The 72,089-nt window shown below is 36.4% G+C and overlaps 1 protein-coding gene across 3 annotated transcripts; it reads right to left on the bottom strand.

The window, feature by feature from the left end:
* Positions 1-13,317: 13,317 nt before the first annotated feature.
* On the bottom strand, positions 13,318-31,628 carry Sf3b5 (splicing factor 3b subunit 5). 3 transcript variants are annotated; one of them, XR_016549334.1, is made up of 3 exons: positions 31,248-31,628; positions 17,371-17,852; positions 13,318-13,555 (listed from the first exon to the last, which is right to left on the bottom strand). XR_016549334.1 is itself a non-coding variant. In XM_090403518.1 (2 exons), exon 1 carries the CDS (start codon positions 31,503-31,505, stop codon positions 31,248-31,250), a length of 258 nt encoding a protein of 85 aa, XP_090259644.1. In that variant the 5' UTR covers positions 31,506-31,628; the 3' UTR covers positions 13,318-13,555. The 3 variants fall into 3 exon arrangements, 2 of the variants coding, with proteins under 2 accessions (XP_090259644.1, XP_090259646.1); XM_090403518.1 differs by lacking the exon at positions 17,371-17,852; XM_090403520.1 differs by lacking the exon at positions 13,318-13,555 and having other exon boundaries at positions 17,218-17,852.
* Positions 31,629-72,089: the final 40,461 nt, after the last annotated feature.

The following is a 72,089-nucleotide window of genomic DNA, read 5'->3' as shown; positions in this document are numbered from 1 at the left end:
ATTTTTACTCCAAAATATTTGGATTCTGCCTACCATGGAATCTTTTCTCTGAAGAGTTGGATGTCATCATTGATGGAGACGTTTCTTCTAGAGAATAGCATGGCTGCGCTTTTGGTTCTCCAAATGGGTTTAACTCCAGTTGAAGAACCATTTCGCCAGTGCTGTGATACTGTCCTGGAGTCGTTGGATTGCTAGGTGGGATGGAGAGATCTTGCTAGAATTGCTGTGTCGTCTACGTGTAGTGCTGTGATGGTTATCCTTGGATTTTGCCGGATGTCTGCGATGTATATTGCGAATAGTAGAGGGGGGGAAGCAGGAACTCCTGCTAGAATTTTGCACCTAATTGAGACTGTTCCATTGATTTTTACCTGCATGGTTCTTGAGAGGTATGCTTTTATTAATCTTATTAGATTTAATGGTATATTTGCTTTTATGAGTTTGTAGAGAAGGGGATTTGGTGCTATATCTTGTCAAAGGCGTTAGTGACGTCTATGAATGCCATATCGGTGCAAATTCCAATTAAATCCTGTTGTGGTGTATTCTACTATTCGCTGGATTTGCTGAGCTGTGCTCTTTTCGGAAGCTAAATTGTTCACTGGTTTATCTGTGAATTTTCCTAGGTTGGACAGTAGACTGATGGGTCGGTAACTTTGATGGAGCTAGGGGTCACTGCCTGGCTTCTTTATGGGTATGATGGCGATGATTTTCCATGCAGTGAGAAAGTGCTAGATTCTTAATATTGCGTTTGTTATTCTGACTGGGTGCACTACAGCCTTTCATGGAAAGTAGCTTTATAATTTTGTTGGTAATGCCATAGGAAAGGAAAGGATATTGACAGAAGAAAATTAAAATATTTTGGACACATAGAAAGGAGGGAAGGTGGACTTCTCAGAACAGTAATAGAAGGTAAAGTTCCTGGAAAAAGAGGCAGGGGTAGACCATCAATGAGATGGATGGATGGCGTGTGTGGAGTGACTGATCTTCAGAGAGTTGAGGCTGCCAGAAGGGCAAACAAACAACAGGACTACATGGCGAGGCCTAGTGTGGAACATCATCGAGCATCGGAGTGACCATACGGCATCTGTAGATGCCCAGTGAACACAAACAGACATGCCATCTGGATCCGGAACTTTTTTATTGTTGAGATGCTTTATGAGGTTCTTTATTTCTGCTGGAATAGTAGGGGTGATTGCGTTCTGAGTTGTCCTTGGACGGCCTAAAGGTGCATTTAACCTGTTGATGAACATTGTAGATGAGGTTAATGTTAATGTTTTCATATGATGGTCTACATTGTTTTTCCAGGTTATCCACAATGGCTTTGGCTTTTTCCATATCAGTGTGTGCAATACCGTGTTTGGCCTAGATGGGGGAGGGGATTGGCTTACATTTGGTACAAGGGTTCTCAGGAATTTCAAGATTGTCTAATCATCTGTGTTGAATGCTGTTAGTTTTTTTCCCATTCCTGATTTCTGTGCTTTTGAAGTGCTTCTCTGACTTGACTATTCATGCTGTGTTGTGGAATCTCTTTCCGGCTTTATTTTTTCGAAGACAACTTGAATAAAAACGCCAAAATGGAAACAACAGTTGGATCGTGACTTCAAACAAGCCAAAGTAATGCAAAAATAAAGTGATTCAAAAGTTGCCACCATGGAGACCAGTATGCAGGCACTACATAGGAAACGTGCAAGATCCTTGTGGCGAAATTAATGCTTCACAGAACGTTTCATATCCACTTCACCAACATGCGTGGCCTCATCTCCAACCTTAATAGTGTCAAGTACTATCTGCAATCCAAAAAACCACACTTACGCTTTTTAGCAGAAACTCAAATCTCACCTTCCCCCACCACTATCCATCTGAATCTTCCAAACTACACACTGTTTAACTCCTTTCGACCCAAGGGTGATGTCTGTGCATATATCCGCTCTGACATACCCCTGCAAAAGAGTACTTAACATAAAATCGCCCAACTTTCACCTTCTTTGGTTAAAAGTATCCCTTACCCACGCACTCAAATTCATTTGCTGTCTCTATTGCTCTCTTAATGCCACCAATCACTCCCGGCTCTTTAATTTCCTCTCCTTAAAAATTGGTTTATTCCAGTCCCACTTTCCTTACAGCTAAATCATCCCCTAGAAGATTTTAATGTTCATAAAATAACTGGCCTTCCTCCTCCAGTTGCACGGATCTTGCAGGCAGAGATGCTGAAACATATGCCATCACCAACGACTTTACACAAATTGTTCACATGCCAACCAGAATACCAGATAACCGAACCACTCCCCAAATACCATAGATCTCTTCCTTACCAATGACCCTTCCAAATACGTAAATGTAGTAAGCCTCCTGGGTAATTCTGATCACAATCTAGTGCCCATCTCCTCCCCCATGCAACAACGCTTACACAGTCACTCCTACACAAGAGTAGTTTGGCATTATAACAATGCCAAGTGGGACCTCCTCCGAGACTACTATGCTTCATTCCCATGCTTGGATTATTGTTTCCAGTCTGCCAATCCTAACATATTTACTGAATATATCACCAAAGTAATCCTCGCTGGCATCGAAACATACATTCCCCCACTTCTCTTTATTGCCATCCCCTATCTAAACCCTGGTTCCCAAAAATATGTGCCAAGGCTGTACAAATAAAAAATGAAGCACACAACAACTGTCTCAAATCAAGAACTCTATCTACATTCAATGCTTATGCTGAAGCTCGAAACAGAGGCAAGAAAATTATCAATTCTTCCAAAACAGAATTTGAACGGGCAAAAAATAGAAAATTTGAAGCCTGCCCAAATGGCTGACGTGCCTTTTTGGTCTCTTGCCAAAGCAATCGGCCATAACATTTGCACTATACAAATCCCACCCCCAATCATACTTAGATAGCTCTATTGCATCATAACCCACAGAAAAGCTACTCTACTGGCTTGACACTTTGCCTACAATACCTGCATAACTGACAATGGCAAATACCCCCGCCACACATACACAGTCATTCCAACTGCACAACATACACTGCCCCTACACCATTTTGCCAGAAAGAGATCAGAAACCTACTGTCTAAAATAGACACAAAAAAGTGTCTTGGCCCTGATGACATTCTTCCAATTGTCTTGAAGGTATGTGCACCAGAACAGATTCCTTTTCTATGCCCCTGAATATACTCTCATGCTCCTCTGGTATATATCCCAAAGGTTGGAAATTGGCCTATATTCAACCCATTCATCAAATCACAGCCATCTAACTACCCTGACTTATTGCTCTTTACACCTATAAGGTGCATGAGGCCACGAGAATCTAACTACCGCCCTGGAGAAATCATCAATTCTCAACTCCTACACTACCTTGAAGTCACCCAGCTATTAAGCGATCATCAGTAGGGATTCCGTCGCTGCCGATCAACAGGAGATCTACTGTCATATAATCACCCATCTCTGGACAAATGCCATGGAAAAATTTGGAGAATCTCAAATCTCAAATCTCGCTCTATACGTTTCTCCTATAAGATAGAATTCACTTTAGTAAAAACGACCAGTTTTTGAAGCAAGAACGCTCCTTTAACCAATCCAGGTTGTCCAAGGAAGATTCGTATTCCAAACTTAGGATTCGTAGAGCAATCTAGTTTTGCATTATATCTCTAGTTGGTCTCTTTAACCGAACCAACTAATCTTAGTACGTTTGGCACTGCTGACATCCTGGATATAGCTATCCTGCAAGACATTAAAGTTCTGTATAGCCTTAAATCACTAAACGAACTGTCATCCGATCACAGCCCAATTCTGCTACAACTGGGAGAACAAGAATAAACGTCTCCTCCCTCTCACTCATGCATATCATGGGACAGATTTTCTAAGGCACTTAGGGATCAAATTGGATCTGTCCCTCACATATGCACAGAAGATGTGGAATCTGCAGTGACTAGCCTCCTCACCCAATAAATTAAGTCCGCTATAACGGTTGCCACCTTCTACAAATCTGTACCAAAGCCTGGTCGTTTGCCAGAGGATAGTATGGACCTGATCATAGAGAAGAACAGAGCTAGGAAGATATTCCGTAACACTTGCGCATCTCAGAACAAAACAGTTCTTAATAGATTGAACGGGGAAGAGAGATATGCACTTAAAACTCATAGAAACCAAGTTTGGGATGAAAGTTAGCCTCTATCTCACCTATTAATCACTCCATCTGGGGATTACTGAGAAACTCAGAAATAAAAACAGATCCCTCTCTCCCATAATCTCTAATCAGGGCCTAGTTCACACAGATGTTGACAAGGCAGAAGCAATAGTAAAGAATCTAGAGGAGCAATGGAAACCTTCATATGACAACTTAAATTTCAATCACTTATATAAAATCCACAGACAGGTGAGATACGTATTAAAACTTCCAGATACCAGTGCTGACCATATTGCACCCACATCACCCATTGAAATATATGATATTATTAAAAAACTAAAGAACAATAAAGCTCCTGGACCAGACGGTATCTCAAATAGGGTGATCAAACTACTGGCCTTTAAACCTGTAGTGCACTTCACTATAATCATTAACGCCATCTAAAGGTTTGACTATTTTCCTTACATCTGGAAACAGGCTGATGTAATTCCAATTCGTAAACCAGGTAAGGACCTGCACCTGCCCCACAATTATCGTCCAATCAGTCTCATCTCCAATATGGGTAAGGTTGGGGAGAAGGTCATCCTCTTTCGACTTCAAGCCTCTGTAAACGAATTAGACATCATTCCTAAAGAGAAGATCAGCTTTCGGCAGCACCATAGTCCTACCTTACAAATCCATAGAATTGTGGAATAAATTACCACCAGCTTTAACTGGCACCAGTGCAAAGGAGCTGTTTTTCTAGACCTTTGAAAAGCATTTGACAAAATATGGCATTTCGGACTGCTACACTTACTTATATCAGCCAGTATCTCACTAAAAATGGTTCATCTAATCCGATCATATCTTCAGAATAGATCAATACAAGTCAAAATCAATGGTTCTACCTTATCCCAGCGCCATATCTTGGCTGGAGGGCCGCAGGGATCCATACTGCCTCCATTGTTGTTTTCTATATACATGTCGGACATTCCGCAAAATCCGATCTTCCATCCTGGCCCTGTATGCAGACGATACAAGAAAGCTTCAAGAAAAGTTGGAGGGTTGGTTCTCCAAATGGAGATTGGAAGTAAACCCCCCAAAAAGCTCAGCCATTTTTTTCTCAAAATGGCCAATATCTCCTTCAGGAGATGTATTACTATTCAATACTAAAATTCCCTGACAGATAGAAACAAAACACCTGGGTGTAATGCTCGACAAAAAGCTAACTTTCTACCAACACATCAAGTCTGTGTGTGCAAAGGCATCTAAACTTATCGCTCAGATCTATCCACTAATAAATAGAAATAGCAAGCTAAGTAACAGAATCAAATTGCAGCTATACCAGATGACGATACCTCCTATCATCACCTATGTCTCTCCAGCCTGGAGCCACTCCTCTAATATTAACATTATCAAAATACAACGAGTACAGTACAAGTGCTTGAGAATGATTCTGAACGCCCCATGGTATGTTAACTCCATTGAGATACAAATAATCCTTATATTTTCTCCTTCCTACAATCTTTAGCAACTAAGTTCTCCCTAAAGACGTCCGTACACCCCGATGATCTAGGGCAGCAAGCTGTAGCATACGAGGCTACGGATATGTTCAAATATAAAAGACCAAAAGTCATTAACTTCCTGCAGCGATGCTTAATCTCCATGCCCATCCTGAGCAAGCAAACTGCTCATAAATTCAACCCTCATTGTAACCATAACAGATAGCAGGGAATATGAAAACAACTTGCTTCACCGCTAAAGACATAAATGTCAATTGTCTCAGTATCACCACCTCTGGGTCTGGCTCCCACTGAAGATACCTCAATAAAGGTCGAAACCAGTCTGGTTAGTGGCCCTTCCCTTGATGCATAGCATTATACATATCCGCAAGGAGATGTGCTTTGCATTATGGAAAATACTAAGACAAGTGATGAGGGCTTGGTCCACCTTTGCGAGTTGCTTCAGTCCTGAAGATTCTTCAGGCGCAAAGTTTGTTTACTTATACTTGGGTAAAGGATTTAACTAAATTTATATTAGTCTAACAAAGTGGAAAAAACTTCCAAATTGTAATCTGAAGTCTGTGGGTTGGAGAGGAGCAAATGCATAACACAAGCAAACTTGGCAAAGAACATATTCAAAAACATAGTAGCCTATATAGCTAATCAAAGCTCTAATAAATCCTCTAATCAAGGCTATGATAGCATTGATTAGATTAAAATCCTACACAAGTTTAACTGGTAAAAGGTTTCTCATTTGTATGTGTCCTAAAGTGGCTTTTCAAATAAATAGCTTCTTTAACTGATTTACTACATATTCTGCGGATTAGGCCTCCTCGTTGGTGTGAACTCTTTTTGTGTCTTTTTAGATTTCCATCTGGGAAAATGATTTTCTAGATTTCACATTTAAAAGGTTTCTCAGTTGTGTGAATTCTTTCATGTCTCTTAAGATTACAAGAGTGTGTAAATAGATTACTACCAGTTTCACAGGCGAAAGTTTTTTCATTAGTATGAATTCTTATATGGTACTGAGAGTTGAACTTTGTGAAAATGAGTTCCCACATGTGTCATAGATAAATGATTTTTCATTGGTGTGACCTCATTACATTTCTGGGATATCATTACAAAATGATATCCCAATCCCACAAATTTCACAGATAAAAGGTTTTTAATTAGTGTAAATTCTTTTACAGATATTAAGATGTGAAACTGATTTACAACAAATGTTACAAGTAAAAGGCTTTTATTTAGTGTGAACTCTTGAATAAGTAAAAATGACTACAAGTTTCACAGGTAAAAGTTTTCTCATCTGTATGAATCATTCTGATGTGGCTTTTCGAATCTCCAGATCGTTTAAATGATTTTACACATATATCACCGACAAAATTTCTCATTACGAATTCTTGCATGTCTTTTAAAATCACTGAGATGTGAAAATGGTTTCCCAAATATTTCACAGGTGAATGGTTTATCCTTAGTAGGAGCAGCAGTATGGGCTTCAAAACAATCAGGATGTGGAAGTGGTTTTTCACAAATAATGTTTCTCATTAGCAATAATTCTCATTTATGTCTTCCCTGCCTTCCATATAACAAGAAATTTCATAATTTGAAATGGTATAACACCGATTCAAAAGTCTGTAGGCCTCTATCATATCACCCCTCTTTCTCCTGCTAACCAGAATCTGCAATCCACATACTCGCAATCAGTCCTCGTAATCTAAATCCCATAATCAGGATATAATCTTTGTAACTCTGCTTTTCACCCTTTCCACAGCCTTTCTTATCCTATTGGAAGCTGGGAGACCAAATCTGCACACAGCAATCCAGCTGTGGTCTTATCAAAGCCTTACAAAGAGGCAAAATTACTTCTTTATCTTACATGGCGAGGTTCGCTTCAACATAGCAATTATCCTCTGAGTTGTATTTGCAACTTTTACTGTGACTTTTGAACTTTAAATTCTTATCCACCAATACCAAGATCACTTGCCTCTTCAGTTTCTTGCAGCATATCCCGCTAATATAGTATGTCATTGGAACTCTAATCATCCCAAAGTGCATAATTTTACACTTACTAGCATTAAACTGGCAGTCATTTTCGTTTACCCAGATTTCTAGTCTATTCAAATCATTTTGTAATATCAGTAGTATCCCTGATTGCCCTACCTAATTCATTAACTGAACAATAATGTCCCAAGGACTGAACCCTAAGGTACACCACTGGTTACCTTATATCTGAATGATTCACTCCCACTGTATACCACATTTTGATATCTGTTTGTCAACCATACCCTGATCCAAGTCAATAGATTATATGCCAATCTCCGATATTCTTCAGTTTATGCAACATCCTATTGTATGATATCCTACCAAATGCCATAGAAAAATCCAACATTATCATAGTGTATCCATTCCCTTTATCGAACTCGGCCATAACATTGTTATAAAATATGAGTAAATTGCTAAGACATGACTTTCCTTTAGTAAACCCATGCTTTTCCTCTGCAGAGTATAGAATGCTTCTCTACCCATTTCTGTATGCAAGTTCTTACCAACTTATCTAAATTCTTTATTACCACACCAGAGATACTAATAGGTCAGTAGTTAGTAGGGTGACCAACTTTTGAAAATGAAAATAAGGGAGATTGGGTCTTCACACCTTTCTCTCTCCGTTAATGTCCTTCAGTGTTAAAACATTGCTTGCAGTCATTATTACTCCCATGGGCAATACTGGTCACGTTTACATAATATACAATTAGCTTTACGAACGTTGGGTGGCACAGGTTTTAGCCATGGCTAAACCCGTTTCTTCGTTTCTTTCCCATTTCTTCAGATAAACACACAAATATTTACATTTCTTTTTGGTGGCGTTTTTACATTATTACTTTCCGTTTCACCGTCACTATCCATCACGAAAATATACTATGGCATCCGATGTTCAAGGATACTGAAAGTACTTTGAGAATGAATGCAGACACAATGGCTGGTATGAACGCAAGATAGGAAACAGACAAACAAAATCCAGAAATGTATATCGAAAATCACTACCAACGATTTGATTATTCTGAATGGGTATTGCTTATTAAAATGGCAGCAAAGGTTACAAGATCAACGCAACGATATAACATCTTTGCCAGAACACTCACAAGTTCAGAGGCGATTGACTAATGTGGTTTCTGGTCTCTGGAATGTAGAGTATGACGACAGATTGACAAAATGCAATTTGCAGAAATTGGTGGATAGGAGGAGGAGGGGGGATATGATTGAGACATATAAGCTGTTGAGTGGTTATTACCAGATTAACGTCGGGGAGGTTTTGCACAGAATGGGTGAGGATAGCAGGAGAACAAGAGGTCATTCCTGGAAGCTGTATAAGGAGGGTGTGAACAAGGGAGTGAGGAGCAGGTTTTTTGCATGGAGAGTGATGAGTGATTGGAATGCTTTGCCCGAGAGTGTGGTGTGTGCAGAGACAGTGATGTGTATAACATTTGTAATAATAATAATATTCGTTGGCCAAAACAGAATTGTATCGATTAGAATTTTCCAAACTATCGATATTAGTGTCAAATTGTATTTGGCGGTTATAATAATAATAATAAAAATCAGCTAACACCTTTTTTGTTCCCGTATATATATATATATATATATATATATATAGAGAGAGAGAGAGAGAGAGAGAGAGAGAGAGAGAGAGAGAGTAGGCAAGGCCGTTTAACCCTATCTAACTTTTGGAGACTGAGTGGAGGGTTCAATCTCCACTGACAGCCAATCAGAGATAGCTGGCCCAAGGCTATCACTACTTAAGTGTCACGCAGTGAAGAGAGACGGCTCAACAAGTGCCGCCATCTCGTGGTCCCTAACATAATATATTTAATGTCTGAAATAATGTGGGTTCTACGGTCGATTTTCTTGAGTTTATGGGGTGAAAAACTCGAGTTTCCGGGAGAAAAAACCCGCTTGCCTGTGCCAGAAATCGATTAACTCGAGAACCGGTCGAAAAAAGCTTAGAAAAATATTTCCTCTAGTCGACGACTAGATTCGAAACAAAGTCTTCCTTCGTGTGGTCAGGCACCGGTGTGTGCAAACGCCACATCCACTGAGCTACACGTTAACGACAATGATTAATAATAAAAAATAGGGGAGTATTTGAAGATATCAATACGGGAGCCAGGATGATCCAAAAAAATTAGTCCAACTACAGGTGTTCCCTGGAAATACAGGAGAGTTGGTCATCCTAGGTTAGCCACATCAGTTTTTGCACCACCCTTGTGCAATGGAACTATCATTCCTGGAAGCTAAGGAGCTTCCAGGAATGATATTCCTTTCATTCCTGAACTGAGACTCAAGTTATACAAATGTGTGAAAGGTCTAGCCCATTCAACCAAACGGGCTGATATTCCATCTGTCCGTATTGACAAATTCTTATCCAGGTTATGCAAGAGCTCTTCAACCTCATTTTCAATAACCTCTAACTCTTCATCCAACATAGCAATAGCACTCTGCACCATGCTACATATAGCTGGTTGATATATCTTAGCAAAGTGAGCACTCATTAACTGAACAATCTCCTTAGCTTCCAACACTCATGTACCATCTACAGTCAATAAAATTATTCTTCCACATTCATTCTTTTTTTTGCTTGCGGCATAACGATAAAATTCTTTTGGATTGCCTTTATCTTACATCTTACATGGCCAATTTCTTTTCATATTGCGTTTTAGCTTCTCACAATACTTGTTACTTTCTTGGCCTGAACTTTATATATTTCATAACCCTTCTCACTCTCGTATTCTTTCCACATAATCTTCTTGCTTAATAAAGCTGCACATCCATTCCACTCCCAACCTATTTATTCTTCGAACACTAGCCATACATTGAGATACCTCATTTAAACATTTTTTCAAAAATTCCCACATCCATTGCTGACATTTTTTTCCATTCAATAACTGATACCATGAGACCAAAGATAGTGTTCTTCTAAGTCGATCATAATTTCCAGCTTTGTAGTTCAGCATGTAGCCTGTTTTAATCGGAGTTTCAATACAAGTAGGTACCAAGAAAGAACAGCATGATCACTGCACCAATTGGTGGTAAAATAGCTATATTCTTGACAAAGATCCCTCTGACGCTATGAGTAAATCCAACTCTTTGACCTCGAGTTCCTTCTTTCACATGCCGTTTGAAAATGTAGTCTCGCAACATTTTAATAAATCCCTGTTCTTTCTTATGAGATTTCTCTTCTACACAATCAATGTTTGGAAAATTAAAGTCACCCATAATGATCATTCGTTTGGTACCCATAAGGCTAATTTGGTGATACATTTCTTCGTCCCCTACAACTGAGACGGCAGGTCTGTGGCAACACACCGCCACATATTGCATTGTTAACCTCCACTTCACACCAAACAGACTCAAACGATTCGCTACCATCATTGTTTTCTTGTATTTCTAGGCTAACTGGACTTAACTCATCTGATATCATTAGTAGCACTCCTCTATTTCTTGTCATTCCTAAAAATAGTATATTTGTTACACTCAATCTCACTTACCATCTGATTCTGATAGCCAGGTTTCACTAATGCCAACAATCTTAAGCAACATCGTATTCAATATAGCAACAAACTTAACCCCTTTGTTTATAATGCTCTGGCATTTGTGTGTAGACATAAATTACAACCTAGCTTACGCAAAAATCTATTTGGTCTTGTTCTAGAATTTTCTTTTCCCTCTCCATACTTAAAAGGTCCAAACCCAAAGCATATTTTTCTACTCCTTCGCCAAATACATAACCATGTTCGAAGACATTCATATCTTTATCACGTTTGTGTACCACACACACATTTTCCCCATTCCTCCTTTGACATCTAGTTTTCCCTGACTCTCTGCATTAAGTCTCATAGCAAGAAGTAATATCTCCAGGTTTCTGATGCCAAATGAATTCAAGTGCAGGCCATCATTCTTATACAAATCTTTTCTGCCATCAAACACAGCCCCACATCTAATAACTCATATCCATATCTTCTACATGGCCTGCACGCGAAATCATTTGCTATCATCACCCTCCTTCTTAACTCAGTATTATCATATCTAGGTAGTAATCCTACAATTTTTACTGTCACATTTCTTTCTCACTTCTTCCAACAGACCTTTCATATCTTCTCTCGTACTGTTTGTCACCACTTAATTAGTACCTACCAACACTACAATTTCTTTTTTGGTTTTCAATTACGTTTGTCATATTTTCCATTTTCTTTCCATGGAAACTAGAAGTGGTGACTCCCTCTTTATTTTAGATATTAACTGACTTACATCGTTATTAATATTTTGATTTCCATGTTCAGTATTTTCCTGCCTGTTCTTTTTCTCATCCTTTTTTTTTATCCTGTCGAAGTTTAGACAAACGTTTTTCCACCTCTTTCAATTGCTTAGTCAATTTCCTAATAATTTCTTTAAACCAAGCTATTTCTAATATCAACGTATCTCCCAGATAAATTATCATCACTGCAGCAGTGCTTTTGTTCAGGACAAACGCTCTCCTCAGTAGCAACTTTAGCTTTAGTCACTGCATCGTTAGGAGTTTGGTGCCATTTTTAAGAGTACTAACAACTAATATTTTTGAAATTATGTTATAAAATGCTTTTGTACAATAACTACACTAAAAAAACTACAATATACTAAAAATACACAATTAAATTCTAAGAAAACACCTCATAAATCAAAAATCGCAAATCTTTCAGCTACAGTACGTCTTTTCGCCTACTAGCCTTGACACCAGATCAAAATTATTATCCAAGGCCTCATGGAGTCAAAGACTCATCTGGGAGGTACTTTTATCACACACACACAACTCATCATACACTGCCTTGAGCACATTCAAACTCCTTGCAGACACCACTCTCAGGCAAGGCATTCCAATCATTTACAACTCTGCACGAAAAAAAACCGCTCTCTCACTCATCTACTCGCATCCTCTTTATAGTTTCCAGGGATGACCTCTGGTTCTCCCCTGATCTCCACTATTTTCTGCAGAAATCTCCAGCATTGATCCTATTAGAAACCCTTTCCAACATGTCTTCATCCTTCTGAAAACCAGGTGACCAAATCTGGGCACAGCAGTCCATGTGTGGTCTAATCAAAGTCTTATACAATGGAACATGAATCTCCCTACTTCTACATGTCAGTATCCTCTGCATCATTCCCAGAAACCTTTGTCTTCACAATTTTGGTCATGTGTCCCCTAAATTTCAGATCCTTATCCACTATCACCCCCAGATCTCTTATTTCTTCCACCTCCAACAATATATCCTCACCAAGCAAAATTCTACATCCCATCTTTGTTTTCCCAATTTTAAAACCTTACATTTTGCAACATTGAACTCGCATCCCAATTTCTGTGCCCAATCACTCAATTTATTCAAGTCTTCTTGTAAGGCCATAACATTTTCACTATCTTAACTTTGCATCATCTGCAAACAACTCAATATGTTCATCCAAGTCTTCACTTATATCGTTAATATACAAGTTAAACAGTAATGATGCATGTTGTTTCATATTTCCAAAATGAGAAACTGCATACATATTTATATCTCTTATGTAAGAACACTGTTGTTTCTTTCTCAAAATCAAACTGAGAAATGGATGAGTACTAGGGAGAATTCCTGTTTATCTCCACCAGTGAAGTGCCATCAGCTGGGGGGAGAGGGGAGAAAAAAGAGAACAATTAGTATAATCAAATTTATTCAATATAAATAATATTACAGTACATGTTAAAAATAAGGAACTGCCATAGTTCACTTAGTAATAAAAATGCTCTTCAGATGCAAAGAGTTGGGTTCAAATCTCCCCACAGAATCTTTTATATAGCCTTTTCAACTATAGGTAGCTTTGCTGCACACAGAGATGACAAGGTGCTTTCTCAATGAAGCTTAGGTTTTTCACTCCCATAATATAGGCCAACCCTGTAATAGAACACAAATGCATTGACATACATGGCAGATTATGTACACAGGATTAACTGTCCATTATACAGCTTAAATTTCATTTACATGATGTCATGATAAGCCTAACATATTAAGAGAAATATAAGATGCTAAAAATATTTAATGTTATTGTATTTGTTTATGCTTCAATCAAACAATAATGAGATTTGGCTGGCTAATTCCCAGATAGTCAGCTAACCCTTGTTCATTCATGATTCAGTATCTAACTGGATACTTATTGATGAGAATGCACCATGGACAAGCCTGGATATTATCTGCTGGCACATTAGTTTGTTCCAAATGTTCAAGTGGCAGCATCTCAACTCTGTTAACATCTATTTGAATCTCACTGTGATAAGACATTGTAGAAGTGACAGTATCTTTAGAAGGGAGATATTTTTCAGTATATATTTTTTTATATCTCAACATTTTGTTTACATCCAGCAAGGTGATGGTGTGAGAACTACTGTCTTCCTTATTGGAAGCCTGAAATGTTTTGAAATTTTCTATGGGTTTCTGAGAAGATATGTGAAGGCCTCCTCATATATACAGTTCAGACCTTTAATAACTGAAAACAGGAAATCAGAAATCAGCTTAGAGAGCAGTGAAAAAATTTGAAGTGATTTTTTTTAAAGGGGGGAGGAAGCAAAGTTAGACTATCTAAATTATAAAACTGCAACAAAAGTGAAATTAGTATATGAGAAAGGAAATTGACATTATTAATATTCAAATTTTGAACACTGATCTAATGTATATCTATTTAGAATAGCAACAACAAAAGTACTTGTAAAAATAAATTTCTTCTGCAACAGAATCAGTCTGTTGGTGGATGAAGGTTAAAACAATTTTCTCTATTCCATTCACTCTCCAGCTTTTTTTCATCTGTTGCATTTCAAAAATCCTAACAATTGCATCTTGCCATTTCAACTTGGGTGTTTTCCTTTGCCTACTGTCATCCAAAGGTTTCCATTTTGTTAATTAGGCCATGCACATATTATTTTCCATTTGCCTCCATATCTTTTGCTAAATTTCAGGTTTCAATGCCATATTATTATTAACCTAAGACCACATGGAGTCAGACTCATCTAAGCAGTCTAGTCTGCCATACGCACAGCTCATCACACCATGCCTTAAATGCAAAGCCGGCGCTAGGGTCTTTGCCGCACGCATGCAATTTCTATCTAAGCGCCCCTGTAATGATCCGGAGTATGTGTGGTTCTTTTACGATAATAAAAATGCAAGTTATTTGAAATTTTGACAGAATAGCCACACGTTGGTTCGCTAAGTATAACGAACCGGGGGTGTTGACTAGGCAGGATAATCGTTAATAACCCAAATATTCAAAAAATTCTCAAAACTTAAAGCAAATTTTGATAAAGCCACTTCACTTTAATCGTTGAATATAATGATATAGGGATTATAGCCTTCTCACCGACCCGAATCTCGCTACCAAAATTAAAATGAATTTTAATTAAAGTTAAAATTTATTTGAACTAAAGTTTAAAAAATTCTTGCATTTTACAAGTTATTAAGAATTTAGTAACTTGTAAAAATTTTTTAAATCATTTTTATAAGTGGAACATCTTTTAGGAAAATAAAAGAAACTCAAGATAGATGAGAAAATTAAGAAATTACTTCAGAAATAATTAAAACATTTAATATGAGTATTAAAAAAAAACATCTTTACAAAATAAAAGAAAACAAATTAAATTACACAAATATACTTGAATGTTTTTAAATTAAAATTTTAGGGTTTTTGATTTCATATTCACAAAATTAGAAATAATGGTCTTAACGTATAATTCCGCACATATATCATTTTCAATAGCTATTAACATCAAACTAACAAGACTTTTTTGTGACATACTTGTTCTTAAGTAGGTTTTAATCAATTTCAACTTGGAAAAGGAACGTTCACTGCTCGCTACACTAACAGTTAATTAAGGTTAATAGTATACTTAAAGCAATTGAAAAGTTAGGGAAAGATAAATTATTGGACACAATAAAATTAAGAATATCGAAAAGGTTTTGAATATTTAAATTATCCTTCCGAAAAATATCCTGGAAAGCACATAACTCGTCATATATAATAGTTCTATTGCATTTATGTCTTTATTGCCGCCGTCCTTCAAGAGAATCTCTAAATTGTCACAATTTTTTTCGTAAATGTTTGTTATTAATTTGTAGTAATCTATACAAGAAATTGAAATTATCAAAATATGTTTTTAGCTGTTCAAAATGTTCTATTAATGAACACATTGCAACGTCTAGAAATGTATAAAACACATTCACTCTAAATTTATCTTCTGGTGATAGTGGCATTTCGTCGTAATGCTCGTAGTCAAATTGTCATGTCTTCTTTCATCGTCGAACTTCAGTACTAGTTTTAAATTCTTGTTCTCCATCCACTTCTTCACTCAGTTCTTTTGCCATTTTCAGAACTTCTTTAAAATTTGTATCTGATTGATACTCTTGTAAGAATATTTTGAAGTTTCAATAGATTCTAAAGCAAGTGTAATGTTCATATTTTTGTTTTGAAGCATTTAATAACAGGGTTTATGCTGTTAAGTAAATCATGCCAAGTTATAAGAGAGCAAATAAATTTGTAGTCCTTTATTTTAGCACATAATGTTTGTGTTTCATGCTGTTTCTTTATTGATTGCCCAACATTTGTAAGAGAATGAAAAGAAATTGTATATTTCTTGAAAAATTGCAAAGAAACTAATTGTATCTGCATCGTTAATGATATGATTTACAACTAATGTCACAGGTAAAATGCTTCTCACTGTCAGCTGTTACATCTTTTAAGATCCTCAGATGATCTCAATGATTTGTTTAACACTTAAATTGTAAAACTTATTCAGTTTGTGTGTGCGTGTGTGTAAACGTGCATGTTTCATGGTGTTGTAATAGGTTTCACGGTATAATAAGAACACAGATGGTTAAGAAAATAACTATTTATTAACTTAAAAGCTAATATTTCACTGGTATTATATCCAGCATCTTCAGAGCACACAACACAAAGTTTGTTACAAAGTTGTGTGCTCTGAAGATGCTGGATATAATACCAGCGAAATATTAGCTTTTAAGTTAATAAATAGTTATTTTCTTAACCATCTGTGTTCTTATTATACCGTGAAGCCTATTACGACATGTCTGACGAACACATAAGCCTATCCATGTGTGTTTCATGTTGTATTTCAATACTAGAGTATGAAAATGATTTTCAACTAAATCGTTTTATAGCATCATGTGCTCTCATACATATTGTATGCCCACACTTCATAGAACCGGGTTTGGCAATTTGCCAAGAATAGTCAATTCATGCTGAAGGGGAGAAAGAAAAAAAGGATATAACATGCGAAATCACATGCTTTATACATAAATTTTCGAACTGTTGTACAAGCAAAATAGTTACCACTTTAAGAACTAGAATTTTCATAAAAGAAAAGCTAATTTTCTGATGTATAATAATAAACACTGATCCCACAAAATGCATTGATTACTGCTGTTGAGAATCCATTACTAATATCGTAATGGATTCTCTTTCTTCTGATATGCAAAGAAGTGTTGAAGGGTCTTGCATCTGTGATCATACAGTATTTTACAAACAGCAACTTTTGAAAATGATTTACTTCATGTTTTGGAGTAAGTGTTTTAATTATCATGAACTGTTAGTTATACACCTGCACAATTAGGAAATCACTCTACCAGAATTTAAAAATAAATTACAGAAGAAACTACAAAGGGAAAAATTCCCTTATCGATTAAAATATTTGACTTAATTGACATACATTTTACACAACTTCCTCAGGAATCCAAACAAACCATTCTTCATTGTTTCTTATTTTCAAAATAAAGATAACTGAATCCTTTCTTTTAGGCTTGCACAGTGATCCGAATGCATTTTTGGAAATTATGGAGACAACTACCATGTTTGAATAAAAACTTTAGTTTAATATTACTAAAATTTTACAATTCGACGTTTCGACCTTTATGTCAAGGTCATCTTCTGGAGCTTACAAATATACACAAGAAACAAGCTATACTACAATCATACTGGTTCGTTAAAGACATGTCTTTAACGCTCCAGAAGATGACATTGACATAAAGGTCGAAACGTCGAATTGTAAAATTTTAGTAATATTAAACTAAAGTTTTTATTCAAGCAAAGATAACTGAACTTTTATTTACTGTACATCTTATACAAAATTAGAGATATCACAATAGATGTAGAACAACAGCAGTAAAATGGATAACAGTCAGAAGGAATTTCCTGAAATGGAAAATATAATTTTCAGTTTAGTGTTCAAACAATTAACATTTAAAGATGAAGTTTATTATTAAAAATATCTATCAGCATTTATTAACAGTAGTCATAACATCAAAGTACATGTGTATATTGCAACCAATATAGAAATGAACTGGGTTGACTAAATCTCAGAATGTCAGTATCTTTTTATTTTCAGTATTCAAGTGGATGCTTATTGTGTGAATAAAACTGCTGTGAAGAAAGGACTATTAATGTGTTTCTTAAAGGGCTGGAGGTCATAGTCGTTGGATGAAAACAGGCTGTTTACATGGAAAAGAGGAAGATGGGATAAAATACAAATATGAGAAGTGGATGTGGTTAATTTAAAGCTGAACTGAATACAGATGCTGATCATCAGAGACTTTATTTATATAAGTGTATATTAGATCCAGCATTATTTAAAAGCCATTCATAAAAACTATGAAAGTTTCATAAAAATAAGTTGGCCACAGAGCTTAGGGGAATGCATGCAAAGGCATTCATGAGTTGCCTTAGCGCAGACTACTTAGAAAACGTAGGTGCTGCCCAAGCGTCTATATATTCACTTTCTATTAGTCCATTCTGATAAGGTTTCACTGGCCTGACAGCTATTTCAAACTAGTTGGTTCTCCTAAGAGACCAAGCAGAAACTTGAAGCAAAAACTCTTGTTCAGTACTAAGGAACTTGAAATATAGGAAAGGTGTATTTAACTTGTGAATGCCAGCAAGTGTATTCCCGTAAGCTCTCTAGTCAACTTATTTATTAAGAAACTTGCATGGTTTCTACGTTTGGTTTTGTTCTGGTCGAGTTGGCCACTAGAGGGATTCGTAGTCTGTAGTGTTCGTTGAGAGCTCCTGATAAGATAAGTGTTATTTTAAGTTATCATTGACAAATTTACTTGAATATTATGTAGTTTTGTTTGCTTTGCGCATCTTAGTGTGTCTGTTTGTGTGTTTTTGGTGTTTCAATTATTAATTTGATAAAATACGACAGAAATGAGTATGGCTGCCATAAGAAGGAAAATGGCAGCTAGTAATAATGGTTCGCCATATTTAATCATTAACTGTAATATAAAGGAGATTATTCAGTGTACTATCTGCAAAATGTACGCTAGATTGGTTAGATGATAATAAAGGAGTGACTATGTGTAGAAAATGTAAGGAAAATGAGGAATTGAAGTGTATTTCAGGTCGTGAGGGTGATATTTTTGTCAAACTTCAGAATGAAGAAAATAGTGATATGACAAAATGGCGAAGTTGTACCAGAGAACTGTGAGGACGTGAATGATGGTATTAATAGAGAGCAAATTAATGATTAACAGAAAATAAAAAAGATGAGATAGATGCAATGAGTGAGATTGCGTTGTTGAGCAGAGCGATACAAAGAGCAAAGCGGCAGCTAGAGCATATGAACAAAAGTCTACTGAGTGTACCAGCCAATAATAAAAAATATGATAGGAAAAAAATAAGAGTATGTTTGTGAACATAAATAAAATGAAGCAGTGAGTGCTGTATGGAGATTCGTTAATATGAGGTGTGTTAGTAGAGGATTTGACAAAATCGTACCAACCTGGTGGGACCATCGAGGACGTAACTGAGTCTATTAGAGAGCAAAAGAAAGGGTGAAAGAAATGATTGTTGTGGCAGGTACGAATAATTTGAAAGGAGATAAAATGGAAATGATAGAGGACCTGAATGAATTGTTTCAGGTAGCAAAAGAAAAGAGTGAGAGAGTTAGGATGATTAGTCTTTTTCTGCAGTATGACAGTGAAGTTTAAAAGGAGGGCCATAATTGCAAATGACTTTATGCATGGGTTATGTATGACGAGTGCTGTGGAATTTGTGGATGTGTGGAGTGAGTTCGATGGGCAAAAGGATCTATATAAGCTGGATGGCATGCATTTGAATGGATTCGGTGTAAGGAGACTTGAAACTGTTGTTGAATGAAGTGGATGTGCAGAATCAGGGAAACTAGACTTACTAAGGGGAGGGGGAGTAGATATACAGACCTTAGGGAGGCAGTTGAGTGTATGAATGAGTATAATATGCCCAAGCGAATAAGGACAACAAATCGGAATGGGATAGTTAGTATAAGGCATCAAGGTAGGGATGGGGCGAATGGGGGTCTGCAATTCATGTACTAATGCTAGGAGTATTAGGAACAAGCAGGAAGAATTTTTGGCCATGGTTGGCACTTCCAGACCACAGGTTATTGGCATTAGTGAAACATGGCTGCCTGTAGATGATATAGCTAGTGGGATTGAACATGATGGGTGTTCAGGAATGACAGGGAGAATAAAATGGGGGGGGGGATATTGGTGATGATAGCAGATGAGCTGCAGCCAAGGAGAATAGAAGTTGAATTGCAGGATAGAGAAATCAGCACATCTGAGGCCATCTGGTATGAGATTGTGGCTAGAAGAACAAAATATGCAATTGGGTGCTGCTATAGACCAGGTGATGGAAAAGATGGTGGAGATAGTATGCACAAGCAAATAGAAGAAATGAGTGGATGGAGGGTAATTATTATGGGAGATTTCAACTACGGACATTGAATGGAAGGAGGAGAAGACACATGGGAGGAATGAATTGGTTTTATGCGATTATTAAGGGATAACTATCTGCGACAGCATGTAATGGGAAATACTAAGAGTCAGAGAGAGCTTGACCTAGTAATTGCATCTGAGGATTTGGCTGTAACAAATATGACCACATTGCCACCAACTGGTGAAAGTGATCATAGGGTCTTGACTTGGGAGGTAGCTAAGGTGCTGAATTTACAATTAAGACAGGGTGCATGTGGAATTATCGGGCTGGTAAGTATGACAAGCAAGGGAGTTTGATTGGTTTAGTGCCATGGCATGTACAACTGCAAGGGCTAGAAGCTGATAGTGCATGGGAAGCAGTTAAGAAGTGTTTGCATGAAGCAATGGCTGACTGTATACCTAGAGTCCGAATAATAAATCAAGTAGGGGTTAAATGGATGAATAACACCATTAAGCTGTAGCTGCAAAAAAAGAAGCAACTATGGAGGGAAATTAAGGAGAAATGTGACAGGCACATGAACGGTATAAAGCGCAGGCAAGAAGGGTAACAAGTGTGGTAAGAAAAGCAAAAAAGGATTACGAAAGAACATTGGCCATGCAGGCTATAGAGAATCCTAAACAGTTTTTTCGATATGTTGCAAGTGACAGAAAAAATGTATATGGCAGAATGATTTTAAAGAATGGCGATGGTAGGGAGGTAACTGAATCAGTTGATATAGTTGAGTTACTGAGAGAGCGCTTTGTAAGAATATATCATCCAGGTGGTGACATTGCAGAAATGAATGAACCAATAGATTATATGGGAATTGTGGTGAATGAAATGGAGGTGAGTAGTCTATTGCATAACCTCAATGTCAATACATCTGTGGGATTGGATGGTATACCAGCTCGTGTCGTACATGAAGCATCTAAAGAATTGTCAGTACCCTTGACCATTTTGTTTAATTTGAGTGTGGGGTCTGGGTTAGTCCCGAGGGAGTGGAAAAAGGGGAAAATAGTTCCACTGCATAAAGGAGGTTCCAAGACTGCTGTTGTAAATTACCAACCGATTAGCATATTAGGAATTGTTGTCAAGGTCTTGGAGAAATTAGTGAAGAAAAGAATACAGGATTGGATATATGAAAATGGAATATTGTATGGAGGACAACATGGTTTTGTAAAGGGTAGATCATGCCTTAGTAACTTGCTCACGTTTTATAACACAGTGAAGGCTGAACTGGATAAGGGTAATTGGTTTAGTGATTCTACTGGACCTTGCCAAGGCCTTTGACAGGATACCACATGGAACTCTAATCAGTAAACTGGAGCAGATGGGGATGGATATTGGGTTGGTGAGATGGATAGGAGGGTGGTTGATGGAGAGATACCAGAGAATTGTTCATTCAGGAGTTGAGTCCAAAAGATGGCTTGTGACTGGTGATGTGCCACAGGGCTCTTGGACTACTACTTTTCAATTTGTTCATCAATGATGTAGGAAAGGATCTAAGAGGAAGTGTTCACTTGTTTGCTGATGATGCAAAGTTGGGTAGAGCAAGTGTGAGTGGACAGGATGTCAAAATTTTACAGGATGATTTGGAGAGTTTGGAGGACTGGGCTAAGAAAAATGGATGTCAATTTAATGTGGCAAAGTGTAAGATTATGCATTTTGGAGTGAAAAGAATAGCAGCAGTATATCACATTGGTGGAACCGTACTCGGAGATTGATGAGGCCAGACACATTGCAAAAGTGGCTAAATCAGCTCATCAAATCACTTGGCTTCTGAAAAATACTTTAACAAGCAGAGACAAACAAGTTATTGTTCCTCTGTATCGAGCCTTGATAAGACCCCACTAGACTACTGTGCCCAGGTATAGGTGCCAGGGTCTCTTCTTGATTGGGAGGAGGTGGAGAGGATCCAGAGACGAGTGACCAAGATGATAGCAGGTCTGTGGAATGAACCTTATGAGAACAGGTTGAAGATTTGTGGGTTGCAAAAATTGGTCGATAGGTGGAAAAGGGGTGATATGATTGAGACATCCAATTACTGAGGGTTTCTATAAGATTAATTCAGAAGGTATTTTTGAGAATAGGACTGGTGGTAGGAGGACTAGTGGCCATACATGGAAGCTGGGCAAAAATGTGTTTAGCAGGGGTGTTAGAGCTAGGTTTTTTACTTGGAGAGTGGTGAATGAGTGGAATAAGCTGCCAGAGTCTGTTGTGGGTGCTACGACCGTGAATGAGTTGAAGGCGAGGTATGATAGATACTGTGTGATTGTCGAATAGTTGTTCTTGACATGATGTTAGGGCCTCCCTCGATGAGTCTGTCGACTCCTTGGAGTTGCCCAGAATAATAATAATAATTTTGCATTGCCGAACTGAAGCCTTTTGGATCTTTATTTTAATAAGAGATTATTTATTTATTATGTGGCTCATAATATATAAGGATTTTTCTTTTTTTAAAAATTTTTTCATAATTTTTTTTCCTTTTAACTTGATTGAAACAGTGTTCTAGAGATCAAACATGAAACTTTTTCAAGCCACTTCAGATTTCTATTAAGCAGAATGGTGGTCTCACAATTGGCAATGAAATTAGTCTCCTACCTATATGCTTAGAGATAGGTGGATGGATTCCAATTGTTGGTTCAACGAAACAAGGCAAGAGTCAGGTCTCCTAGTTATATACATGTAATTTTGACTCATAAGTAACCCAAATTACGGCATACAAGGATGATAAAACCAATTTTAACACACCGAGTGAGAGTTGGATCAGAAATAATATGAATAACCAAGCAATGGGGGCAATCCCATATCACTAAACAGGACCAAGTTAAATGATTAATATAAAATGCTTAATTTATACTGAAAGAGCAATTTAAAAGACATACCTGAGTGTATAATTTTAGAACATAGGGACAAAAAAATATTTACAGCTACACTTGACTGAGAACATGGATGGTGTTGATAATGAAGCATAACACAACCAGTAAACAAGGAATATAATGAATCAAATGGACTACAGATTTAAAAAAATTGAAAATGAAAAATACGAAAACTATTCATAGGATATGATTTAAAATTAATGATAGTCTTGAGCCAGCTGTCTATGATTGGCTATGGTAGAGACTGATAGGCAATTAGTCTCCAAAAGTTACAGGGCTAAAAAAGCCTTGCCTACTCTCTATGAGGAATAAAACGTGTTGACAGATTTATTTCATTTTTGGTGGTGGTGGTGGTGTGTGTGTGTGGGGGGGGTAGAACAAGAACTACTGTTGGAAATTGCAAAAGGCAAGTGTGAGCATGAGAGTAAGCAGAAGGGGTTCTATGCATGGAGAATGGTGAGTGGAACATATTGCCTGAGGGTCTGGCAAATGTAGACATGTTGAATGAGTTTAAGACAAGGTTTTACGAACTTTGTGCGTACCTCCAGCAATGAGTCTTTGACTTGAGTGAGATCGCATATTATTAATAACTGCTGTGACAAGGTATGAAAATCAGTGATAAAAAGACAAACTTTTTTATCACTGAACTACAGAAGAAGGAAAACAAATCAACTATTTAGGAATAATTATCAATGAAGATGATAATTATTAAAAAGCTGGTATTGTGGGAAGCCATGTTGAATAAATGAATTATATGGAGTAAGAAAAATCTTAGATGAATAAAACAGATGGCATCAACAGCAGAACTGTGTTAAAAATGACGATACTGGCATTATCGGCATTATTAGCCTTCTAAATAAAAAATAAAAATCTACACCTTTTATTTCCTTAAAGCAGTGGTTCTTAACCTTTTTTTTTTTGCACTAGGTTAATGACGAATAAGATAATTATAATATATTATTATGCACACCTAAATTACCATCAGTATATTTGAACTGATCGTTAATTAAAAATTAGTGACTTTGATACAAATTAATTTTTACTCAAAAAAGCAAAGTAGAGCAGTGTGCCCTCCCACAATGAGTCCTTGGATTCCCTGGAGGTGTCACGTAATAATAATATGTAAACTTACTGTATTTAATAAGCCAATCATTAATGGTTGCCCTGAGCCTGCTAATTTTTCAATGTCAGGTTCAATGTTCGACAAACGAAATCTCAAGTTTTTTTATATATATTTTTTTCAAGTTTATTATTATATTAGTATTATAATGCTTACCACCCCCTCAGCATTCACAGTGCCCCCAGAGTTAAGAACCACTGCCTTAAAGGGAATAGGCAAGGTTATTTAATGCTAACTTTTGAAGACTAGTGGACATCTATTCTCTATATTTAGCCAATCACAGAATAGTTGGCCAAGGACTATCAGGTTTTTCCTCCCCGCTGTATAATGAGCCCTGTGGAGTATCCATAATTATAGAATTGCAATATTTTACCATAGTAAAAATGAATTTATTGTAGACATTTGGTCTCAAATTTGTAAGATGGAATATCTATACATCAGTGTGAGCAGAGAATAACAGTAAGGAATTTAAATAAACGAAATGTTACATTAGAATCCCTCTATACATACAATTGTGTTCATTGGTTAAGAGCTACTGTAAAAATGTATTGTATAGCAAAAACAATTGTAAAAAACTATCTATGACATCTTTGAGTTTGGAATCACAGATTTCTACAAAAACATAACCTACATCCTCTAAATGAAATTCATACTTGAAAAAGAATCATGAAAAGGAATTTCCTTTCTAGATATACACATCCAAAGGGAACATGATGGAGCATTTTCACTTCAATTTCTGTCCCCAACTTTCTCAAGTGATACCCTTTCAAGAGTATGTTAAACATACTGTGGAAGTCAAAGCCCCCCAGTGTTGTAAGGACACAACAATAAAAAAAAAGTTCTATAGGCTGGCTAGCTGCCAGATAGTTTGTGGCACTGAAGCTGGTGATAATGCATTTAGGTAACTTCTTCTCAGTTACACATAATTATTGCATGGAGACTAAATGCTCTGTGTATGGGTTGTCTAAGCATATCTCTTCCTACTGCATGCTCCCCTGCTTTTTTTTTCTCTTAATTTCTTAAATGACACATTGGTAATAAACCCAAACAGACAAGGTTCACTGAGGTTAAAATAAAAACAAACTTCCCTTAATTTAAAACTATTATCCCCCCACCCCAAATGCTAGTAAAGTTCATAGGAGTGTTTTCTACATGGAGTTTTGTTTTGTTGAATTCTTGGTTTATTTTTATTGCCCCCCCCCCCCCCACCTCCATTTTTTGGGTTATTTTTTATTGCAATTTTTTGTTCTTTTTTTTATTTTAATTTTTGGGGGGAGACTTTTTATCCAAAGTTACCAATATAATTTACTGTCTTTCATGTGAGACTGATGAGACACTTTACAAAGAAGGAAGCAAGCAGTAGGGATAATGAACTTGTACAATGACTCCAACAGGATGTGACAAGACAAAAAAAAAGCATTGGATGTGACAGTGTCCTACTCCTCCACTAGCCACCCTCCAGACATAACCTGGCAGAGTAAGCAGTAACAGGATAATTCAGGAGCTGATCAGGAAGCCTCACCTCCCCAAATACTACCAATAGGCTTGGTCGAGTTCTGTATATCTAGCAGCTAGCCTGAGCAAACCAGTTTACTGATGTACATTTGAATGGAGAAGTCTGGCTCCTTAGTTCAATAATTACAGTGTAGAAAGTATGCCCAGCAAGGCCACTACTCACACTGCATGTGAGCAAAAAAAGAGGAGACTGAAACCAGAGCACCTATTCTAGATGAAATATAGCAATCACCACTTTGCACCTCCATATAAGCTGGATGGTAGTACTTCACTGGACAATAAGTCATCTGCCACCTAAAACTCTAGTCTGCATTCCTGCAACTAGGGATAGATTTTAAGGCAGTAATACTTGCCTTGGCAGCCTCATTTGTGAAAATAGGCCATACCACAGGAATTGGGATTGGTCTGGGTGGAGAGACTATATACTGTATGGCACCAGTGCCAATTAATAGTCCCAAAATAATAATAAATAGTAATAAAAATAATATATTGAAATAAATAAAATAACAAGTAAAAAAATTATTCCTACAAAAAATTAAAGAAATCAGATCAATACATAAGAATAGGTATTTTAGTAAGCTACTCACATTTCATAATAGTGGCAAATAACATAACTGACTAAGTGACTAACATAATATTAGTGATAAACAGTGTAGGTATAAGCGCATAAATTAGGGACAAAAATGGAAAATAATAAGTGGCATGGAAAAGGATAGTGGATGTCTTTCTGTACCAAACAGGTATGAAGGAGCGGAACTGAATAGAATGGTGAAAAGTGGGGCTTCAGGGCTCAATTTTTGGGAGAATACCATTTCATTTGTATATAAACAAGGTTGCTGAGTAAAAACCACAATTTATTGTTTGCTGATGCTGTTAAGTTGATAAGAACAATAAGGAATAACTATTATATTTCTTCAAGATATCTGAAGAGATATACTGTAGGCAGAAGCAAAAGATACTGATTTAATGTTTCCAAGTGTTTGATTTTGTACTTTCAACTGAGAAGGCTGCAAGCAGCCTTATATTGGTCAAGCTACACTCCAGGAGAATGAAGTAGTAAATAATCAAGATGTGAAAGTAGAATGGAAGCATAAATTCAGGGAACATCTTGAAAAAGCAATAAAGACAACTCAGAATACTACTATATTGAGATTGACGCTGACGAGTAGAGAAAGGAATTTATTGTTCCTCTCTCGACCTTTAGTTTCTAACCAAATCTAAGTTATAAGCAGAATCTAGCTGCCTAGGTGTCAGAGAAATGTAGAAATGGTAGAGGTAGTAGTAGGTGTGTAATTAAGGTGACAGAATTATTCCCATGATGAGTCTTAGGACTCCATGGTGGCTTGCAAGCAATGCTAAAATTATTATCAAATTATATTTATGATTTAAGGAATCAAAAAGACTCCTCACTGTCAAATGCCTAACACAAGTACTTTCTGCTCTCACTATACACTCAGACAATGAAATTTAGTCACCACCACTTTCCAAACAAAAAACACCTGGTCCTCATTCCTCTACTCAAACCTTACTTATAAATTTCAGGAATATCTTGTTCTTCAACTCTCTACCCTTCCAATGAATCCACTACAAACCAGATTAAAGCAGACAGATTTGCTTTACTATTCTAAGTCTCATCAACTTTATATCACAATCATATTATCCTTCTTCCTGTTCACTAGCTTATCCAGCCTGAGTGATTTCACACTAATAAAGTTACTCTATTCTGGACCCCTTCCAAAATCTCTTCATTTCAAAAATCAGGTGCTCACATAAAAAGCCACACACACACACACAGGGTTCTATAAACACCTACAACTAACTGCATCTTGCAAAAATGCAAAAATTAAAAAATGTAATGCAAAAATTTATCAAAGGCCATTGCAGAATTAGATGTACTACTCTACATGCATTGTCTTATTTAAGATGTGTCACATATTATATTAAATAAACTTGCTTAAGCACAACCTCTCTTTCACAAACCCATGATGTACTTCATAAGAAACCCGTTGTAAACCTGAAGAGGAAAACGGTAAAAATTAAAAAAAAAATTTTAAATGCAAGTTTTTGATTACTAATTGAGTAATACCCATCACATAACCTGAAAATTTCACTAAAAGAACTAGATCCTCCATTATAGCAGATTATTATTATTATTACATGACACCTCCAGGGAGTCCAAAGACTCATCGAGGGAGGGTACATACTCTACAACAACTCTCCGTCTCCACCACTCAATTCACCAACTACAAAGAACCACAACTGCACCAAAGCCATCTACCACTAGTAGTAATTTTGCAGACGATCACAAACATCCATGCCCATGGTGGGATTCAAACCCCCAGCCTTTTGGCTGAAGAGTGGATACACTAACCACTCAGCCAATCAGGCCGGCTTCACAACATCACAATGCAATAAACCAAACTGTCCATTACAGGCACACAGAATCCACATAATACTATTGAACTGCTACTTGCATATATCAATAGTTTACTAGAAATATTGTTTTAAGAAAATTCTCACTATTATTTCTTAGCATGTTATCAAAAGAAAGCAACACTGAGGAGGCAAAATAAAATTACTTTCAGACCAGATCTCAAAGTCATGAAGTGTTGTTAACCAATCTTTGTGAAAAGGTATACAATAAAAAATAATATCACAATACAAAAATTATTATTATTATTAAATTGTTATTTGCAATAGCATTTCTGGTAATGTTGTTGTAGTGCAGTGTCTTTGTAGGGCTGGTATGTTAGTTTTTGCCTGTTTTCCCTGGATGATTTTCTCTTTGTAGGATTAATATTATATCTTGTTTTTATTGCATTTAATTTTTGTAAGGCTGTTTTTTGTTATTAGCAATCAGAGTTTATTAATTTTTACTATGTTTTTTTTTTAATTTTGTTTTTCTTATTTCTCTTTGTGCAATGTTTATGGGTCTAGTTTTGCAGGTTTTCTTGCAATGTCTGCAAAACAAAGTTTTGCCTACTTTGTTCATGTTTTTCAATAATTTATTAAGTTACTACATGTGACAATGTGAGTTTTTACTGTCAAAGCTTTTTTTTTTTTTTTTTTTTGGTGGCAGTGCTTAGAGTAATTTGGGAGGTGTTTTTTCATTTCTAAGAAGTGACATTTTTGTTTCACTAATTTTTGAAAGTGAGATTGGATTTCCAGTGCTGCAGGTCATATCTGGTTCATGATGGCTGCATTTACAGTATTGCCCTTTTCCTATTTGTGTGGAAGTATTGGTTTTTGAAGAAGTGATATATTAATTTCAATGACACTTGAAAAGGTCAAAGTAGGTCTTAAGATTCACAGGCCATAAGTATTTGGTAGTGTGATGTCCTAAGATACTTAGGATGAAATATTTACAATTAAATAATTTTCACTGTGGTTAATACATGTGTTTCTTTTAATTATGATCGCACCACAGGTTTCGTTATTTAAAAAAGTGTGCTTTTGTTTCTTGGTGTTTGTGTTGCTAGTATTGATGCAGGTGTTTTTGTTTCAATATGGAACGGTGTGGTGGGCCGTTTGAATTTAAATTGTTTGTTACATTAGGTTTTATGCACAGGTATTAAAATTTTCAGTGTTGTCTTGTTTGCTTGTTATTTTATGTTTTTAGATTTTTTTTTCATTACTTCAATGTTTTTTAGTGTGTCCGAGTTTTGTTATTGTATACCTAAAGATACATTATTCAATTTGTCTGTAGAAAGCTGGAAAAAAAAAAAGGGATTGTTTGGAGTTAAATAGCAGCAAATAATTCCAGTAATGAGAAATATGAATATTTACACGTTAATAGAAGTAATCATGCCTAATTCCTGTGTAGTAAAGATATTCTACTAATTTGCATCTTTATCAATGAGTACCAAACGTAACAGAAGAATTTACAAAAGGTAACGAATTTTAGCTATTCAGTTAGATCTAATAGAATATTTTTATTTATTTATTTTTGCACTGGAAATATTATTTAAAAAATTTAATAAAGCAAAGCAATGTAACCTTTATCTGCTGCAAAAACAATTCATGAAATTCACGTAATTTATAAATTAGCGTGTAACGGATTGTGGCTTGAAGAAGGAAAATGGACACAAATAATTGTGTTTATTTTATTATTGTAATTCCTTAAAAATTAGATTAACAGAACAGAAATGAAAGTAGAACCGTTAAGGTGGTGTAGAAATTTTATAAATTAAATCAAACTTGCTAAAAATTGATATTCTTGTTTTAATTCTTTTTCCAAATGTAAGCAAAAGAAGTCTGTACATGAAGCATCTTCACAAGTATAGGCTACTTGTATCAAGAGGCTAATTGCTTCACATCAACTGACTTAGTATCCTAAAATGCAAAGCACACTATTTCGACCTTTACTGATGAGACCTCAAAATAAAGATTGAAATTTGCCTGGAAGGTGGCCTTACCTATAATGCATAATATTATACACATCTGACAGGATGTATGCTTTGCATTACGGAACACTAAAGAAGTCATAAGATTATTTATAGTAGCCTAACAGTGAAGATATTTCATGCACAAACTTTCTTTTGCTTACCTTTGGATAAAGAATTAAATATAATTATATAATATAATTTCTTGACAAGTTTAAACTGTTAAGGTATTGAGGATTATAACTCATAATGAATTGATATACAAAATAAGTTTGAAATTTTCACTTTGTTGAAATGTTTGTAGCATAAACATTTCAACATGCTAAGACATGAAGTTTACAGGGAGAATTTGACTTTATATGAAAGAATTTATTTAGATACAACATAAAAAAGTGTAGTATGGTAGAAATGTGATGAGATTATCGGTAGAATGTAATCCTCACACTATATAAAGAATCTAGAATTAACTTAATGGGTTTATCAATCAAATACCTTTGTTTAGTCAATAAACTATGGAGAAGGAATGATCGTTACCAATCAAAGTAAAATTACGATAAGGAGAAGTCACGTATTAGTTATGTGGCTAACTACGGTATCTTAAATATATATATAAAAAGAAAACTTAATTACTTGCTGAATTACAGTTTGTAAATAAGCAAACAGAAATTTATTATAATATGCTACCTAGAATTCTCCAAGAATGCCGTTGCATTTGCTGGTTCACAATAATAATTAATTTTGAAAGGCGTCTCATTTGTTGTATGTGACAATTAGCAATACATTATTTGCATAAACATGAGAGGTAAATGCTCTTGTGAGTAATATTCAATAGCAGCATTGCATGTATTGATGGAAGACTGAGTAATGTACGCAGTTGATTGTATCAAGTGGCTTGCCCTCCCTTAATGAGGCCTAGGTGTCATGAAATAATATAATATAAAACAATATAGCAACATACCTAGTCTTCAGCCTTCTCAGGCGGGGGTCCACATGGCTGCAGCATTTTTTCAGTTAGATTAAATCTTACTCTTGCTTTTGATTCGTTTTCAGCAATTGCGAAAAAATTCAATAAATCAAAATGCCCCATATAGGAAGCAAAACTGTCTCGATGTTGATTTACTAGCCACTCATATTTAGAAGTGTCTGCATGTCCGGTTCCAATGTATTTACTCTGTAAATGTTCCAGTTGACTATGAATATTGTATCGGTCACCCATTTCTACTCTTAAAAATAAAAGATAAGCGCAAAACCAAAAAAAACCTTCGCAATCTTTTTTTCAGAATAACGCAAAATTTAATTTACCTACGATAAACTAACGTTTCTTCTACCTCTTAACAACAACGACGTAAAGCATTTTTAACAGGCACCACCTACCAGCCGAATATGTTAGGTAGCATATTATAATAAATTTTTGTTTGCTTATTTACAAACTGTAATTCAGCAAGTAATTTAGTTTTCTTTTTATATATATTTTTAAGATACCCTAGTTAGCCACATAACTAATACGTGACTTCTCCATAACGTAATTTTATTTTGATTAGTAACAACAATCATTCCTACTCCATAGTTTGTTGGCTATTTCTGCTTGGATGCCAGGCGTATCGATGAAATCATTGGTAGGTGAGTTTATTAGTAAAGGCGATTTATAGACTTCTGGTGACGCGATTACCGAAAACAGTGCAAAACGTCTCGTGTTCCTATTCAAACTGGTACTACTGAGTGAAATAATGGCAATGACCACCAGATAACGAAGATAAAAGGGCTGCGGAAAGATTAAGTTGCATTTATATATTTTTGTTGTGTCATGATATCGGCAGTTTCAACTGAATATTGTTGAGTGATAGCTGTGGTTCATGGGGAGCCTGTAACTCCTAGAGAGCGTGCCCCCAGGTGAAGAATATGGAAAAGCCTCCCAGAAATAGATGGTAGGAGGAAAATGACATTCCTCCCGCGGACCAACATGTGAAGCATATTACGATTAATCTGCCGATGTGTGGATTCAAGAATGATTACAAAAGGAAACAGAACAAATAAATCTAGAGCTTGCCCTGGTTTTCCCATCTTGAGAACGAACTTCACATTGACTGGCTGTCGCACACATTCAACTCATGCCAAAGGTAGCACACGGTCACCTATTCAAATATGACTGTTACTATTCTACTTCTTTTCATTAAGCTGGAAAGCCCGTGTTTTATACCTTATTATTTTTATAAGGTATTATATAAGGTAATTTATATATATATATATATAAATAAATGTAGAGGCCTCAATAAAGGTCGAAACCGGTCTGGGTAGTGGCCCCTTGCCTTTAATACAAAACATCATACATCCCCTTCTTGGAGATGTGTTTTGGCATTAAGGGTAAATATTAAGATTAGTGATCGGAGCTTGCCCCACCTTTACCACGAGTTGCCCTGATCTTGCACTACCTGTAGGATCAGTTAGACTTGCATCAATTGCAGGCGCAAACTTGACTTTTTGTCTGTTTGCTTACTTGGGAAATGGAGTAAAACCAAGTTTAAAATTGCTTGGTATCTTTAAAATAAATAAATATATATATATAAATAAATAAAATATTTTTGTTTATCACATAAGTTAACAAGATCAGTAATAACAGAGGACTTCAACTCAATTCTAGCAAGACAAAGATGATGGTTCTCAAAGGAAAAACAAACAGAGAAGCTCTTGAGAAACAAATGTATCTTAATGGAGAAAGAACTGAGCAAGTCAGCAACTTTTGAGTACCTGGGATCCATTATTAATGTGAAGAATTGCTATTCAGAAGATGTCAGAAAAAGGTAAGGAATGGCTAAAACAACAGTCAGAGACCTGACTAAAATCTAGAAGGATGGATCTATCTCCATGGGAACAAAGTTGAGGATTTTAGATACAGTTGTTTTTTTAACAGCGACTTATGGATGCGAGACATGGAACCAAAAGAAGTCAGATAAGAAACGGATATCTGCTTTTGAGATGTAGTGTTACAGAACGCTGTTGAGGATATCATACACTGAAAGGCGTACAAATGAATGGGTGTTAGAAAAGATTAGTAGACCTTTAAGGCTCCTTAAGGACATTGACAGAAGAAAGTTAAAATATTTTGGACACATAGAAAGGATGGAAGGAGGACTTCTCAGAACAGTAATAGACGGTAAAGTTCCTGGAAAAAGAGGCAGGGATAAGCCATCAATGAGATGGATGGATGGCGTGTGTTGAGTGACTGATCTTCAGAGAATTGAGGCTGCCAGAAGGGCAAACAAACAACAGGACTACATGGCGAGGCCTAGTGTGGAACATCATCGAGTGTCGGAGTGACCATACAGCTTCTGTAGATGCCCAGTGAACACACAGATATAATGAGTACATAATTTTAACACAATTTATAAATACTACATAAATCACGTTAAATATGATAACATCTAAATATGAAAAAATCTAAATCGAGAATTAACAGTTTTAATTATTTAAAAAAAAAAGAAACTTTTCTAGCCTTAATTTCGGCAAAAGACTTTACTACGTCTTCTAGATCTAATGTCCAGGCCATATCACTTTCAATAGAAAAAGCGGCTAAGCAATCTAATCTCTCTTGGGACATTCTGGACCTCAAATAATTTTTAATGTCTTAATTTAGAAAAACTGCGCTCTGCACTTGTAACTGTAGTTGGGATTGTTAAAAAAATTCGTAGTGATGTGTACACATTAGGAAAAAGACTTATGCAGTTATTTGCACAAATATCATTTAATACTTCTTTGGGAGAATAATTATTTGATATCCTCCGAGACAATATTTTTAATTCATCTAATAGATCTATTGCTGAAATATCTTTTTAATCACCATCAGACAGAACAGTTTCTAAGTAGAAACAAGCTTTTTTTTACTGTATCATTATGAAATTTTAAGTTAACGATGTTAAAGAGAAATCCCAAAATTGATTCATATTTATTTAGCTGTTCAAATCTCTTAGTAATTGATGTTATTGCTGAATCAAGAATTACATTAAAATAATTAATTTGAAACTGTCGCTCAAAATTAGTAATTGAATCGTCAGGACATTCATAATCGGATTGAGTTTTTACATGTCGAGTTCGTGTTCTGTCGATAGTTGGGAAATCAGCATTTAACCCAATATTTACAGCAAAGTTATGGGCTTGGTGCCGAACTTTTAAAAAATTATTTTCGCTTCAGTATGACGTCAAGAATTTTTTCGGGACATCTAATGATTTCAAGGCTTCCATAATATTGCAAGAGATATTTTGCAATTGTTTGCTAGATGCATTGACTTCAGTTAGAATGTCATACCAAATAAATGTGCCAAATATAAATTTGAAAGAATTAATTTTTCTTGCTAACGAACTAGCTTCCAATTTTGTTTTAATGCCTTGTTGCCCAATCATGCTGTCATCTTCTGTGATGAAAATTAAAGCTGCATGTATTTCTTTTACTTGATTTCGTATTGCTTTTAAAGCTTCAACGCGACTTTCCCATCTCGTCGTGTATAAAGGGTTTAAAGTAAAATTTTGGATGTGGTTTTGAAGAACTTCCCATCGATGACATGATGAAGAAAAGAAATTATAGATTGACTGAATAATGTCAAAAAATAAAACCGTATCTACATTGCAACTTGCTGCATCGCTCAATACCAAGTCCAAGGAATGCGTACAACACGGAACAAAAAATGCTCTAGGATTTTTGTTCCTTAAAAGTGCTTGTACCCCTGCATTCTCTCCCTTCATATTTGACTAGTTGTCATATCCCTGACCACGGATATTTTGGATATTTAAGTTTTTTTTCTTCTAATAATTTTAAAATTACTTCAGTCATACCACTTCCTGTTGTATTATTAATTTTAATAAAATTTAGAAATCTTTCCTCTATTTGTATAATATCTTGGGTTTCTTCATTTTTTTCTTATATAGAAACATATCTTACAATTAAGGACATTTGCTCCTGCCACGAAATATCAGTGGTGCAATCAAGAATTATTGAAACATACTTAGCATTCATTATTTTAGATACAATTTTTTTTTAAAATTTCATTACTCAATATATTAATGATTTCGTTTTGTATACATTTCCCTAAATAATGAACGTGAATTTCATTGTTTTTTATGGGTTCTACATGTTTTTGTAATACGCTGTCAATTTCGGCAAATAATTCAATCAGTTTCGAAAATTTTCCATTATTATTTGTATATAGAGTATCTGAACTTCCTCTGAAAGCAATGTTTTCTTTTGCAAGAAATTTAATAACCGATATTATGCGTTTCAAAACATGCATCCAGTGTTTTTGTTCTTTTTTGAGTAATTTTAGCTGATGTTAACCAATTGTAGTTTCAATTTTTAAACGCTTTTCCAAATCAATCCATTTTTCAAATTTATTAAAATGATCTTGAGATTTTTCGTGGCGCTGAAGAACTTGGGAGACATATGTTTCCAATCGTTATTTCCTTCCGAAATTAAGTTAAAACTCGAATATTAGAAAATAATTTGCAGCAGAAACAAAGTACTACATTTTTTGAACTTGAGTATAACCAAAATCTTTTAATGGTTTCTCTGTTACTTAAAATCCTATTAAATGCGATACATGAAAACTTCTATTATGTTCATCGCGTGGACAAAAAGTCTCTTTTGTTTCAGCAGGAGGACCTCGTTTTACTAATATATCAATTATTGAATTGGATAAGTTCGGTCATAAAGCTGGATCGTCAAAAAGCTGGTAATTTAGTGTTGAGGTATTTGTATTTGAAGTCGATGCTATTGGACGTTTCTCAAGAGCCTGATTATCATCTGAACACAAATTCGAATTTTCAGACTCATTGTCAGTGTCGAATTCCACAGGAACGTCGCTTTCACTGACTCTTGTTTCTGATAATTTAAATAGCTTCCGCCATTGATTTTCTTGCCGAGCTCGAATAACTTCTCGTTCTACTAGTCTTTTTCTGTATTGATGACCAGAAAGGGTTTTCATTTTGTTTCTCTGGTCTGCCATTTTTGTCTGTTTCTGAAATCATAAAAAACTTTATTTATTTTTTCATAAAGTATGGGCCCAAAACAAAGTAAAAAATTTAGAATTGAATCGTCATTTGCCAAATCTAGCCCCTTTACAAAATAATTTTTATCCGATTTTACTGCATTAAGAAAACAAATAAATTAGCAAATTAAAATTAAAAATTACCTTGTCAGTGGTAATATTAACGTAAAACTCAATATAGTAGTCAATGGGCACAATTTCAAATATATGCAAGAGTTCGTAAAATAACAAGTTAAAAACATCACGGCTATAGCTACAAAGAAAGTGAAATGAATAATTTATTTAAAAAATCATTACTGAGATAAATCACATATTTAACTACAAACTTACCTTCATAAATACGAGGTTACAAAATTCATTCAGAAAGCTAATAATATAATACACAGTAATACAGAGAAAGCGAACTGGCATGGAAGAAAACTTTGCGGATATGTGAAAGATTTATAATAATAATAATTATTATTATTATTATAAAAACCTTCATGGAGTCAAAGACTCATTGTGGGAGGTCTAGTATTATACACATAGCTTATCATACCGGGCCTTAAATATATTTACTGTCTCTGCGCTCACCACACTCTCGGGCAATGTATTCCAATCACTCACCACTCTCCATACAAAAAACCAGCTCCTGACTCCCTTTGTATGAGCAAGGTGAGCACACCTTGTTCACACAAATTCCAAATCTCCTTATATCGCTTGTTGCTTTCTTTATTCGCTCTTCCTTTTCTCTTTTCCTTTTGAGAAAAAGTAGCTCCGATAACTTTTTCTCTTTCAAATTACTAATCTAAATGACAATAAATTTCCTAATAATAAATTATTCTATTTCTATTAATTATTAATTTTGAGTTAATTTATTATTTTTAAGAGTTTTAAAACAATTAACTCTTATTTTAAAAAAATCGATTTAAAACAGTTGCCTTCTATAGATTTTTACTATAAATAATTAATTTATACAATAATTTGAAAATTTGATAATTAAAGGTTAACTATAATTATTGAGGGCAATGTAAGATGTAAAGTATGCTTGCCACGAGTGATTTTGGCATTTTAACAAAATGCGCCTTTGATTAATATATTTATAATTTAATTTTTAAATTTTATAATTTAAATTTATAAACTATTATCTTCAAAATTTTATTTGTCTATCAAAAATCAAAAATAAGTACACACATAAAAACAAAGTCAAAAATTGCCCGAAGTCACTTAAACACAGAATACACAATACACTCAATATGTTTCACATTCAAAATTGAAATGACGCTGAAAAGAATGTTAGTGCATATGTTAGTGCATATTCGTCTATCCAAATTTGAAGCAGAATTTAAGAAAACGAACAGCGTAATATACGCCTATGTTTCAGACTAAATATTTGGATAGATCAGTGTTTCTGAAACTTCAGATATCCGTGTACCACTTCTTTAATTTTCATTATTACCAAGTACCTTATCAAAATAATAATAATAATAATAATAATAATAAACAAAAATATATTTCATTGTAAATGTCTGTTTTATTTGAATTTAGATGAACATTTAAACAAAAAAAAAAAGATTTATTTTTAACAGAATAAAATTTATAAAGATACTATACATTTTTACTTAATATAAATAATTTATCATCAATGATAGGAGTGAAACTGTTTCTTTCTATATCTGCTATATTGCTTTCTTTTGTGCGTTTTATAAATCCAGTCTTTAACCAATGATCCATACTTAAGAATTTAAAAGCTAAAAAAATTACCGTATTTACTCGAATATAACTCGCACTTTTCCCCCAAAATTAAAGCTAAAAAATCGTGGTGCGAGATATATGGATTTTCGGAAACTAAAGTTTTCAGGAAAAAAAAAAAAAAAAAACTGAATATGGGTATGACTTACCATGAAGCTTCTATTCTCCATCACTTCTTCTGTCCTCGAGAGCAGTTCCTTGTGTGTAACGTCAAAATTATCTACCTAAATAGAGACATCTTCTTTCCCATTATATCAAGCAAAAATTACTAGTAATTTAAGACTTGAGATACGTAATGAACAATCCTTCACAAATTACTAATGCGAAGTGAAAGATGTGCGCGATTATAGGCCAATAGAGAAAAAGCAGCTATTAAGAAGTGCATATGATTGGTGCGGTATTAAAAAGATCGCGCGACCCAAACAAAAAGCAATAATTGAATGGAAATTAGCATTTCAATTCAATTGTTGCTTTTTGTTTGGGTCGCGCGATATGAACAACATACAGATCTCTTAGCACAATGCAAAGAATGTCATAGAAGGTGTTAAAATTCACCCCAAGAGACTGTAATGGACTATCGTCGGTTAACATCCGAATTAAATACCAGAGGAATTCAGTATCATACTTTCTCACTTGGTTCGGAAAAAAATCTCAAGGTAGTGATCAGAGGTGTTTCTGAGGATGTCTCCAGATTTACACCAGAATGATTTACCACCAGTAAAGGCCAGCAGAATGATCAGGAGGGACAAGACTCCAATGCCACTAGTGTTGATTGAGATCAGTCAAACCTACAAACACATATATGACTTGACGACCATCTGTGGATTGAAAATCTCGGTAGAGCCGTTAAGAAAAAGAGCTTCAACTGGGCAATGCCATAGATGTCAAAAGTTTAGCCATGCCCAGAAAATGTGTAGGGCCGAATTTAAATGCTTGAAGTGTGGGGTCGGTCACCCAACGAACACATGCTCTAAGCCAAAATCTACCCCAACCAAATGTGCCAACTGTGGCGGTCCTCACACTGCCAACTACAGAAGATTTTTGCATAATCCACGTAATAGAAAATCTGAAGAAGGAACATTCTCTTCCTCTCTTAGCTCACCTACATCAGCGACTACTTCACAGCCTCCTAAAGTTCAGAACAAAGACTCAGAAGCCCACCTGCTGAAAACTGAGGCCCCCAAAAGAACAACTCAAAAACAGCAGTCTAGGACATATGCGGATGTAAAATATGCATCCCTAGAACAGCCAGCATCACGCCAAATCTGACAGCTATCATTACCGCTTCCTTGGCAAATATGCTGTTAGATTTTAGCAGATCCAATCCTTCACAAAGTTCTACTAACAGATTTCTAAAAGACACCCAAGTTATCATTTCAGCACTCACTAATGAACAGTAAAAAATTAAAACCAGAATCCCTAGAGATCATAGCCTGGAATGCAAACGGCTTCAGAAATAAGATCCTAGAACTTCAAAATTTTGTCCACAGACATCAGCCAGATCTCCTTTTACTAAATGAAACGCACCTAAGACCTGCAGACAATCTCAAAATTTATGGATATCAATTGTACAGAACTGACAGATCAACCCACAGAGGTGGAGGCACGGCAATTTTCATCAAGAATTTTATCTCTCATCACTCCACAAATATCCCTCCTACCTCCAATCTTGAAGTCACTGGCATTGAGATTCTCACGAGTTCTATCGGCAAATTAAAAATTTTTGCAAAATACCATCCCCCACAAAAATCATTATTATTTTCGGATTTAAACGCCTTATTTGATACTGGAGAGCCAACCATTGTGGCAAGTGATTTAAATGCCAAGAATTCTACCTGGAATAGCCATTCCACCAACAAAAATGGACAGATACTACAGAACTATGCTGGTTTCAACAACCTTCATGTAATAGGTCCTGCTGATTCCACCCATCACAACACTTATGGTAGGGCTGATGTATTGGACATAGCCATACTGCAGCACATCAGACTCCAATACAATTTAATGACAATCAATGATCTATCATCAGATCATAACCCAATACGGTTAAAATTCGGAAATCTCGAAAAATTATCTCCCCCCTCACTCATTTATTCCTTGGGAAAGGATCTCTAAGGTGCTTCCAAAATATATTGGCCCTGTTCCCATCATTAAATCAAAAGAAGAAATTGAAACAGCTGTCAAAAATCTAACAGAACAGATTATAGCAGCCTGTGCAGCAGTTACTACCCCTGCAACTACCTACAAATCCAACCACTTGCCTGAAGATATTATGAATCTGATTAGGGAAAAAAATTAGGCTAGAAAAAGATACCACAACACCAGGGCGCCAGAAGACAAGCGGATCTTAAAACAGGCTCAATTCTGCAGTGAGAGATGCACTCACAGCTCATAGAACTCAACTCCGGGAAGAAAAACTGACCTCCATCTCCACTGACAATCACTCTGTATGGAATCTTATCCGAAAGATTAAAAACAGAAATAAACCTCTTCCCCTCTTCAAACAGATTCAGGTCTCATCCACACTGATGCTAAAGCTGAGGCAATAGCAAATCATCTTGAAAAACAATGCAAACCCGCATACGACCACCTTGATATTAATTATATCTACAAGATCCACCATAACGTCAGATATTCGCTCAATTCAGCTCTCACACATTCCACTCAAATTGTACCCACCTCACCTGGTGGAATATATGCTATTATTCAGAAATTCAAGAATAAAAATGCTCCTGGACCCGATGGTATCTCCAACAAAGTTATAAAACTTCTACCACGTAAAGCTGTTGTTCATTTAGCAAGTATAATCAACTCCATCCTTCATTACAAATATTTCCCTTCCTACTGGAAATTGGCATACATAATACCAATTCATAAACCTGGAAAATATCCCACTTTGCCTCAAAATTACAGACCAATCAGCCTCATCTCAAATCTCAGAAAAATTGCCGAGAAGGTAATTCTTACTAGGCTTCAAGATTCAGTACTCCTATTAAATATCCTGCCTGAGGAGTAGTTCGGCTTCCAACAGTTGCATAGCACCATGCAACAAATACACAGATTGGTAGAACGGATCATCACAGGTTTTAACTGGCGTCAATGCGCTGGGGCTGTTTTCCTAGACTTAGCCAGAGCATTTGACAAGGTTTGGCATTATGGTTTGCTATACAAACTAATATCATCTGGTGTACCAATCGGAATCATTCACCTCATCAAGGCATACCTCTACGATAGTCGCATGCAAGTGAGATTGAGTGGAGTAGTCTCTACACAAAAACACATCTTGGCTGGAGTTCCACAAGGGTCACTACTAGCACCAATCCTATTCTCCTTATACTTGCATGATATACCACACAACCCATTATCTTCAATTAAAGCTCTTTATGCTGATGACATAGCGATATTGGCCATATCATTAAAGCCTCACCTAACCATCAAGAAACTGCAAGAAAACCTGCTGCAAATTGAACAATATTTTGCCAAATGGCGACTCTGGCGAATCCTCTGAAGAGCATAGCCATCTTATTCTCTAGAAGATCAGTGCTTCCTAAAGAAGATATTCTCCTATTTAACATAAAAATTCAGTGGAAAACAGAGATCAAATATCTTGGTGTAGTACTGAACAGAAAACTAACTTTCAACTCCCATATCAAGACTCTCTGTGCAAACACATCAAAAACCATAGCCCAGCTCTACCCGTTAATTAACAGAAACAGTAAGCTGAGCACTAGAATCAAACTTCTCATATACAAACTGATGGTTCGTCCAATACTCACCTACGCCTCACCGGCCTGGAGTCATACTTCAAACTCGAATATTATCAAATTACAACGCATTCAGAACAAGTGTCTTAGAAGGATCCTGGGCGCCCCATGGTTCATCCGAACTGTCCAACTGCACTGGGACACGGAGGTCCCTATATTTATACTTTCATGCAGACTATAGCAACCAAATTCTTCTCAAAAGCAACTGTGCACCATAACAGACTGAACCGACTGGTGCTGACTATGATGCAATGGACTGTTCTAAGCACAAAAGACCTAAAGCCATCCTCAACCCCAAAACTGAGGATTAATCTCCTACCCCACTCAGGGCGAGCAATTAGCTCATAAACCTTCTCAACTCACAGTCTCTATTAAGATATCCGGGAATATGAAAAGCTTTTGCTTCACCCGTTAAGTCAGTAATGTTAATGTTAATGTTAATGAAATGCTAATTCTCTTAAACCGATTTCCATAATATCTGAAATATAGTCACTGTATATTTCTTAGTTTAAACACGGTCGCGTCGGTATAGTGTCAAGCAAAACCTTATGTTGCATCGGCAACATGTGGTTTTTGCTTGGGTCTATATATCAGTTTATTTCGGAGGGGAGATGTAATTCATTAGTTATTGTTTATATTCGCAGTTGTCTGTAATTACACTATTTGTTGAGAAATATATCACACAGTCTGCAGATGTCTGTGAACCTTATTCAGTGACATAATAAAAGAAATTGTTTTTCGTGTTTCTGCAATATAGTTGCTGTTGTGGAGGGCATATTGTTTACTGCAGGGAGCGAGGAGAATTCATGCATAATATAATTTAATATATATATATATATATATATATATATATATATATAGACTATAAAAGTTTATGAGATTCACATCATATGATACTTTATGGTTTTCCTTAAGTATCTAATAAGTGGGTTCTAAAATGTTTAGTTTTAGTATGTATGACTATAATTTTTTGTATTAATAAAATATAATAAGCACATATTTAACTGTCAATGAGAAATGGTGTCTTTTTTTTTTTTAAATTAGTAAACTAAACTGTATTTTTGTAAAATATTGTTGCCGTAATACGTCTGAATGAGTGCCATTATTAACACTCAGGAGCTCGCAGCAGTGCGCTAAGATGCAAAAAACATAAAGAAAAAATACTGCAAATATAATACGTGATGGTACAAATTAAGTGAATATTGAATCCAACATTATTTCATAGCCGAATATAGAAACTACAAGAGTTTCGTGCCTAATATATAGAAACTAAAAGTTTCGGCGGATGCAAGCATAAGTAGTGCCTTATGGGCAACTCGTAGTAAAGGTTGGCAAGCCCCAGACCACTTTCCTTAGTATTTTCCATAAATCACATCTTCTAGAGCAGTGTTTCCCAAACTTATGGATGTAAAGCCCCCCCCCCTTTGGAAAAATTAAAATATTTCACGGCTCCCCCATCGAAAAAAAAAATCGTAATGCAGACATATTATTATAATATTTATTGTATTTATATTCAATTTAGTTTATATTCAAGATTTTGTATTTGTAAAATTTTTTTTGTGCTTCTTATCAATACCTTTCAAATGAAACTTATATGAATAAGCATATATTTACTAATATTCATTAAGCGCCGAAATACGCAGGAAGCAAAATTTGTGAACGAACACCAATATGTGATTTTTTCCATTAAAATATAAAAAAATAATAAAAGAAATAGTAAAAAATTAAATGTGTTTCTTTTAAGATTAAAAAAAAAAGAAAAAGAACTACTTAGTCTTAAAACATCTAAAATTAGTTTTCATTATTTCACGGATCCCTCAACAAAACTTGTTTCCCCCAAGGGGATCCCTGACCACAGTTTGGGAAGCGCTGTTCTAGAGGAGACATGTATGATAAATAAGCCTTTGGCTCTCTATTTCAGTAATACATGATGGTTTATTTATTTTCCGTTACAATCTAGAAATTACTGAAACAAAGAAATATAAAGAATAAAAATTTTTGTTACAAAATAACGCAAACATCGATAATGAAAGAAAATAAAACTAAACAAATGCATTTAACATTAATTAATCAGAATCTTCAATAGCTGGATTTACAAAACTGTCATAAAAGTCATCGCAAACAATATTGCTATGCTGAAAGCATAATACTTTTTACAATGCTTGCGAAAATATTTTGATAAGCAATTCGTTTTGGATGCATAGCACATAAAACATCTTTTTCTTTTTTCTGTTTGTCGAGGGAGCCGTAACAATGTCGTGATTAGAATTTCCTTCAAATTTTGTCTGAAATTGATGAAGTTTCAGGTGTAAAGGCCTATTCACACCTGTAGAGATTTCTGAACGCCTTTTTAATTTGTTCTGACACTAATTGCATTACGAGATTTCTAATAAACATTCTGCGCCGTATTTTTACATTGTTGTTCAGCATATGAATAATCTGACCATTTATATTTATATTTACGAGCAATACTGACATCGGAGCTCGCGGTATCTCTCAGATACAATTTACTATCAAATATCACAAACCTTTACCAAAAAAACGTGTTCAACCAAACTGATAACAAAAAAAAAAAAAAAGAAGAAGAAGTGCGGAATATCACTCGTAACATACGCACGCACAGCTAGTCATACCTATACATAAAATATCTATGTCAATTAGCAAGTATCTGTTAGATCTGCCGGGACCTCCGCAGGGTCAAATATCACAAATCTTTGTATAACACGTGTTAAACCAAACTGACAGCAACAAAAGTGCAAAATAGCACTCGTAATATACTCACGCGCAGTTACTCATGACCTTCAACCTATACAATAGATAGGTTAAAGAATATTCATGTGAACAATTAGCATTTATCTGTCATATCAGATGCGAGCTTCCCAGTGTTAAGCAGAGTCATGAGGCAGGTAGCCTTTATACTACACCTTGTCGACGGTACTGGTCCCAGGGATTATCAAACTAAAAATAATTATTTGGAGCTTATATAATTAGAATAAAACATAATTACCTTTATAAATTTAATATTTTTTTAAAATTTTTTCTACCTCCAGTATAATTGTAACATAAACTCCGCCCTTTTACTTTTCTGCCTGGGGCAATCGCTCATTCCGCCCCTGCCTCGAGCCTGGCCTGGAACTGAACAACATTGATGCAATTTGTGTCCAAGAACACCACTGGAAAAGTGACACGGACTGGGATGAAATTGCATCAACAAATAAAAAATGGACTTTCATTTATTCTTCAGCAGAACCTATGGCAACGGCGCCATAGAAATCTTAGTCAGTAAAAAATCTCTGCAATAGAAAAAGTTTCAAACAGAATATTATCCATAACATCGGAATCAAAACCAAGACAACCATTACCTCAGTGTAACCGCCCACAAAAGTCTCAGAAGAAGACAACAAATCAAAATTCTAAGAAGCACTTGCCACTTATCGTTCACACTTCCGAATGCATAACTGGCACATAATTGGGGAAGATTGCAGCAGACTTAGTAAGATCAAAGGTTGGTCGATTGGTGGAGCCATATATATATATATATATATATATATGGCCGGTATATATTTGTAAGTATATTCCAGTATATTCCTCAATACTTGAGGAATATACTGGCCAAATTATATAACAACCATAGAACTTTGGGAGAGAACAGGCCATGCTGGCATCAGAAATGAAATCACTATAAAAGAAAATAGAATTGGATAGGTCACACAATCAGAAACCAAATAAAGAAATAGCAAAATTTGCAGTAGAATGGAATCCCCAGGACAAGAGGAGAAGAGGTACACGCAGGATAACATGGAGAAGGGAACTAGAAACAGAGGCAAGACGGCTGGGATGTTCCTGGAAAGAGATAAAAAAACAAGCACCGAATAGAGTCAGATAAAAGTCAATGGTTGAAGCCCTATACTCTACAGGGAGCGAAAAGGATAGGTAAGGGAATATATATCACCACACAATAGAGCACAACGGACATCTGCTTTCAGAAATTTGCAATAACCACAACTATACCATTCTTCACACCAAATTTTTCACCGTGCAAACAGAAAAATGGACAAGAGAGCACCCAAATGGATCAAAATCTCAACTCGATCACATACTTATAAATGGTAAATGGGTTAGATCAATACAGAACTGTAGAGCCTACAACACCCTCTTTTTTTTTTAACTAGGATCACAGAATCATTAGCGAACGCATCACGCTTCGGCTAGCAGCTACCAATTCAAAGAAAACAGCAACAAAATATGTAAAATGGAACAGTTTAGGAGATCCATCAACCCAAAATAAATATAAAGAAGCCATTTGCAAACGACTATAAACCTAGTGCTTCGAGCAATAACACTGAAAATAATAACAACTTCAATAATTTAATCAAAGAAGCTGCAATAGAAACACCAGATATATTATCCGGAAACCAGCAGAAAACTGTGTGTCACAGAATTCCATAAAACTGATTAATCACAGAAATATCCTCAAGCAAAAAATGAGACAACTCAACAATGAACAGGCAAAGCAAAATTTCGTGAGAATAAAGAACCAAGCATATGAATCTCTAAAAAATTTGACAAAGAATCCGACATACCATACAATGCATGTGTCAAACTTTGGAGAATTATTATAGAGACCATAAAACTAAAGAAGCTTTTCAGAATGTCAATCAGTGGGGGCCGGTGAAAATTTTAAGTGGGGGTGCTGCATAAAAAATAAAAAAAAAACTTTTTTTTCTTAATCAGCAAAACGAATTTATTAATAAATAAATGTACATATTAAAAAATTGCTTTATTAAAAATATTTCATCTTCACCACGATCAAACACCAATGATAAAAGTTTCGCACATAGACTTGATGTGTTGGTTGAAAGTTAACTTTTTGTCGAGCATTACGTTTTGTCGAGTAGAACCGTTGATTTTGACTTGCAATGATCTAGTCTGAAGATATGAATGGATTAGATGAACCATTTTTAGTGAGATAACGGCTGAGATACACTATATCATTTTTGCATTCTTCAATAAAATCTGTTCTCACTTGGAAACCGATCGCATAGTCTAATATCTAAATGATATAATCACGTAATCACAAGAAAGATATTTATTTAACCAAATATTTCGGTCTGGAAATAGCAGACCATCGTCAGTGGTAATACAAGAACAGTTTAAAAATACAAGCTAGAATACTAACAATAGATCGTTAAAATTAGAACACGCCGCGTGATGTTAAATCACTAAGTATGAAACGGAATATTTTGAAGTACAAACATGATTGAATTTGCTATTAAAAAAAAAAAAAATTAATTAATGGGTAATCTTGATTAGACTTTCCCAGATTTTTGATATAGATATACAGTCATTACGATTCAGGTTGGGGCGATGGAGCAAGGCCTGCACGCTTTCCTTGAGCAAACGTTCGAACCTATAACGGGATCTATGTAAGAGGCGAGTCTTGGACCAAAGGATGCTGTGGTTAGTTTCAATCCCGTGTTGAGCCAATCCAGACTTTTCAGGTTTGTTGTGAAGAATGGATGATTGATGTTCTTGGATTCTTTTTTCAAGAGAACGTCCAGTTTGTCCAAAATAAAAGAGATCACAGTTGCATGGAATTTGATAAACTCCAGGAAGAGATAAAGTTGAGCGTTTGTCTTTAGGAGAAGGAAAATGAGAAGGCAATTTGTTAATAGGTGAATACGTAGTTGTTAACTCATATTTCTTTAAAATTCTTGCGATAGGTTCTGAAATACCGGATATATAAGGAATAGGCACTCGACGTGTTGAAACTTTGTTGTTTTGTAGAGGATTATAAGAATTGAGAAGACGTCGAGTACTTTTTTCAGAAAAGCCATTGAGTTTCATGTTGTTGGATAGTAGAAAGTTCTTTCTGTAGATAATCAAAAGTAGAACGATTAGTTTGGGCTCTTCTGATGAGGCATTTTAAAATTCCTGTTTTTTGACATGGATGATGGGCTGATTCTTTAAGAATATAACGACCTGTGAATGTTGGTTTCCTGTATACTGTAGTTGTAAGAATATTTGAAGGTGATCGGATGAGGAGAACGTCTAAAAAAGATAACTGGTTGTTTTCTTCTAATTCCATAGTAAACTTTATGCGATGATTCAAGGAATTAATACTGTTTAAAAAGGAAGGTAAAGCGTTTTTGCTGTGAGGCCAAATAGTAAATATGTCATCTATATATCTTACCCCAGAAGATGGTTGAGGAAAAATAGATGCGAAGAGGACTTTTTCTAAATTTTCTAAATAAAAGTTGGCTAAAGCCGGAGAAAGAGGACTTCCCATGGCAGTTCCTTCTACTTGGCTATAAAATTTGTTTTGATATACGAAATATCCAGAATGTATTACGAAATCGAATAGTTTTATAATATCTTGAGGAAAGATGTCAGCAAGTAATTTTAAAGTTTCCTTGACAGGTACATTGGTATATAAAGATTCTATATCAAAACTAACCATAAGATCTGTAGGTTGTAATGAGACATTTTTTAATTTTTCTAAGAAATCTGAGGAGTTTTTAATAAAAGAATTAGAGTTGCCAATGTGAGATTTCAATAATTTAGCTAGATATTTGGCTATACGGTAAGTAGGAGAATCAATACATGGACGAAGAGGATAGTCAATCTTATGGATTTTTGGAAGGCCATAAAATCTAGGAGGTCTTGCAAAATGAGTTTTAAGTCTTTCAATTGTGTCTTTATCCAAACTATTTGGTTAAATAAATATCTTTCTTGTGATTACGTGATTATATCATTCAGCCTTATGTCGCAAGTATTGCGACATAAGGCTGAATGAAACTAATAAATAAGATTTGAAAATAAGACTTGAAACAACAGTCTAATATCTATTTGCTGGCTGATTACAAGTCATTCCAAAATATATTTGGCATGGTAAGTGCAGAGAACACTGAAAGCATTTAAGGCATGGTATGGTGAGCTGTGTGTATGTGTGACGGTGGAACCTCTGACGATGAGTATTTTATTATTATTTTTTTTTTAATGCTGATAAGTGATTTTGTCCAATTTTATTTATGTTTCATCAGGGGAAATGTTTCATCAAGTGATGAAACATTTCCCTTTCCCAAATCCTTTAACTGACTTAAATGTTTCTATCATATCACCCTTTTCGCCTACTAACAAACTTCTGCAATCATCTATCCCTAATGACAAAAACTATCCATATGACGATCGATTGAGGGAGCATTCCACAGACCACTCACACCTTACTCACTTGCCTTCGGATTTTCTCCACCATTTTCTCATTCCCAAGACACCCAGGTTGACCTGACCTGAGTACAGTAATCTACACGTGGTCATATATAGGCTTTATAAATAGGAGAAAAACTCCCTTATCTGTACTTGTTAGTGTGTGTGTTCTTCAATACTCAAGTAATCATCTGAGCTACTTTAGCAATATCCTCTCTATCTACTACCACCACCACCACCACTAGATCTCTGGCTTTATCTGTTTCCAGGAGGTCACCTCAGTGTGGTACATACCTTGTAATCTTTGCATGTCCTAAAATGCATAACCTTACTACATTTTTCACATTAAATTGATATCCATTATGTTTTGTCTATGCTGTCAGACTATTTAAATCATCCTCAAGCTCTTTGCATCACGCTGATTAACTATTACCCTCCACAATTTTGCATATCGGAAACAACTGAATCTCTCACTTCAACTTATTTCCTATATCATTTATGTACAAATTACACAGCACTGGTCCCAGTTCAGAGCCCTGTGGTAGACTACTTTCTGGTATCTATCCATCAGGCATTCTTTTATCCATATTACCAATTTCGTATCCATCCCCCATTTACCGCAGTTTGTCTAATAGAGTTACGTCTGCTCAAACGCCTTTGCAAAATCCAGCAGTATCATCGTATAGACATTCCCTTTATCCAGTTCAGCTATCAGTGTTATAAAAAGTTCGTATATTATTCAAGCATGACGGATCCTTTACGAAGAGCATCATATTCTTATTCACTTATTCCTAAATTCTCTTCATGACCATATTTTCCAGCAATTTTACTACCAGTCCTGAGATAATAATTGGTCTATAATTTGCTATAGCAGACTTAGATCCTATTCAAAGTACCTAATTATTTTATTTTCCTTCCACTTTCTTGCGACTTTGCCACACCACAACCGGCCATGACATCTATAGACGTCCAACAAAATCTGTATACGATTCTGTAACACCTGTTGAATAAGATGGATAAGAAGTTCGATTTGATATCACTATTTTATCCACCATGGCTGGTAGAGAGGTTAAACAGCCTAGTGAAAGGAATCGCCAGTTCCCCTGCACATAAACGTGAGCCGATATTCTATCCAATCCCACAGTTGTATTTTGCATTCAGATTCTGCAATGTCTTAAGTATCTCCCATTCTTCAATGTTCTCACATCATTCCTCATGACCTCTGCCCTCACTTGAATGATATGCCCTGACAAAATGGTCACTCTGTAGCTGAACAATTTCGTCTGTCTCCGTTATCTCTCCACCGTCTGCATTCATTAAAATTATCCTTCCATAGTCATTCTTCCTCCTACTTGCTACATAATGAAAAAAAAAAAAAACTGAATGGAATTTCATAACATTTCCTTTGTTTGCAGCTCATACGCAATGATACCACTCATCCATCTATCTTCTACCCGAATTACTGCCCGAACATGGGTATATAGTGTGAAATTGCTTTTTTAGCTACTCTTGACTATTCTCCATGCACTACGAACATCATCCTTCCCTTACAGATCTTTATGCCGTGGTACTGATTCAAGCTGCCTCCTAAGATTATCGTAATCACCTTCATTGTAGCTCCACATACACCCTCCCCCTTCTAAACTGGGATTTTTGCATGTTTTGCTATCTCCCAAGTCAAGACCACATGATCGTTTTCACCCCAGTAGGAGACAATGTCTACTTTAGTTATTGACAGGTCTTCTGATTCTATAACTAGATCAAATACTCTGGTATCATGAGTCCCTTCAAAATCTTCTTAAAGTAATTACCTCTCAGTAGGTGTATAAATTCAATTTCCTTCCAGCCACGTAATCTTTCCTCTTTCCAAACTTTTGTCACAATTGAAGTTCCCCAATAATAATTACTCGATTTCCACATATTGTACTAATCTGCTGACGCAAGCATTCAACATGATCTCTGGCACCCCTGGCCTATAGGAGCACGACAGGCAAAATAACAACTCATTACTCCTGGGAAAATACCATTTCCCTTTTTGTCCTATTGGCCTCCATCTCACACAAGATTCAGTCGGCAGATGAGAGTTGAAATGAACTGCCATCTGCCCACTGACTCCTACTGTTGTAGGCTGCATTTCATCTGCTTTTCAGCAGTACCTCACTCCTCTCCTGTCTACTCCATCCTCCCTAAAAATTCATCATATTCCATTCCTGTAACTACATCTACTATTAGCCAAGTCTCATTAATGCCTGTAACGTCTGATAAAGTTGCACTAACCAATGCGAAAATTCTCCCTCTCATCTCTGATACTTCTGGCAGTAGTTTACAGAAACTGCAGCATCCCTTTAGGTCCTCAACCACTTCTGCTTCCTGAATTGACTACCTTATTCAATACTTTCGCTTGAGAGTTTAGATTCTGCACTTGTTGGTCATTCTCACACTCATTTGCTTCATGGGTGCCTTCACACACACTCGTCTGCATCCGCCCTAATTTCTTTAGTTTGCTGACTTTGCGTTTCCACACTCACAGTGAACAAAGCTCTCTCTAGACACCTAATTTGGAATCCGTTTAAGTGCAGTCCCTTGGCATTTTACAAATCTTTACGTTAATCAAACTCACACCATAGGTACACAAACTCTTAATCATTCCTTCTGTACACCTGGGGATATTGATTCACGACTTATGTTTTGTTGAAAGTTTTTTTCAATTGATTATAAAGTAAATTAAAGATACTAAGAAATTATATTCTTGTTTAATATGTTATCCAAGCGCAAAACAAAGTTTGCACGTGAAGTATCTTCAAGACTAGGATACTTGTATATAGAGGCTAACCACCTTTCATCAGTGGAAGCCATTCCCAGAAGAGATACCAAGGTTGAAGTAATACAGTAATACAAGATATCTTGCACTACTTCAGCAATGTAAGCTACCTAAATAAAATATTTCGTTTCGTTTCTTTAGGTCCATTTTCCAATTTTCGCTAAGTGTTTGTTTTTAAAGTGTCTACAATAATGCTAGCTTGAAATAGCAAAACGTCAGATATAAATATTTAATTATGCTATTAAATTATCTATTTCCATTCCAGTTAAAGGTAATTTTCATCTAGTACCTTTAACATTGATCACACGAAAGACGTTACTTGTAATCTATACCTAATCTTAAGCTCAAATGTTGGAGAACTGGAAGTTACATCTAATGGGGTAATCAGAAACTTCCTCTTGTGAAACATTTTATCACTCAAAAATTGTATCTGGTAATATGCTGGTATTATAAAGCATTGTCTCTAGAGGATTAAGATTACAATTGCGTAGTTTAAAGTTCTCGACCATCTTCACGCAACTATCAGTTTCTTACAAATCGAAGCCAATCAGAAATATCTTTATAAAAGGTAATAGGGCAGTTCAATAAAAAGGAATTAAAACTTCAGTTCCATACGATAGGAAGTACAGGGTGACAATAAAATAACTTTCCCTCTTTGGAGGCAACTGTAGCTAAAAGCAATAAACGGATTGAGACCAAATTTTATATTCAGACTTTTGAAGGCATTGAGAGATGAATTCTGCGAAAAAAAAAAAAAAAAAAAAAGATTTAGTACCAAAAGTAGCCGATAGGGGAAATTTTGACCCTTGGGAAGCCGAAAACGAGCGGATAATTACATTAAAGGCGGATAAAATAGCATAATAACATTTCGACGATGTAAACGACTGCCGCGTCACTCATTCCAGCTGGATATGTGGCGCGTTACAATGATAATAAGAATAATTAAACTAAAATAACAACTTGCGAGAGACACAGAAATTAATGTAGTGATTGAACTCACAGGAAATAATGTTTTATTCATCAGAATCAGGGTCCCCTGAGCCACATACACAATTTTCAATGTGTTGACCTTTCTGGTGTAAAACAAATTGCAACCGGTGTGCGACATGCTCTACAGCTAAGCGTAAGGAGTTGGATTGGATGTTCATAACAGACAGTTTTATGTTCTCTTTCAAGACATGCAAATTGGGAACGCCACCAACATACACAACGGATTTCAAATACCCCCACAGCCGAAAGTCACATGGAGTGATGTCCGGGGATCGAGGCGGTCATGCCTTCGGAAAGAACTGACTGATAACCCTCTCATTACCGAAATGCTAGCGTAAAAGTCGCTGTACTGAACGTTCAATATTCGGCCGTGCTCCATCCTGAATAAAAATTATGGAGTCCAAACATTGTCTTTGCTGCAATGAAGGAATGACAAAATTTTTATCTTAAGCATAACTCTCAGTACTACAGCTGACATAGGACCTGTACGCAGGTTACGATGCCTTCTAATTTTCCGAAGGGCCGCTATGGCATTGCACTGTTTAAGGTAAATCAACTTAACAATCAGTTATCTATTTAATAAGTAGATAACTGACTTATGGCTATTAAATGACTGTCATAGGCAATGGGCAGGAGAATATGACAGACATCTACCACCATCTCGTGGTTCAAGTCCTAACGCTGTAAGTATATTATTATTTGAAACAGCATGAATTCTCTGTTCTATTTTCTTGAGCTGTGAGGGTGAAATCAATTTAGAAGTGGGAGAAAGCTACTTTGCTGTGCCAATGGCCGATTATCTTGTGAACTGGCTGAAAAAATCCCTACAAAAATGTTTCTCTAGTCAGCAACTAGAATCTACCTTATGAAGGTCTTTCGGTGGTATATCAAGGACGAATGCCATTTCACCAGAGCTCTAGGGCCTGTTATATCATTAGGCGAACCTAGGAAATCGCCTAGGGGCACTAAGACTTCGGGACGCCAGATTTTGCTATAGTTCAGGGAAAAATTACAACCTTCAAAAAAAATTAGTAAAACCTTGATAAATAATAAAAAAAAAAAACTGAAATAAGTAATAATTTTCTTGCGATACAGATATTAGGAGTACTCATATATGTATTCAAATGTATTGGTTTTGATTAATACAATTTTTTAATGTTCATGATGGTATTATTTTTATAAATATCCACATGTGTAGGTGTACATGTGCTTGTGTGAGTATGACAAAATATATATAGAGACAATGTATAGGGACGCCTAAAGTTTCTTTGCCTACGGGTATCAGATACTCTCGGGTCAGCCCTGCAGAGCTGGCTAGAACCTATTAAATTTCTGCTCAGAAGATTACTCCTCCCTTAATGTTCGGTTTCAATGTAAAATAATGCACAAATTTTATGTTGTGCCTTACAGATTCTGGTCCATCATAGCATATTTGGAAGAAATATGTCTTTCCATGATAAAGAACTATTTCAAATTCAATTCCTGTTGTTTTTGTTGAGTTTTGTCGATTCTGTTGAAGAGCTTCTAGATATGATCGTCTCTCGGTATAACTGCTTTGGCAATCTGTTGAACTTTGGAGTAGAACTTTTCACTAGGGTTCTTGTGGATTTTCTGTACAGCTGCGGCAATTGCTGGATAAGAAAGATATGAACAGGGGTTAGTTCGACTCCTGGACGGTTCTTGCATATTTCACAGCTTCTAGTGCCGTCCGGATGAAATTTCATGTCTTTAAAATGTTCCGTCAGTCTGGATAATTGTGGTTATTTCTCTGTTTTCATTAATTTCGCTGATTTCATTCTTTTTCTTGATAGTTTGTTTTGCCAATCTTATTTTCGCGACAGAGTCAGCACTCGTGGTAGTGGGTGTAATTTTTGAGGTAAGTATCTTGCTTCTTTGGCTAGTCTGTCTGCTCTCTCATTGCCTTCGATATTTACATGGGCTGGTATCCATTGCAGTGTACAGTTCTTATTTTTCATGAACTACTAACTAAAGTTGTTAGTAGCTCATGAATTTCCTGTGTGAGTTTTGTTTTTCCATTTTTTAATGCCTCAAGTGGGGATTTTGAGTCACTGTAGATGGATATTCCTTCTGTAATATTTATTACTGGATTAGAGAGATAGAACTTAAGAACTGCTTGTATGGATGTTAATTTACAAGTGAAGTTTGAAGTTATTTTGCTAGATGTGGTTTTGATTAGCGTTGCCTCACCTCCAGGTAGAGTTAGAAAAATCCCTGAACCTCTTGGTTGATTGCTTCATCAGATGATCCATCAGTATAGGCAATGAGATGGTTTAGATTATGTAAGCGATGTATAGTATCAAGTACTTTTCTTTTATTTTCATGCTGTGAATCCATTTCTAAACAAGGTTCTAGGAGATTTTAAGTTAATTATTGTGTTTTTTTGATAGTATAGTGGAAAAGAATGGCTCTTCGTTATTTCAATGAACAGGTGCTCTAAGTCGATCTGTTTTCTAATTTCATCATCATATTGTAAAGTTGATGACCTCTTTAGTCTAGATTTTCCTGCCCAGGAATCGAAAGTAATGAGTGAAATGTTATCCTGTTGTTCGCTCCTGATTCTGTTAGTGAAACTAACTGTGGAGAGTTTTCTTCTGTCTTCTAGTATGTGAAGAACAGACTCTCGTTGAGCTTTTAAATTAATTTTGGAAGAGACTGCACCTATAATAATTTTTTCTGCTCTTGGTTGTACTCTGTCAAGCTTTTCTTTTGAGCTAATACAAGCAGCAGCCCAGATGGATGAGGCATATTCCATAATGGGTTGTATGAGTGCCGTATATGTAGTTACGAGTGTCTGCGGTTTTGCACCCCACTTTGTTCTTGACAAGCAATTATGGTAGAAAAATATCATCACGGAAATATCGTGAAGTAGCGTGTGGCTTCCTAAGATGAATTTAGGTGAACTCCAACATAGAGCCCCATTCAGATGAATGGGACTCTACGTTGGAGCCATGTAATAACAGAAAAGAATTTATTCACATGAAATGAACACACACAACAAATGCTACTGCCTAATGTTATAGCTAATAATAGTGCCTTCAGATTAGCTGAAGATATAACAGAGTCACCTAGGAATCTTGGGCTCAAGAGGTAAAAAATGAGTAAAAAATGTTCTAAAGTAAGGAAACGAAGCAATTTAGAACTATCTAATTTATTTGAAGAAGTATGGGCAGCGAAACTCTACTCTTAACTGTCACTGATAGCTGGCCTAAAGCTATCAACTGTTTTCATGTGCATGAGGTGAGGAAAATTTGGCGACAGCTTATTTTATCTTATAAGGCAGACGCCTTATAAGAGAAAATCACATTTACCACTTAAATGGCTACAGTTAATGAAGAAGAAAAAAACATTCCATTATAAAACGAGGCCGTTAAATTATACAAATATAGTGATTCTATGAGCATAGAATTAAATAATGTTAGATAAAATATGAAAACAGAGAAGTAGAAATATTATAGTATAATTTAAAAACAATACTAAATACAGCTACAAAAGAAAGAATTGGAGAGGCTGAAAAATTTACTAAAAAATCAGAACAAAAAATCAGCTGCTTTTTATTCCTGTGTAGGGAGTAGGCGAGGCCTATCTAACTTTTGGAGACTGAGTGGGCAGTTCAATCTCCACTAGTAGCCAATAAGAGATAGCTGGACCAAAGCTATCACTAATTAAGCAACCCGCAGTGAAGATACGGCACAAAAAGTGCCGCCATCTCGTGGTCCCTGACTCGAACACAATATTTTTACTGTCTGAAATAGTGTGGATTCTACGGTCGATTGTCTTGAGTTTATGGGAGGAAAAACCCGCTTGCCCGTGCAAAAGATCGCCTAACTCGGGAACCGGTAGAAAAAGGCTTAGTAGAAGTTCCTCTAGTCGGCAACTAGACTTGAACTCGAAGTCTATCTTCGGGCGGTTTAACGCCGAGTGCAAACACTACTTCCTCTGAGCTACACACTAAGAAAAAAAAATTAAAAATGTAGGATATGAAATTAAAGAAATAATCAGAAAAATATTCAGATAAGTTAAGTAGTATGAATCGTTAAACAGTAACAGATTAGAAGATAAAATACACTCTAGTGACAAAAGCATTTGAACACCTTCCATACTATACAAATTTTGGATCCAACCACATGCAAATATTCAGGGATTATCTGCTTAAGTCTGATAATAAAAGGTGGGATATGCTGCATGTTTTGCACTTACTCAATGTAAAGATGCCACGTTCAGCTGAACTGACACACTTCCAAAATGGGATTGTAGTTGGGTCACATTAGTTGCCTTTCTGTATATGACATTGCTACCTGACTCACTATACTGAAACTCGCCGTTGCATATGTCCTTTGTAGATGGAAAGTTGTTACTGCTACCACAGCAGGAAAATGCCCTGGAAGGCCACCAACACTCAATGACAGAGATCGAAGCTCTCTCTCTCTCTCTTTCGGAATGTTCAAGCATTCCGCACACCATCATAGATGATTGGAAAGGTTTTTACGGAGCGCCGGATCAGGCTTCCAAATATTTTACTCTGATAGTTGTATTTCAATCTGCAGATTACCGGGGGAACAGTTCCAGAAGGACTTTATCATTCCAACTGTCAAGTTTGATGGAGGCTCGGTAATGGTATGGAGGTGTTTCGGTTGAATGGTGCTTGGTACATTGGTGAATGTGACCAAAAATAAATATCCGATGGCTACCTAGACAACTTCATGCTTTCGATGCTGTGGAAGTACTTCGGGCATGTTTCAGCACGACAATGCTGCATGCCATATTGCACTACATGTCCGAGACTGATTTTCACAAAACAACGCTGAAGTGTTGGAGTTCGCCGGCTAAGAGTGCAGACGTCAATCCATCGAATATGTCTGGGACCAATTGGAACGCTGTATTCGGTCCAGACCACAGCGGTCGTCATCAGCATTAGCAAAGGGGTTAGGTTTATGCAAGGAATGGAAAAATATTCCTGTTGCGACATATCAGAAATTGACTGAAAGAATTCCCCAAAGGGTACATTCATAGTGAAGGATTTATGAAGACACAACATACGTGTTAGAATAATTACTTTACTTAACATTAATAAAGTAACATTCGATGTTTAGACCTCTGTATTGAGGCCATCATCAGGAAAAATATATGTATAAGATGCAAGCTGCATGACACTGCACTATACAAAAGCAAGATGAATCTGAATGATTGTTAATTATTTAACCTAGTGTGACCTCTTGTGGAAAAATAAAATTAAAATAATCAAAATAAAATAAATTAAATAAAAATTAATTTCTTTTTTAAAATAAAGGAGGTATTTAATATATGGTTTGTGTTCATATTCTCAGGACACATTAAATTCTTCCACCATGGTAAAACAGGCCTCACACTCGAAACATGCCACACAATTGACTGGAAAGGCACCAAGTCCCTACACTGCATCAAAACCTCCTTTGAAAGAAAATTCAAAAAAGTTTCCAAAATGCTGAAACATTACCCAAACCTGAGCAAAAATGATGGATTAATCATTCCAAGAATGTGGAAGACCCATCTGCAATCCGTATAGCCACAAGAACAAACCCAAACAGAAACAAATCTATATACGTAAGGACTTTAGATGTGTTTAATGTAGTTCCGTTTATATTTTGTTTTGATTTATTCTTTTTTAACATATATATATATATATATATATATATATATATATTTAAAGGGGACAGGCTAGGTTAAATAATTAAAAGGCATTTAGATTCATCTTACTTTTGTATAGTGCAGTGTCATACAGCATTTATCTTATACATATGCATTTTTCCTGATGATGACCTCATTACAGATTTCAAAACGTTCAATGTTACTTTCCTAATGTGTGTTGTGCTTCCTATTCTAACAGGTGTGTTGTGCCACCATAACTTCTTCACTATGAATGCTAACCACCGTGTAACCTTAAAAGAAAGGATCCCCGAAGGGTAGTTATTATTATTACTTGACACCTACGGGAGTCCAAGGACACATTGAGGGAGGGCACCCACTCTACAGTTCTATCTCCACCACTCAATCCACCAACTACTACAACGAGCCGCAACTACACCAGCGACATCTACCGCCAACCACTACTAATTTCACAGACAATCACAAACATCCATGCCCACGGTGGGATTCGAATCCACAGCCTTTTGGCTGGAGAGCAGATACACTAACCACTCGGCAAACTAGTTGCTGTCATTCAGAAAAGTAGTCCCACTCGGTATTACAAATGTAAATAAAACGCATTTCTTTCGACTGCAACTGGGTGTCAGCATAGCGAAGAATACAGAAGAAAGAGAACCATATCTAAGAGAAGCGTCTCTCTTAGGTAGAAGAGAGACGAGTAATAATAATGGAATATGTTTGTTTCTAATATAGAACATGATATATTCTGAAAGAAAATCGCTGCTAATGCCTTTTATTCTTCATTATATGACCACATACCTCCACGGAGTCAGGAACTCAGTAAGGCAGGCCACACCAGCTGTCATACATCTTCTATAATTCATTTACACTAATTCATCTCATCTGCTCCAAAGGCAATTCTTAAATTATTCTTATTATTGTCCTCTTTCCTTCCTCCATAAAAATGAAAAATTCCATTAGCTGGTATCCTGCATGACTATTTCAGAGATTTTTATCTCAATAATATCTCTCGTCTTTCTTCTATTTTCTAGTTTCGACAGTCTACAAATTCTCAATATACAGTATCTTCAAAATCTGCATTCACCAGTTCCGATATCACTTTGAACATCTCCTTAGCACACAGTCTTTCTCTCTTGTGTCACAACCCCACATTAACTAAGAGACCTAATCTGTGCACAAAATGTGTCCAAGCGATGTTGTATCAAGGATTTGTAAAGAGACAAAATGACTTCCATATCCATACATGTCAATGTTCGTTTCAGTATTGCAATTAATCTTTGAGTTGTATTTGTAATCTTTGCCATATCCCATTGCATATTCTCAATTTATTAGCTATCAAGCATTCTATTACTGATTTTTGATATCTAGCTGTCCACCTCAACTTAAGAGCATTTTATGTTGAAAAAAGCTATTCATTATTTTTAAACTCCTGTAAAATTGAAACCCTATTAATATTTTACCATTTTCATTAAGATAATTTTCTCCACAATTTGTCATCACAGATTGTACTGATTCATTAGCTCTTCTTGCATTTAAGTCACCTTTTATTAATATAAACTAATCTTTCACCAAGACACATTCCTGTAACTGTTAGATGGGCATTTCTTTTGTTTTTAATAATTTTTAACTCCAATAGTTATAATTATACTTTTTCTTTCCAATCTTTCTTTATCAATATCATTAAGCCGACTCGACCTGTTTCCTTTTTAACATATGACATATATTATTATTATCAAACTTATATGGAATCAAAAAACTCATGGCGAGAAGTCCCACTCTGTCTCTCACAGAGACAGTTTAGCATATCGTGCCTTAACCATATCGCCGTCAATATAGATAAAATACATCGCTTCTCATACATTTCGTATCCATCATATATTTCAATGTAATATCAATATCAATGGTATTACAATTTTAATATGCGCTTCGCATCCATGACAACCTTTACGTATATACACATGGACGGTTTGGTGGTTAAATATGTTTACCATCTCTGCACTCTCGGGCAATGCATTCTAATCACTAACCACTCTCCATGTAAAAAACTTGCTCCTCATCCCCTTGCTCTCACTTTCCTTATACAGCTTCCAGGGATGACCTCTTGTTCTCTCTCTCTGTCTTCACCCATTCTATGCACAACATTAATGCTCCACATTAATTTGGCAATAACCTCTTAAAACTCATGTCTCAATTATATCCTATCCTCCTTACCAGTTTCTGCAAATGGCATATTCTCAATCTGTTCTTCACATTTGACATTTCACAGACCAGAAACCACTTTAGTAAATCGTCTTTGGACACTTTCTAATACATCTTTTGGGAAACCAAATCTGTGCACAATAATTCATATATGGACTGATCAAAGCCTTATACAATGGAATCATAACATCCTTACTTCTGCAAACCAATGCTCTCTGCATCATTTCCATCCACTGCGCTGTCCTCACATTTTAGCATGTCTCCGAAATTTTAGGTCTTTGTCCACAATCACTCCCAGATCTCTTCTACTTCCAAGATATTTCTGCTAATATTGTACTCTACATTTCATCTTTGCTTCCTTCCCAAATTTCAAAACCTTACTCTTCACAACAGTGAATTGATAGATGCACTCATTTCCCATTCAGCCAGTCCATTCAAGTAATCTTGCAAATCCATGGCATCCGCAATACTCCTTACAGTCCTCTCCCCAATCACATCTGTATATAATATTGCTTTCTTCAGTTCCTCTAAATTTCTCTTTTCTTTCAGTGATTACTGTCAAATCCACTCTTAGCTTATTGCAGGTGACAATTCTGATTTTTCCATTTATTTGTTTCAATAACGATTATCAGTCGTGGATCTTTATCCGACAGGGCTATCCGTTGAAATTTCTTTGAATGCTTTCACGGCTCGACAAACTATGCAAAACTCTACTCGCAACGGGGGGAAAATGTTATTAATCTCCCCCTCCTATTTATGCCCCAACAAGGGTTATGTAACGTGGTTAGTGGTACTGCATAATTGTTTGGAGAACATTTCCTTTGCTAGAACCACAAAGGAGAAGTTAATAAATAATAAGAACAGAAAAAGCAGTAAAAATATTTTTCCCCATTCTATTTTGTCCAGTTTGTAGCTACTCGCTTAAAAAGAGCATCTGAGGACGACAATCTACAAAAAAACTGTAGATAGATTTCGAATTAATAATAAAACACTAATACATCCCTAATGCCTTTTTCCCCCACAATGGAGTAGATGAGCAGCCATAGTTTCTGAAATCTAGTGGGCACCTAGCCTCTACCATTATTCTTTCAAGACTGGCTGGACCAAGACTATCAATGATTTTAATTGGCTTCTGGGGAGGATAGTACGGCAGACAACTGCCACATCTTCTCTTCCCTAACCCTATGCATTAAAAAAATTCGCTAACGCCTTTTTTCTCCTTAGGGAGGTGAGGCCGTTTTAGCCCTGCCCAACTTTTGGGGCCTGAGAAAGAGTCAATCCCCACCATTAGCCAGCCAGAGACAGCTAGCACAACACTATCAGCATTATCAAACACCATCTAGTGAAGACAAGATCTGAAATAGTTCTACGGTCGATTTTCTTGCGTTACGGGAATGAAAACTTTACTTACTGTACCACAGACTGACTAACTCGGGAACTCATCGAAGAAAAGCTTAGAAAAGTTTCGTTTGCTAAGCCTTTTACACAAGCGCTCGGTCGCCTTCCTTCAGGCGGTCGAGCGCTATAATGCAAGCGCAATTTATATAGGGCTACACAGGCTTTCTAATAAAATTGTAATATATCGGTTTTTTGAAAAAAATAAAAAATAAAAGTATGTGCATCCAGAGAAAAAATGCTGATCAGAATTAAGCGTCATAGCTAATAAATAATTGAGCAAGTCAATAATTTTTAATTATTTATTTCTTTTAAGGTCACACGGTGATTAGCACTCATATTTGTAAATTTAGGGACATAAAAACACACGTGTTGAATAGATTATTTTATTAATTACTAATAAAATAAAACTTGCCGTTTCGACCCTATATAGAGGTCATCATCGGAAGAATACAACTGTAAAAGGAATCAAGCTACATGCTCATGCCCTGTATACCGGCAAACTAAATCTACGTAGTTAATAAATCCTTTTTCCTAGCCTGACCTCTAGTGATAAAAAAAATAAAATAAAACATAAAAATAAAACAAAATAAATAAATTAAAAAAAAAAAAAATATATATATATATATAAATAAATACAACTACAATAAACTGCTAAAGTCCTCATGTATTATATTCTTCTGGAGAGTTTGATTGTTATAAAATGATTTCTTTCAGTTGCTGTTGAATGTTACAAACACTTCACCAGGTTGTCTTCTTGTAGTGGGATTTTTCTAAGGCTAGTTTAGGTTGTTATACAGGTTGTAGATGGGTCCTCCACATTCTGGAAATGGTTAGGCCATCATTTTAGTTGAGATTTGGGTTGTGTTTTAGCATTTCACATGATACCTTAAATTTTCTCTCATGTGCTCAAATACCACCCAAATCTCAACAAAAATGATGGCCTAACCATTTCAAGAATGTGGAGGACCAATCTACAACCTGTATAACAACCCAAACTAGCCTTAGAAAAATCCCACTACAAGAAGACAACGTGGTGAAGTGTTTGTAACATTCAACAGCAACTGAAAGAAACCATTTTATAACAATCAGAACTATCCAGAAGAATATTAATACATGAGTACTTTAGCAGTTTATTGTAGTTGTGTATATATATAATTAATTAATTTAATTTAATTTTTTATTATTTTTATTTTTTTTTTATCACTAGAGGTCAGGCTAGGAAAAACGATTTATTAACTACGTAGATTTGTGGAATTACCGGGCTGGTAAGTATGACAAGCTTTGGTGTGTGCTTGGCTCAGTGCCATGGCATGTAAAACTGCAAGGGCTGGATGTTGATAGTGCATGGGAGGTGGTTAAGAACTGTTTACAGGAGGCAATGGTTGACTGTATACCAAGAGTCCGAATAAAAAATCAAGTAGGAGTTAAATGGATGAATAACACTATTAAGCTTGAGCTACAAAAAAGAAAAAATTGTGGAGGGAATTTAAGGAGAAAGGTGACCATCAGGCGCAGGAACAGTATAAAGCTCAGGCCAGGATGGTAACAAGGGTGGTAAGTAAAGCAAAAGCAAATTACGAAAGAAAATGGGCCAAGCAGGCTAAAGAGAATCCCAGTTTTTTCAATATGTTGCAAGTAAAAGGAAAAATGTTCATGGTAGAATGATCTTAAAAAATGCTGAGGGTAGGGAGGTAACCGAATCAGTCGATATTGTGGAATTACTGAGCGACCACTTTGCAAGAGTATATCATCCAGGTGGTGACTTTGCAGGAATGGAAGAACCAACAGCTTCATTCAACACTGGAATTGTGTTGAATGAAGTTGAGGTAACTAGTCTATTATAGAACCTCAATGTCAACACATCTGTGGGATTGGATGGTATACCAGCTCGTGTCGTACGTGAAGCGGCTAAAGAATTGTCAGTGCCCTTGACCATTTTGTTTAATTTGAGCCTCGGATATGGGTCAGTCCCAAGGGGGTGGAAAGGGGAAAATAGTTCCGCTGCACAAAGGTGGTTCCACGGCTGCTGTTGAAAATTACCGGCCACTCAGCATAACAGGAATCATTATCAAGGTCTTAGAGAACATAGTCAAGAGGAAAATACAAGATTGGATAGAAGAAAATGGGACACTGTATCGGGGACAGTATGGTTTTGTGAAGGGTAAGTCATGCCTCAGTAACTTGCTCACGTATTATAACACAGTGACGGCTGAACTGGATAAGGGTAATGGGTTTACAGTGATCCTACTGGACCTTGCTAAGGCCTTTGACAGGATACCACATGGAATTCTAATCAGTAAATTGCAGCATATGGGGATGGACATAGTGTTGGTGAGATGGATAGGAGGGTGGTTGATGGAGAGATATCAGAGAGTGGTTTACTCAGGAGTAGAGTCCACAAGACGGCCTGTGACTAGTGGTGTGCCACAAGGATCTGTTCTTGGACCACTGCTGTTTAATTTGTTCATTAATGATATAGGAAAGGATCTGAGAGGAACAGTTCATTTGTTTGCGGATGATGCGAATTTGGGTAGGGCAATAGTGAATGCAGATGACGTCAAAATTTTGCAGGATGATTTGGATAGATTGGAGGTCTGGGCTAAGGAGAATGGATGTCAATTTAATGTGGCAAAATGTAAGGTTATGCATTTTGGGGTGAAAAGATTGGCGGCAGTTTATTGCATTGGTGGAACTGTGCTCCAGGAAATTGATGAGGCACGAGATTTAGGAGTGTTGGTGGATAAGGAATTGAAATTTAGGGGACACATTGCAAAAGTGGCCAAATCAGCTAATCAAATCACTTGGTTGCTGAAGAATACGTTGACAAGCAGAGACAAGCAGGTTATTGTTCCTCTGTATCGAGCCTTGATAAGACCTCATCTCGACTACTGTGCTCAGATTTGGTCACCTAGGTTTCTTCTTGATGGGGAGGAGGTGGAGAGATCCAGAGGCGAGTGACCAAGATGATAGCAGGTCTGTGGAATGAACCGTATGAGAACAGGTTGAGGATTTGTGGGTTGCAAAAATTGGTTGATAGGCAGAGGAGGGGAGATATGATTGAGACATTCAAATTACTGAAAGGTTTCTATAAAATTAATTCAGCAGATATTTTTGAGAACAGGGTTGGTTGTGGGAGGACTAGGGGACATCCATGGAAACTTGGCAAAAGTGTGGTTAGTAAAGGTGTTAGAGCTGGGTTCTTTACTTTTAGAGTAGTGAATGAGGGAAATGCGCTCCCTGAGTCTGTGGTGGATGCTGTGAGAGCGAATGAGTTTAAGGCGAGGTATGATAGATACTGTATGAATGTCGAATAGTTGTGATGAATATGATTTGGGGCCTCCCTCGATGAGTCTAATGACTCCCTGGAGTTGCCCGTAATAATAGTAATAGATTTAGTTTACTGGTATACAGGGCATGAGCATGTAGCTTGGTCCCTTATACAGTTGTATTCTTCCGATGATGACCTCGATATAGGGGTCGAAACGTCAAGTTTTATTTTATTAGTAATTAGTAAAATAATCTGTTCAACACGTGTGTTTTTGTGTCCCTAAATTTACAAATATGAGTTTTAATTATTTAGTTATAAATAGACTAAGATACAGTGAAGATTTGGATATTTCTACCAAAACTAGCAAATTCTCTACAGGAAATGAAATAATAAACAAAGCATAGAGATTAGTAATAATCTCCAAAAAGAAGAACCAAGAATGTATCAAATTCTAATGAAACTAATATTATTATATGGGAGGAAGCATGGACAATAAGAGGAAATAAGAAAAGAATCGCTGTAGCGGAAATGAAATATGTAAGAGGAAAAGTAGGTTATACAAGAATAGATAAAAAATTAAATGAAGATATATTCAAGAAGTAAAAACCAATAATAATAATGGAAACAACAAAAAAAAAAAAAAAAGAAATGGAATGAACATATGACATACAAAAGCTTACCCAGGAAGATGATGGTTGACAAAGCTGGGGAGATCCAAGATATGTTGGCTAAGACTGAAATAGATAATATTTAAATACAACGTAAGCCATCCGAACTATATTTTTGAAAGGGAGTGCACGAGAAACCATCATGGTATTAAACAAGTCCCTAATGAGGACTTAAATATTTCCCTTTTGGTTAATGACAGGTGATAATTACTGATGGCAAAGAAAATCTTCGGAAAGCTGTTCTAACCTAAAAGAAATCGCAGATTTCAGAATGATAATCTCAAGAGGCAAATCCAAAACAGTGGTTTCAAAAGGCAGGATCGAACTAAAAGTAAAACAATAATATTACATAATCAGGGGCGAATATTCTGGGTGTGATAAGTGTGCGGTGCAATATCACCGATATTATATTTTTGCATTTATTCTTGTTGAATACTTCTCTAATCGTTTCTTGGACTTTTCGTGATTTCCTAAATTATACAATATATTAATGCTTTATGAAGAGGACACTGTTCGATGCATAAACATTGCATCACATTCGCATTAATAGCCCGGGTGTGCGGTTACAAGTACGAACCCATTAAAGACCTTTTAATGGTTCGAATGGGTTTTAAACGGCCCAGAAGTCGAGGGAAGATGTGCGAGAATGAATTCGAATTCATTGATGAGAGGAGTGAGATTGATTGAAGGGACAGTGATTCTATAGTGTGATGCCACCATCTGACCGTGACCTACAAAGAACTGATTTATCGATTTTGGATTATTCTGCTTCTCTTTACTAAAAGAACTGTTACCAGAGAGATAGTGAAATGATTGTAAATACCGTACAGCCTACGATTCTACCAGCACCCACCCAGGTAAAGGTAAGCTTTTGGCTTTTTCATGCGAATTCCACAGGCCCTTTCCTGTTCCCTGCCCTGCGCCCATCAGTTGTCTTCAGCCTCTTGAAAGAGATTTCAACTGTCTGTCTACACTTGGTGGAAGAAAGGGACAAGGCAGGTCCTGAACCACTCCCCCTCCCCCATCAACACCTACTATACGTAAAAATGAACAAAATAGACACGGACGCCCTCATAGAAACACTAGACAAAGGACTGGTGCTAATCTACTCAAAAAATTTGAAGTGGGATGGCCAGGCTTCTTGAACCTGTACTCCACAACGAGGGAGTACAGGTTCAAGGATGAGGAAAGTGAGGATACCTCTAATAAAGAGGAAAAACTGGATTTGGTGGTCTCCAATCCCTCCCATGACCAGGGAGAGACCCATATGCGTTTTTTCCATGGATGAAGGTATGGAGGAAGTCGGACACAACTCTTGAATCCCCTGCCTCCACTAAAGAGGTGTCCCCAATTATCTTAAGAGAAAAGAACTGGTGGACAGAACATAGGGCCAGCATGACCTGTCTACAGATAATGTACACAACAGCAAAGAATTTAAACGATGGCATCAAAATAGACCCATATAATGGACTACTGCAGACTCACAGAGGAGGTAGACAATAAAGGTGTACAATACCACACCTTCACCCTCGACTTAGAGAGGAGCCTGAAGGTGGACCCCTCTGTGGAGTATCAGAGCACATACATACAGAAGACATAGCCACCAATCTCTGCTACCAAGACCTACCACCCATCAAGGTCAGCAGAATGACCAGAGCAGACAAGTCTGATGCCACTCGTCTTAGTAGAGATCCACCACGCATATAAAAACATATGACCCAACATCAATTTGTGGGCTAAAAATCAGCACAGAACCACTAAGAAAAAGGGCCTCATCAGGACAGCATCACAGGTGCCAAAAGTATAGTCATGCCCAGAGATTATGCAAAGCTGAATATAGGTGCTCAAAATGCCGTCAGAGCCACCCCACAAACACCTGCACCAAGCCAAAATCCACCCCAGCTAAATGTTCAAACTATGGGGGCCCTCATCCAGCAAACTACAAAGGATGTATGCAACACCCAACAAACAGACAACCTGCCTCCTCTACTAGTCTACAAAAACCACTAGCAGTAGCCCCAGCTCCTCAACCCACCAGAAGTCGATAAAACACAATAGAGAACCAACTGCCGCAACCAGAAGCCCCGATCGGAGCAAACCACAAACGGCTGACGACGACCTATGCAGACGCAGTCCACTAACAAAGGCCACTCAGGAACAATACCACCCAAATTTAGCAGCCGTCATTAAAAACTCCCTCACGAATATGCTGCAGGACTTTAGCAAATCAAATTCCCACTCGGACTCCAGAAAAAGATTTCTACAAGATACCCAATTCATCCTAGCAGCACTCATAAATGCATAAAAGCAAAAGCACACTAGATTCCCTACAGATTATCGCGGGGAACGCGAATGGACTTAAAAACAAGGTTCTAGGTATCTCAGTCCAAGAATTCGCAGAGAGATACAACCCAGACATCATCCTCATAAATGAATCTCACTTAAGACCAGCAGACAACCCCAAACTTAGAGGATACCTCCTGCACAGAAACGACAGATTAAAATACAGAGGCGGTGGCACCGCCATTTTCATAAAAATCTACATCGATCACCACTCTGTAAACAACTTCTCAACCAGAAATCTAGAGCTCACAGGAATAGTAATACCCACAACCTCAGCTGGGAAACTAACACTTCATACAGCTTACAACCCTCCACCAAAGAATCTACTACATTCAAATCTGGATGCCATCCTGGGCAATAAAGAGCAAGTCATCATTGCCGGTGAGCTAAATGCAAAACACCCTGCATAAAACAGCAAAACTACCAACAGAAATGGCCACACCCTCCTCAGCTACTGCAGTTCAAACTACACAGTTGGCAAGCGCCACTGAACCAACACATTACGTACGGCACAACTGACATACTTGACATTGCTATCCTGCAAAATATTAAGCTACAGTATAGCCTAGATTCTTTAAACGAGCTGACATCCGATCACAACCCAATCCTGCTCCAGCTGGGAAAGCAAGAACAGAAACTACCAACAGAAACGGCCACACCCTCCTCAGCTACTCCAGTTCAAACTACACAGTTGGCAGGCGCCACTGAACCAACACATTACGTACGGCACAACTGACATTGCTATCCTGCAAAATATTAAGCTACAGTATAGCCTAGATTCTTTAAACGAGCTGACATCCGATCACAACCCAATCCTGCTCCAGCTGGGAAAGCAAGAACAACTGCTGCCTCCACCCACTCCTTCATCTCATGTAAAAAAACTATCGGAAGCTCTACCGGAACACATTGGACCAGTCCTTCACATCTGCTCCATAAAAGAAATTGAAAATGCTGTCAAAACTCTGAACCAACAAATCAACACAGCGATATTGTCACCTCTACTAAAACCCACCTTTAAGCCTAATCGGCTTCCCGAAGACATCATGGATTTAATTAGGGACAAAAACAAAGCAAGGAAAAGGTACCTAATACCCATGCACCTCAAGACAAACTAAACAATGCAGTTAGAGAAGCATTTAAAGCTCACAGGAACGAAACATCGGAAGCCAAATCAGCCTCTATATCAACCGGCGAACACTCCATCTGGAAGTTATTAAGAAGCCTCAGAAACAAAAACAAATCTATTCCCTCACCTCAAGTCAGACAGGAGCCTAGTACACATAAGATATGGCACTTCGGATTACTACACAAACTCATCTCAGCAGGTATACCATCAAGAATAGTCCACCTAATTAAATCTTACCTCCAGGACAGACACATACACGTTGAAATAAACGGAAGTTTCAAGTCAGCGATGGATCTCAGCAGGAGTCCCCCAAGGTTCCCTACTGGCACCGATCTTATTCTCGATATATATATGGCAGACACCCATCCCGCACAATCCAATGACATCCATCTTAGCACTCAATGCGGTTGACATAGCAGTTCTAGCCAGATCTCTACAGCCACATCTCGTCACCAAAAAACTGCAAGGAAATCTACTAAAACCAGAATAATGGTTCTCCAAATGGAGATTACAAATGAATCCCCAAAAGAGTATAGCGATACTTTTCACTAGAAGATTGGCAACTCCCAACTAGAAAAAGTTGGGAGTTGGCAACTCCCAACTAATAAACAGAAAAAGCAAGCTAAATACCAGTATCAAAGTACTCCTCTACCTGCTGACGATCCACAAGTGACATAGGCATCGCCAGCCTGGAGCAAGGAAAAGGTACCATAATACCCATGCACCTGAAGACAAAAAGATTATCATCAAACTAAACAATGCAGTTAGAGAAGCATTTAAAACTCACAGGAACGAAACATCAGAAGCCAAATCAGCCTCTATATCAACCGGCGATATAGAGGCTGATTGTAGGATCATGTGGAAACAAATGTTTCCATGTGATCCTACAAGCACCATGGTTTGTAAGAACCATCCAACTGCATAGATACAAACATCCCTTACCTCTACACCTTCCTACAAACTATAGCAGCAAAATTCTTCTCAAAAATCTCTACACACCCCAACGATCTAGCGAAACATGCAGCAAGCTACGACAAAACTGACCTCTTCAAACACAAGAGGCCAAAAGCCATCCTAAATAATAGCAATGCCGCATAATCTCCATGCCCCCCCCCCCTCCAAGGGCGAGCTTACAGCTCATAAAAAAAGCATCTTGCTTCACTCTTCTGGCCAGTGATGTTATGGTTATGGAAGATGTGCACTGACAATTGCACCCACAAGTCGTTAGTGGCTTGAACGTTGTCATTTGTCATGAGTTGCTGTTTTCTGAGTTTCATCTGTTTTACGTGCGTGAAGTGTGAACTGACGTATTTTACCCCGGTTATAGAGAAGTTTTTAATATATATTTATAATGTATATAAATAATTTATAACTCTTTTGCCAATATTTACAATGGGAAACATTCTTGACGAGGTACTGAATGTCTCGTTTCATGAGTTTCGGATGGTATGATTACAGTCGAATGAGGTTGAAATTCTGTATAAGTAAAACAAATTGTTTCGGCATTTCTTTGGTTCAATCCGGAAAAATAATAATTTCCCATGTGATTATCTTTTTCTTATTTCTGTGCGTATTATATGTATGACTGTATTTAAAAATCGTATTAAACTTCAAACAGTCCGTATCTCACTCTAGTATTTGACAATGATAATCTAACTCCACGAAGCGTAAACCCTTTGTGCATCTCACATAAACGGCGAGCATATCTGTTGTTCATTTGACCTTTATGCTTTCTATATTTAAAATTATATTAATTGATAAATTAAATCATTCAAAGTTATCCTACAATTAATTGCATCGGACCAATTAATATGAGCTCTGATGCGATATGCACTCTTCAAACTTTCATACATAAAAAAATAAATAAAATAAAAATAAATAGATAAAAAAATGCAACCATACGTCAAACTTACGTGAATTTTGAAGCGCGAGTTGCATAAACTACATGCCAGCATAATCAATCTAAATGGGTACGTGACAGGTTATATATATATTATTATTATTAGTGACAGCTCCAAGGAGTCCGAGGACTCATCGCGGAAGGACACCTACTATACAACTGTCTCCACTACACCGAACCTCCACTATCAATGATCTCCATCAATGCCATCTACTGCCCACCATAACTTGTCTGTAAATTGAGTGTGTCCTGAAGGGCCGATTTGTCTGTATGCGGGATGAAAAACCAGTTTCCAGGAGAAAAAACCCTGCTACCTCAGTATGAGATTGGCTAACTCATCTATCTATATATATATATATATTATAAAATAAAAACGACTAAATATATATATATAGATAGATAGAACTACTACTTCGCACAGCTATTGTACATCTAACATAAACTCCATCCTACACTACAAATATTTCCCTTCCCACTAGAAGCTGGCAGATATAATCCCAATCCATAAGTCTGGAAAAGATCCATGATTACCTCAAAGTTAGGAACCAATCAGCCTCATCTCAAATCTGGGCAAAATTGCCGAGAAAGTTATTCTCACCAGACTCCAAGAATTAGTACGCAAACTAAACATTCTTCCTGAGGAGCAGTTTGGGTTCCATCAATATCACAGCACCACACAACAGATATACA

This window comes from Typopeltis vanoorti, chromosome 14 (genome assembly GCF_054136105.1).
Source record: "Typopeltis vanoorti isolate ZY-2024b chromosome 14, IOZ_Tvanoo_1.0, whole genome shotgun sequence".
Lineage (NCBI taxonomy): Eukaryota > Metazoa > Arthropoda > Arachnida > Uropygi > Thelyphonidae > Typopeltis > Typopeltis vanoorti.
The sequence above is the reverse complement of the archived record's forward strand: the minus strand, read 5'-3'. Positions and strand labels throughout refer to the sequence as shown.

Excerpts from the sequence above, each read along its gene's own strand:
- Sf3b5 (XM_090403518.1), bottom strand. The coding sequence starts at position 31,505 with ATGGGTGACCGATACAATATTCATAGTCAACTGGAACATTTACAGAGT.